This window comes from Aotus nancymaae, unplaced genomic scaffold (genome assembly GCF_030222135.1).
Source record: "Aotus nancymaae isolate 86718 unplaced genomic scaffold, 86718_ANA_hifiasm-v0.15.2.pri h1tg000038l, whole genome shotgun sequence".
Classification (NCBI taxonomy): domain Eukaryota; kingdom Metazoa; phylum Chordata; class Mammalia; order Primates; family Aotidae; genus Aotus; species Aotus nancymaae.
Genome location: NW_026988452.1, coordinates 468,916 through 539,735, shown reverse-complemented (window position 1 = coordinate 539,735; position 70,820 = coordinate 468,916). Strand labels below are relative to the sequence as shown.

General features: G+C 47.1%; 1 protein-coding gene and 1 non-coding gene across 3 annotated transcripts; one reads left to right on the top strand and one right to left on the bottom strand.

Moving 5' to 3' along the window:
- The first annotated feature begins 36,284 nt into the window (after positions 1 to 36,284).
- Positions 36,285 to 70,240, top strand: TFRC (transferrin receptor). Of its 2 annotated transcripts, none has more exons than XM_064360089.1 (19): positions 36,285 to 36,345; positions 42,426 to 42,484; positions 43,936 to 44,137; positions 44,969 to 45,164; positions 47,467 to 47,616; positions 48,727 to 48,829; positions 50,612 to 50,725; positions 52,029 to 52,127; positions 52,496 to 52,635; positions 54,146 to 54,303; positions 55,299 to 55,418; positions 56,698 to 56,783; positions 56,991 to 57,054; positions 61,586 to 61,653; positions 62,754 to 62,812; positions 63,021 to 63,102; positions 65,137 to 65,358; positions 66,524 to 66,664; positions 67,324 to 70,240. In XM_064360089.1, exons 2-19 carry the CDS (start codon positions 42,449 to 42,451, stop codon positions 67,564 to 67,566), a joined length of 2,283 nt encoding a protein of 760 aa, XP_064216159.1. In that variant the 5' UTR covers positions 36,285 to 36,345; positions 42,426 to 42,448; the 3' UTR covers positions 67,567 to 70,240. The 2 variants fall into 2 exon arrangements, with proteins under 2 accessions (XP_064216159.1, XP_064216158.1); XM_064360088.1 differs by having other exon boundaries at positions 48,724 to 48,829.
- LOC135268186 (U7 small nuclear RNA) lies at positions 46,649 to 46,709 on the bottom strand. The gene has a single exon (XR_010336467.1). It is a non-coding gene; the product is annotated as a U7 small nuclear RNA (small nuclear RNA).
- Positions 70,241 to 70,820: the final 580 nt, after the last annotated feature.

Genomic DNA, 70,820 nt, shown 5'->3' with positions numbered 1-70,820 from the left:
ATCCCAGCTACTCGGGAGGCTGAGGCAGGAGAATCGCTTGAACCCTAAAGGTGGAGGTTGCAGTGAACTGAGATCACACCACTGCACTCCACCCTGGGTGACAGAGCAAGACTCCCTCCCAATAAATAAATAAATTAATTAATTAAAAAGGAAAGGCACACGCAGTTCCAGGTGGCAACATCCCTGGGGAAGAAGCCTCGGTCAGTGTCCATCCTCACAGGAAACGAGGACCTGAGCACGGAAGGAGACGCTTCTACGCTGCTCAGCCTGGCCTGGTTCTGTGCACTCAGGGCTGAGCCTGCCAGCCACAGGGACAACGGGATTCGAAAGCCCAAGCTGATTTCAGGATGGCAGACTCTGTTTTAGGGGTGTCAGAGTGGGATAGAGTTCACCTGCTTGGGTTGGGCGTGGTGGCTCACACTGTAACCCTAGTGCTTTGGGAGGTTGAGGTGGGCAGATTGTTTGAGGCCAGGGGTTTGAGACCAGCCTGCCCAGCACGGTGAGCCTCCTAGCTATTAAAAAAAAAATTATTGGCTGGGCACAGTGGCTCACACCTGCAATCCCAGCACTTTGGGAGGCTGAGGCGGGCAGATCACCTGAGGTTAAGAGTTCAAGACCAGCCTGGCCAACATGGTGAAACCCCATTTCTACTAAAAATACGAAAATCAGCCAGGCGTGGGGTGCATATCTGTAGTCCCAGCTACTCAGGAGGTTGAGGCATGAGTCACTTTTTTTTTTCTAATTTTTTTTTTATGAAGACGGAGTTTCACCATGTTGGTCAGGCTGGTCTTGAACTCCCGACCTCAGGTGATCCTCCCGCCTTGGCCTCCAAAGTGCTTGGATTACAGGCGTGAGCCACTGCGCCTGGCTGAGAATCACTTGAACCTGGGAGGTGGAGGTTGCAGTGAGCCGAGATTGTGACACTACACTCCAGCTGGGTGACAGAGCGAGACTCCATCAAAAAAAAAAAAAAAAAAAAAAAAGGCAGGGTCTGCTATGTTGTCCCAGCTGGTCTCCAACTTCTGGCCTCAAGCAATCCCCTCATCTCAGCCTCCCAAAGTGCTGGAATTACAGGCATGAGCCACTGAGCCCAGGGCGACCCCTTTTTTGTCAGTCCCCATTCAGGGAATTCTTCCTTATACCAGGTTACATTTTCTGCCGCAGTAATTATAAATATAATAGTTTTATTGTTTTCCTGTCATTACAGAGCATTTGAGAGATGTGAAAAATATATACTTGGAAAACTCTGAATTACAAAGAACAAATACTGCCAATCAGCCCCCACCCTGGAAACGTAACTTGCTCAGGTGTATTTTGTTTTTTTGAGACGGAGTTCTGTCGCCCAGGTTGGAGTGCAGTGGCACGACAGTCAACGGGACAATCACGATTTTCTTGGTTCTGTTGCTGGTAACTTACACCGAAAGCTGCGTGGTTCTGCCTGGATCCCCCTCCTGAAGCTTGACTTGCTGCTGCTTCTCTGATGTGAGAGCAGGTGGTTCCCGCCTCCTGCTTGGATGCCGGGGTGTTTATGTGGCTCAGCTTGCGAGACCCGGGAGAGCGTCCATCAATCTCTGTCCTCATCCAGTTGGCTGGAGATCTCGGGCTAATCTGCCCGGCCCAGCAACCACCCCCTCATCCACCGAGCTGGCCCGATGCCAGGGCCCACTTTCTTCAGCCCCCACATTTCTCCGAAGGCTGCGTTCCGGAAAGCCTCCACCGGCCCAGCCATTCACCTTGCCCCTGGTTTATCAGCACAATCCCCAGTACCTGGACATTCCAACCGCCCCCTGCACGAGCATTCCATGGAAACCCAAGACCTTTTCTCAAGTTGTTCCTTCATTCGGAGCCCCACAGGGCTTTCCTGTTCCACGCAAACCAAGTCCTCATAGCAGCCACGCTCTCCAAGGCCACCGGGCTCCTGGCTGCTCCTGCAAGACGTCACGCATGCTTCTGCCTCAGGGACTGCTGGCTGCCCCTCCATGTGGGATGCTCCCGCCTCAAGTGTCCATTTTGCTGCATCTCTCCTTCAAGTTTCTGTTGAAACCTCACCTTCTCAGTGAAACCCACTTGTCCCCGCCTCTTTTTTTTTGAGACAAAGTCTTGCCCCTGTTGCCCAGGCTGGAGTGCAGTGGCACAATCTCCACTCACTGCAACTTCCTCCTCCCGGGTTCAAGCGATTCTCCTGCCTCAGCCTCCTGAGTAGCTGGGACTACAGATGCCCGCCACCACGCCTGGCTAATTTTTTGTATTTTTAGTAGAGACGGGGTTTCACCATGTTGGCCAGGCTGGTCTCGAACTCCTGACCTCAGGTGATCTGCCCACCTGACGTCCCGAGGTGCTGGGATTACAGGCGTGAACACCTCGCCCAGCTGTCCCCGTGTTTACACTGCAGTCTGCGTTCCCACCGGCACTCCTCAGTCCCTTTTCCTGCCTTCCTCTTTTTCTTCAGTAACTCTTTCTAACATACCACATAAGTAACTCATGTATTGTGTGTATTTACTGCTGACATCCCCGCCCCGACACAACCAGAATGCAGGCTCCATGAGGCAGGGATTCCAGTCTCTTCTGTTCACGCACAGATCTGGGGTGTGTAGCGTGCACCCACACAGAGCAGGTGTACGATAGCGAGTGAATCGTGAATGAATGAAGGGTATTTAGAATCAATCTGCTTACAGGGGAAATTCCTAACGGGAAGGAGTAAGTATGCTTCTGGGCGCGGTGGCGGTGCCTGTGGTCCCAGCTACTCGGGAGGCTGAGGCTGGAGGATCGCTTGAGTCCAGGAGTTCTGGGCTGTAGTGCGCTCTGCCAATCGGGTGTCTGCACTAAGTTCGGCATCAGTATGGTGACCTCCCGGGAGCGGGGGGCCACCAGGTTGCCTGAGGAGGGGGTAAACCGGCCCAGATCGGAAACGGAGCAGGTCAAAACTCCTGTGCTGATCAGTAGTGGGGTCGCGCCTGTGAATAGCCACTGCACTCCAGCCTGGGCAACAGAGAGGGACCCCGTCTCTAAAAGTAAAAATTAAAAAAAAGAATAAATACACTTTTACTGGGGACCAGAGGCGGGCATAGGAGGGATCATGTCTGCCACAGTTAGGGATCTGGTTTATTTTGGAATCTCCAGCTCATTCTTTCACTCTACCCAGTCTGGAAGGGAGAGGTGTGCTCCGCGTGAACACAGGCCGTCTACCTGTGATGCGAGGCCTTCCTGGAGACGTCCACGGTATAGACAGGCAGAGGCGGCTGGACTTGCTTTAGCCCCACTGGAGTCAATCAGTTTTGACCTCCCAAGAACTTCTCAGACGGTCTCACGGGGTGAGGAGCCGTCTGGGGGACCGAGGGCCTGCAGAAATACTCTCTCTGGAGACAGTCTTCTTTCTGGGCTCAGCTGGCTATGTCTTACCACAAAGAAATGGGGTGACTTAAATGATGGCCCAAAAGCATCGCGGATGTGGTGGAAAGAGTGTGACAGCCAGAAGACCCTCGGCTTCCACCTCTGCCACCTGCAAGCTCAGTGGTACTTTGAAGCTGCTCTGTGGTCTTTGCAGATGTGATATTAAAGTTATATCCTTGGTTATCCCAGTGTTTTTTTTTTAGATGGAGTCTCGCTCTGTTGCCCAGGCTGGAGTGCAATGACACAGTCCCAGCTCACTGCAACCTCCGCCTCTCAGGTTGAAGCGATTCTCCTGCCTCAGCCTCCCGAGTAGCTGGCGCTACAGGTGTGCACCAGCACGCCTGGCTAATTTTTGTATTTTTAGTAGAGACGGGGTTTTCCCATGTTGGCCAGGCTGGTCTTGAACTCCTGACCTCAAATGATCCACATGTCTTGGCCTCCCAAAGTGCTGGGATTACAGGCATGAGCCACCCTGCCTGCCCCATTTGTGTGGTTTTATGATGCTAGATTTCTGTTAAGTCGTTAGAAACAACAGAAAATAGATTTTCTCTTTGAGCCTGGGTTCTCTCAGCTATGAAATGGAGATGGCAGTCGTTACCCATCTTGCTGACTGGCAGCAACTGAATGAAATAAGCAGGAAGGGGTTTTGCAGACTGTTCTCTTCAACACAAGGCTGTAAATTGTTCTATAGCTGAGAATCTGCTCCTTAGCAGGGCCCATCTCTCAGCCTGGAGACAGGCAAAAGGAAAGGAACGTTTAGCCAACTGCTCGGTACGGACCAGGGTTCCAGGTGCGTCCAGGAAGAATGGTGAAGGAACCGGCGTGGCCGTGGGCACCCGCAGCGCCAACGATTTGAGAGGCTGAGTGGGAGGATCGAGGCCAGCCTGGGCAGCATAGCCAGAGCCTCTCTCTTTTTTTTTTTCCTGGGATGGAGTCTCCATCTGTCGCCCAGGCTGGAGTGCAGTGGCACGATCTCAGCTCACTGCAACCTCCACCTCCCGGGTTCAAGCGATTCTCCTGTCTCAGCCTCCCGAGTAGCTGGGACTACAGGCACCTGCCACCACGCCCAGCTAATTTTTTGTATTTTTGGTAGAGATGGGGTTTCACCAGGCTGGTCTCTAACTCCTGACCTGGTGACCTGCCCGCCTCGGCATCCCAAAGTGCTGGGATTACAGGTGTGAGTCACCGTGCCTGGTGAGATCCTCTCTTTAAAAGAAAAAAAAAGACGTAGTGAAGGGCCCTGATTCCTGGAGGCTAGTCCAAAGCATGCCTCCCTGTTCTGGGACCTCAGGGAAGGCAGAGGCCAGGTCAGAGGGGTGAGGAACTTGCTGCTGGCTGAGGTGAGGTGAGGCGAGGCTTGGGAGGGGAGGATGCAGAGCCTTCATGACAGGCGCTTCTCACAGCCCTTCCCGTCTCTTCTTGCTTCGGTTCAGTTGAGCAAGCCTGGCCCTGCTACGTGTGACAGTGACGCAGGAGCCACAAGGGCCACGGAGGCCGGGGCCTGCAGGCAATGGCAGGGTGGGCCGCGGCGCTGACTACAGGCCGTCGCCTGCATCCCTCGGCCTGTCCTCCCTGCTTATCTTCAGAGCCAGCAATGGTGGGGTGTGGGGGCTTGTGCCTGCAATCCCAGCACTCTGGGAAGGGTTGGGGGATCGCTTGAGCCCAGGAGTTTGAGGCCAGCCCGGGAAACATAGCAAGACCCCATCTCTACTAAAAATAAAAAATTAACCAGGTATCTTGACACACAGTTGTAGTCCCAGCTACTCAGGAGGCTGAGGCTGGAGGATCAGTTGAATCTGGGAGATGGAGGCCGCAGTAAGCTGTGATCATGCCACTGCACTCCAGATTGGGCAGGAGAGCACGTGGGAGCCCCCCTTCTCTTCCACCAGGGCACTTCCCTGCTGCTTTCTCATCAGCTAGGAGTCCCCTCAGGTCCCCCAGTCTCTTGAGGGTTGTCTGTGCCCCAGCACCCCACTTTTTCATCCTTCCCCTCCCTCCCTGCCTGCCTGCTCTGTCCTGGCTGAGGCTGAGTGGGGAAGAGGCTGGCCGCTGAATCTACTTGGAGCGTGGAGGGGAGTCCTCTGAGCCAAAAGCACAGAGCAGCAGTGTCGGGGGCTCTCTTGCGGAGCCTCCTGCCCAGGAGAGAGCAGCCTCGAAAGTGGGAACTCAGGCCAGGTGTGGGGGCTCACACCTGTAATCCCAGCACTTTGGGAGGCTGAGGCTTGTGGATCACCTGAAGTCAGGAGTTCGAGACCAGCCTGATCAACATGGTGAAACCCCGTCTCTACTAAAAATACAAAAATTAGCTGAGCGTGGTGGGGCATGCCTGTAGTCCCAGCTACTCGGGAGGCTGAGGCAGGAGAATCACTTGAACCCGGGAGGTGGAGGTTGCAGTGAGCTGAGATCGTGCCACTGCACTGCAGCCTGGGCAGCAGAGTGAGACCCTGTCTCAAAAAAAAAAGAAAAAAAGAGTGGGAACCCCATCCTTCTACGGCAGGGGGGCCAGTGAGTCCTCGTCTCAGCTTCTTCCCAGCTCCTGTGAGAGGGCCACGGCCGCAGGTGGTTGACAAGGAAAGTGGTCAGGGTGCCGTGGCCTGCCCCTGGCGCTGTCTGGGCAGTCCCACCCCTACTTTGGGAAGCACCCCACAGACCTTCTTCCCTAAAACACACACATCAGCCAAGTTCAAAGGGCCCTTTAAACCAATCTAACCCAAATTCCTTGTAATGCACTTGGGGAAGCTGAGGCCCAGGCAGAGGGATTCTTTCCTCACATGAACAGTTGCTGTGACGGCAGTGATGGGGTCTCAGACCTTTTCCTCTCTAAAACTCACCTACTATGCACCCAGCAAGCTGCACCAAAAGGTCGAGTCCCAAACCAGCCCCTACCGCTCCCCGTCCTCTGTATCAGCCTGCAGCCTTGGGGCCGGGCCTTCCTGTTTACTGTCAGCCAGAGGGGCTTATCGCAAAGGTAACCACGTTCTCCCAAGATTAAATAAAAACAGCCACACTTCCAGATATTCACTCTCTTATTTATTATTTATACCACACCTACTTCCAAAAAAGCATTTGAGGTGGCTCACAGCAGAAGCCGCACATACAACAGAAATATCAAAAGCAAGTGAGCGTCCAGGCGGCCAGAAGCTTTCCTGGCTTCAGATTACGCGAGGAATTTTGTTTTTTAAGGACGAAAGATGTCTTTGACTTCAGGCACTTGAGAGGGTCAGGTCTTGAGTGTGGACATTTAAAGGTGCCTGGTCAGGTCAAACCATGAAAGCTGCAGCATCTACTAAAGTGCAGGATGGGTCTGATGCGGTGGCTTATGCCACAGAGAGGCCGAGGTGGGACGATCACTTGAGTCCAGGAGTTTGAGACAAGCCTGGGCAAGACAGTGAGACCCTGTCTTTACAAAAAGATAATAATAATTACAAAATAAATAAGGCCGGGCATGGTGGCTCACGCCTGTAATCCCAGCACTTTGGGAGGCCGAGGCGGGTGGATCACCAGGTCAGGAGTTCGAGACCCGCCTGACCAAGATGATGAAACCCCGTCTCTACTAAAAATACAAAAATTAGCTAGGCATGGTGGTGAGTGTCTGTAATCCCAACTACTCAGGAGTCTGAGGCAGAGAATTGCTTGAACCTGGGAGGCAGAGGTTGCAGTGAGCCAAGATCGCGCCATTGCACTCCAGCCTGGGTGACAGAGCAAGACTCTGTCTCAAAAAAAATAAAATAAAATAAAGGTGGTTGGGCCACATGAGGAAAGGTGAGTGAGGAGCCACTGAGGAGACTGTTCTCCCACGAACCCCACCTTCGCTCGGGCCTTCACTAGGTGCTCCTTGCTGTGCTGGACCACCCTTCTGCACAAAAATCCTGCAGAAAATCAGCAGCTGTTGTGGAAATCCTGACAAAGCTCGAGACCCCCGCCAAAAGAATGCAGCACTCCTAGCGCTTGGGAGCGTCTAGCCAGACCTTCCAGTTGAGGAAACTGAGGCCCGAGGAGGGGTAGGGCCCCATCAGGCCGCACAGCTGCCTGGAGACAGAGCAGGACTGGAACCTCAGTATTCTGATCCTCGAACCAGCAATCAGCCCACCCCATCAGTTCCTCCCACGACCACGTGGCCGTGGGTCAAAGAGAACAGAGGAGAGAATGCGGCCGACGGGATAAGCAGCCCCGTTTCCCCACAGGCTGAGAGGAGACAGATGAACAGTGTTTGAAGCACGTGAACACAGCCTGTCCCCCAGGGCGAGGAAGTTCAAGATAAAATTCCTGAAGCCCTTAGTGGTTATTTTAAACACTGTTTCTGACTTCCTAATAAACTAAGCTTCTATTTAAAAAAAAGTACAAACAAGCTTTGAAGTCGTTTGAAGATAAAAGGTATTTTCCAGACCGAGGTTGGTGAGGGGAGGCTTACAGTGTTTTGAAACAAACGAGCTCATCGAGGTCTGAAGAGATTCTGATAGTAGATCACAGCCACACTTACCACCGCCCGGCTGACAGCACACTCCACTCTCAGAGCCTTGCACAACTGCCCACATCATGCGGTCCTGATGTGCAGACGTGCCGGGATGTGCCAAAACCCACAACCCCAGAGCCAGACGCCCTGGGTTCAAATCCCGGCTTGCTCACTCACCAGCCTCAGGGAGTCTCCGGACCTCTCTGTGCTTCCCTTTTCTCATCTGTAAATAGAATCATGTTAGTCACCTAATCATAGGGCTGATCTGAGGATTGAATGGATTGGTGTAAGGGTTTGGAGCGGTGGCTGTCCTTTCTTGGTGTTACCTATCATTATTCGTCCCATGAATCTCGATGGGGAGAGACATCCCAGCCGTACCCAGTGTAAGGCCGGTTGCCTCGCCGGGAGCATGGACGCAGACCCCCCCCCACTTCTTTTCAAAAGCTCGGACAAGCCCGGATGAGCTCAGGCAAGCTCAGACATGCTCAGGCTTTTTCCCTTCTCCCATGCTCACACAGCCTGACCCTCCCTTAAAAGAGCCCAGTATGCAAACAAGGTGCGGTAACCCTAGCGTCTTAACAACCAATAGCAGCTGAGTAATTCCAACCAACAACAAGCCAAGTCCTAGGTAAAGGCTTGTAACTTGCCCAATAGCAGTCCTGCTCTCCCACAACCAATCGAGCTGTTTCACTCCCTATAAAACCCCCTGTCTGAGAGGACTCCATGCGAATTCTCCGGCCCCTCCTGTTGGACCACAGAACATCGTCCGGGAGCCTGAATAAACTCCTTCGCATCAGATCTTCTTGTGCTGGCCTCAGTTTCTTCACTTTAAACTTGGCGAGAACAGACCTTACACCCAGCCTGACTGGTCCTCCTTGGTCACTGACCACTTACCGATGAGTAGATGGCTTGCTACTGAGTACGGTAGCCCTAACTGTTGACTGGGAGACAGGGAGGCTGAACCCAGGCCCCACCCCAGATCTGCTGAGGCAGAATCTGCATTTTTTTTTTTGACATGGACTTTTGCTCTTGTTGCCCAGGCTGGAGTGCAATGGCGCAATCTCGCCTCCCGGGTTCAAGCAATTCTCCTGCCTCAGCCTCCCGACTAGCTGGGACTACAGGCACGTGCCACCAAGCTCGGCTAATTGTATTTTTAGTAGAGACGGGGTTTCTCCACGTTGGTCAGGCTGCTCTTGAACTCCCAACCTTGAGTGATCCACCCGCCTCCGCCTCCCAAAGTGCTGGGATTACAGGTGTGAGCCACCGCGCCCGGCCAGAATCTGCATTTTAACGAGATTCCAGGGGGACTCGGCAAATACTGAAGACGGGGGAGCGCTGGACGAGGCTGCTGAAATGAGCACTGGAGGTGTCTCCAAGCAGGGGGCTTTGGCCCCTTTGCAGCCAGGACCCCAGCGGCCCTCCTGCCTGCTGGAGAGAGCGGACCACCCTGCCTCCTGCCTCCCACGGGACTCGATGTCTGGGTGCCACTTCCATGGCCCTGTCTTCGGTGTAGGTCTGACGGGTGGGGGGACGTGGGAGACCATGGCCTTGCCTTAAGCTCACCTGGAACAGGGCGTTGGTGGTGCGTCTCCCGCGGAGCGCAAGGTTTTCTCTTGGGTGATTGTCTACAGATCCCTGTGGCACGTAGAGCTGAAGGCAGTTTTCCCAAAAGCCATCCGAGGCCAGCTCACCCTGCCGCAGAGATGGTCACGACTAATCTTCAGAACAGGTTCTGAGAAGTTGGGATCATCTAAAAACCCACAGCAAAGCACAGGGTGAGCCATTCATTCATTCATTCTCTCCGGTAACTTATTTCTATTTTTAGAGATGTGGGCTTGCTGTATTGCCCAGGCTGGTCTCAAACTCCTGGACTCAAGCAATCCTCCTGCCTCGGCCTCCTGAGTAGCTGGGCTTATAGGGGTGCACCACCCCACTGAGCTCAGTAACTTTTTTTTTTTTGAGGTAGGGTATGAGGATAATTCTTCAGATCCTACTTAGGTCACCTGGCAGAAAGATAAATAAAGATCTAAAGTAAAGAGACATGTGAATCCTGAGAACGGTGTTGCAATACATTTTCCTGATACAGCAAATTCTTCCCTTGGCTTAGAGGGCAACACAAGAACGGCAGCGTTTTAGCAGTGGCTCACAGGAAGAAGTTATTATACCAGCCATGACTCTGCAGATCAGCTTCCTTTCATGAAATTCCCTGCAGAAGCCCCACAGTCATTTGCCACGTGGGTTTTGGGAAATTGGGGTGTCCCCCTCTTGATCTCCAGTCTGGCTCCCTGTCACCCGCCGTCCTGGGAGACGCAGTCTGGATGTTCCTTCTCCCTTGCACAGGTCCTGCCCTTGTTCTGACCTGGCACTTGCCTGGGCTGGGAGCCCAGGGGCAGCTGGGGTGGAAGAGGACAAGAGAGGGAGAGGCTGTCGGCTTGGCCTTACCTCTGGGCCTCCTTTGTTCCCTCAGGAAGCCCCATGCCAACCTACAGGCTGGGGGATCCAGTGTGGCCCCACGTCTAGGTTCTGCTGAATCCTGCCCAGCTCTCTAGCCCGTGACTGTGAGGGGGGACAAGGTGGGCACTGCGTCTGCCCCCATCCCTGGGACCCGTGCCCCGCCCCGACCCTGTGCGGTGCTAGGAGTACACGGTCTGTGGTCTGTGTCCTTCAGGGCGGAGCTGCTTGGGCCCAATCTGTCTACAGTAAGTCGACCTTCCCTCAGTGTTTTGGAGAGAAACCAAACTTCCTGACCCTAAGCTCTCCTGACACAAACAAATCTCAAAATGTCTTAGAATGAAATGGACACGGACACTATGCTTTCAGAATAAAACACTTACACACAAGATTCAATAAGAATGAGCATACGTAGCCGGGCGCGGTGGCTCACACCTGTAATCCCAGCACTTTGGGAGGCCGGGGCGGGCTGATAACCTGAGGTCCGGAGTTCAAGACCAGCCTGACCAACATGAAGAAACCCCGTCTCTACTAAAAATCCAAAAATTAGCTGGATGTGGTGCGTGCACCTGTAATCCCAGCTACTCGGGAGACTGAGGCAGGAGAATCGCTTGAACCTGGGAGCTGGCGCCACTGCACTCCAGCCTGAGCAACGAGAGCAAAACTCTGTCTCAAAAAAAAAAAAAAAGAACGGGCATAATTATGGTGTGAACAGGGCTGTCTCTGCTCATTCCATGAAGGTTTTTAAATTTTATTTTATTTTGAGATGGAGTCTTGGCGCTGTCCTCTCCCTCTGCTTCTGCCTCTGCCAAAAAATAAACATAAAAATAAATTTAAAAAAAAGAAAGGAAGAGATGAAGTCTCACTCTGTGGCCCAGGCTGGAGCGCAGTGGTGTGATCTGGGCCGCCTCCTGGGTTCAAGCAATTCTCCTGCCTCAGCCTCCCGAGTAGCTGGCATTGCAGGTGCACGCCACCACATCCAGCTAATTTTTGGAGTTTTAGTAGAGACGGGGTTTCATCATGTTAACCAGGATGGTCTCAAACTCCTGACCTCAGGTGATCCGCCCACCTTGGCCTCCCAAAGTGCTGGGATTACAGGCGTGAGCCACCACACCCGGCCCATGAAGGTTTTTTGCTCCAGCCTCCATAGGCACCTCCTTCCATCCACCCCAGCCACCAAGCACTGGGCGTTTGATGAAAAGACTCCTGGTTCCACAGTCCCAGCAGGGAGGGCATCGGGTTCAGTCCTTCAGTGGTGAAGGGTCCCTGGAGCCCTGGGCGTTTCACGCGGCCTGGACCCGCTTGACAGAATCCAGCCTCCTTCTAATCATTGTTGTTGTTCAGTACCTTGCTTTTTACTTTTGTATTTTGTATCTGACTTGACATTCATAAATGTAATTATGATAAAACAGACAATTCGGCCAGGCACAGTGGCTCACACCTGTAATCCCAGCTCGTGGGGAGGCTGAGGCAGTGGATCACGAGGTCAGGAGTTTGAGGCCAGCCTGGCCAACACGGTGAAACCCCGTCTCTACTAAAAATACAAAAATTAGCCAGGAGTGGCGGTGCATGCCTGTAGTCCCAGCTACTCAGGAGGCTCAGGCAGAAGAATCATGTGAACCCGGGAGGCGGAGGTTGCAGTGAGCCGAGATATGCCACAGCACTTCAGCCTGGGTGACAGAGCAAGACTCTGTCTCAAAAAAAAAAAAAAAAAAAAAAAAAAAACAGACCAGGTGCGGTGGCTCACGCCTGTAATCCTAGAACTTTGTGAGGCCAAGGCGGGCGGATCACCTGAGGTTAGGAGTTCGAGACCAGCCTTGGAAACATGGTAAAACCCTGTCTCTACAAAAAGATACAAAAAATAAATTAGCCAGGTGGGTGTGGCGGTGTGTGCCTATAGTCCCAGCTACTCAGGAGGCTGAGGTGGGGGATGGCTTGAGCCCGAGGTTGAGGCTGCAGTGAGTCAAGATCAAGCCACTGCACTCCAGCCTGGCTGAGTGAGATCCCGTCTCCAAAAGAAAAAAGAAAAGCCACTTTTTTTTTTTTTTGAGACGGAGTTTCGCTCTTGTTACCCAGGCTGCAGTGCAGTGGCGCGATCTCGGCTCACCACAACCTCCGCCTCCTGGGTTCAGGCAATTCTCCTGCCTCAGCCTCCCGAGTAGCTGGGATTACAGGCACGCGCCACCGTGCCCAGCTAATTTTTTGTATTTTTAGTAGAGACGGGGTTTCACAATGTTGACCAGGATGGTCTCGATCTCTTGACCTCGTGATCCACCCGCCTCGGCCTCCCAAAGTGCTGGGATTACAGGTGTGAGCCACCGCGCCCGGCAAAAAGCCACTTTTTAAATATACTGAATAAGCTGTAGTGTAAAAGGATGGTTCATATGATATGGAGCTCAGGCAGTAAGTGTATGCTAGAGCATGTACAGGAAAAGTGAGCAAATACGTGATTCTGGTGGGAAGTGAAGCAACTAATAGAATTAAGTCATGTCAACATAACAGCAGTGTGATCTTGGTAACAAGAGGAGTTTCATGCTTGAAACTCGGCATCTATCAGGAATGGTGTAAGTTAGAAATCCAGAACATTCTTATCTGACAATACGTTATCAGGATGTGCCTGGCCAACAGACTCAAGACCAGATTCCTTTAAAAATAAACATGGTTGGCCGGGCGCCGTGGCTCATGCCTGTAATCCAAGCACTTTGGAGGCCAAGGCGGGCGGATCACCTGAGGCCGGAGTTCAAGACCAGCCTGACCAACATGGTGAAACCCCGTCTTTAAAAAATAAATAAAGTAAAAAAAATAGACATGGAACTGCCCGTGGAGACTGGAGGACTGTGAGCTCTCTCCATTAAAGAGACCCTCTCTCTCTTGCTCCTCCATGCCAGTTCTCCCTTGGCCCAGCATAGCAAAAATATTCTAGAGAAAATTTTACCCAAGTAAATTGCTGTTATGACTATGGTTAAAAAAAAAAAAAGTAAAAGGTATGTTTAAAGACACAGTCAGGCCTGGACGAGGTGTCTCACACCTGTAATCCCAGAGCTTTGGGAGGCCATCGTGGGAGGATTGCCTGAGGCCAGGAGTTTGAGGCTAGCCTGGGCAACACAGTGAGACTCCATCTGTACAAAAAATTTGAAAATTCTCTGTGTGTAGGCCGGGGGCGTGGTGGCTCACACCTGTAATCCCAGCACTTTGGGAGGCTGAGGTAGGCTGATCACCTGAGGTCAGGAGTTCAAAACCAGCCTGGCTAACATGGCAAAACTCTGTCTCTACTAAAAATACAAAAATTATCTGGGCACAGTGGTAGGCACCCATAATCCCAGCCAATCAGGAGGCTGAGGCAGGAGAATCGCTTGAACCTGAGAGGTGGAGGTTTCAGTGAGACACCGAAATCGCACCACTGCACTCCAGCCTGGGAAACAGAGTGAGACTCCGTCTCAATTTTAAAAAATATTATTTGGCTCACTCCTGTAATCCCACCACTTTGGGAGGCAGAGGAGGGAGGACTGCTTGAGGCCAGGAGTTCAGGACCAGCCTGGGCAACATGGTGTGGGATAGTTGATTTTATAGGTTTGGGGTAGGCGGTGGAAAATTACAGAGGTTACAGTTCAAGGTGATTTTGCAAGCCTGGGGGGTGCTGTGGGCGGGGGGGGGGGCGGTCATGGGACGCATGGTCACAAGGGTAGGGGTCGTCTATTACAAACAGGCATGATTATAAGGGTGGGGGTTGTCGGCGGCAGGTTGTGGGGAGGGTGTGGTAAGTTACATAGTTACGGGGGTGGGGGTCTTGAGAAACCTACTGTCTGGGGAAATTTTCGCAAGGCTGAGCAGGAACAGTGGTTGCAGGTTGCAGGGGGAGAGCAATCAGTTGAGGCAGGAACCAGTTGTTTCTCTTCTCTTTGTGGCCATTAGTTACTTCAGACTTTCTGGCTCCTGGAGACCATCAGGAGGTGTACATGCAGGTCACCAAGGCTGTAACGGCCAGGCTTGGACTTGGAGGCCTGAGAGAGTGTGTGTGTGTGTGTGTGTGTGTGTGTGCGCGCGCGCGCGCGCGCATGTCTATATACAAAAAAAAAAAAAAAACATAAAAAGCAGGCGTGGTGGCATGCACCTATAGTCCTAGTGACATGGGAGGTTGAGGTGGACCCAGGAGGTCAAGGCTGCAGTGAGCTGTGATCATGCCACTACACTCCAGCCTGGATGACAGCTCAAGACCATATCTCAAATAAAAAATTTGGGCTGGGCGCAGTGGCTCCCGTCTGTAATCTCAGCACTTTGGGAGGCCGAGGTGGGTGCATCACCAGAGGTCAGGAGTTCGAGACCAGCCTGACCAATATGGTGAAACCCCGTGTTAAAAAAAAAAAAATGTTTAAAGAAAAGAAGAACAGTCACACCGGAGCCCCGTCAGGTTCACTGCTGCCCAGCCCTCTCCTCAACTGAGCTACTACACACACATTTTTTTCCAGTATCTGTCGCTAGATCAGTGACCTGAAAGTCACTCAGGAGAGTGGACCTTGGCTCAGGTGGTGAATTTGCCTCCTCTGTGTGTGTGCCCTCCCAGCTCAGATCCTTGCAAGTAGAGCTCCATTAAGAAGCTTGGCCAGGCGCAGTGGCTCACGCCTGTAATCTCAGCACTTTGGGAAGTTGAGGCGGGCGGATCACCCGAGGTCGGGAGTTTGAGACCGGCCTGGTCAACATGGTGAAACCCCATCTCTACCAAAAATATAAAAAATTAGCTGGATGTGGTGGTGCGAGCCTGTAATCCCAGCGACTCAGGAGGCTGAGTCAGGAGAATCGCTTGAACCTGGGAAACGGAGGTTGCAGTGAGCCGAGAGAGTACCCCTGTACTCCAGCCTGGGTGACGTGAGCAAGACTCCATCTCAAAAAAAAAAAAAGTGCTGAGTGCAGTGACTCACACCTGTAATCCCAGCATTTTGGGAGGCTGAGGCTGGCGGATCACCTGAGGTCAGGAGTTCAAGACCAGCCTGGCCAACGTGGTGAAACCCTGTCTCTACTAAAAATACAAAAATTAGCTGGGTGTGGTGGCACACGCCTGTAGTCCCAGCTACTCGGGAGGCTGAGGCAGGAGAATCACTTGAACCCAGGAGGTGGAGGTTGCAGTGAGCTGAGATGGCGCCACTGTACTCCAGCCTGGCAACAAAGCAAGACTCCAACTCAAAACAAAAACAAAAATTAGCCAGGCATGATGGTGCATGCCTGTAATCTCAGCTACTCAGGAGGCTGAGGCAGGAGAATTGCTTCAACCTGGGAGGCGGAGGTTGCAGTGAGCTGAGATCGCGCCATTGCACTCCAGCCTGGGTGACAGAGTAAGACTCTATCTCAAAAGAAACCAAAAATCCTCATTATTGTTAACATTTAAAACCTTGATTAGCTTTGAAGATTTTTGCAGCTTTTCCCACTGAGAGTAAACAGTGGGTTTTCCCTTTTTGCTTGACATGAGACTTCAGAGGGAAAACAAAAAAACCCGATTTCGGTAAAAATCCTTTCAGAATGAAGCAAGATCAATGCCACCTACTTCTGAGAAGTCTGATTTTATTTGTTCCTCTTTCGTGGTTTGTGGAATTTTTTTTAAGACAGTCTCACTCTGTCACCCAGGCTGGAGTGCAGTGACATGATCTTGGCTCACCGCAACCTCTGCCTCCCATCACAGCCTCCTGAGTACCTGGGACCACAGGCACACACCACCACGCCTGGCTAATTTCTGTGTTTTTGTAGAGACAGCGTTTTGCCAAGTTGCCCAGGCTGGTCTTGAACTTGTAATCTTAAGTGATGCACCCGCCTCAGCCTCTCATAGTGCTGGGATTACAGGCTTGAGCCACCTTGCCTGGGTGGAATTTTTTTTTTAATTACTTTTTTTTCGGGGTGAAGTAGGAAGAATGGGAACTGGTGCAGGAATGATCAGGATTTCTGTATTTTCTCCCAGTCTCTAACTTGGATCAGTTTCTACAAATTCCCAGATCTAGATGCATCCCTAAGACACAGTGTCCTGTCCGGGGAACTAGGAGGATACAGGCCACCGTGGAGATAAACACATAGGCTGTCAGAGACAGGGCCATTTACTCACTAACCTTACAACTGACACAGGTTGGGTGTCTGGGAAGTAGACCAAGAGTGAGATTTGCGATTGGGAATTCATTCCAGGTGCCTTCAGGATTAGCACCTGTGAGAAGGCAGGCTGCAGGATTAGAGAGGTTGGCTTGGAGCTCAGGAAATAAAGGCCTCAGCGAATCCCACAACAGCAGTGACTCTCTGGAGCTAGGATGGCCTTTTCAGGAATGCACCTGTGGCCAGGCGCGGTGGCTCACGCCTGTAATCCCCGCACTTTGGGAGTCCGAGGCGGGTGGATCACGAGGTCAGGAGATCGAGACCATACTGGCCAACATGGTGACACCGCATCTCTACTAAAAATACAAATTAGCTGGGGATGGTGGTGCGCGCCTGTAATCCCAGCTACTCGGGAGGCCGAGGCAGAATTCCTTGAACCCGGGAGGTGGAGGTTGCAGTGAGCCATGATTGCACCACTGCACTCCAGCCTGGAGACAGAGCGAGACTCTGTCTCAAAAAAAAAAAAAAAAAAAAAAAGGAATGCTGCTGTCCCTGGGGAGAGCGTGACCCCTGGGTGACGCAGCTCTCTTTAGCCTCAGGTAATCCCGGAGAGGGACTTCCTTTGTCCCACCAAGCACCCTTCTCATTACATTTTGGTTTCTTCTGTGTTTGTCTAACAGGAAAAGAATGTGCCCTCCCGTCGCCTAGAAAGGTCTTAGGTACGGAGGAGTTTTAGACAGTTTTACCTTACTTCATTCCAATAGAGGGTGTGAGGTGCCAATGGAGATAAATATCACTCTTTGTTGTTGTTGAGACAGGGTCTCACTCTGCCGCCCAGGCTGGAATGCAGTGACATGACAAGGCTCACCACAGCCTCCATCTCCTGGGTTCAAGCCATCCTCCCACCCAGTCTCCCAAGTAACTGGGACTATAGGCATGCACCACCACGCCCAGATTTTTTGGTAATTTAATTTGTAGAGACTGGTTTTCACCATGTTGCCCAGGCTGGTCTCAAACTCCTGGGCTCAAGCGATCCTTCCACCTTGGCCTCCCAGAGTGTTGGGATTATGGGCATGAGCCGCTGTGCCTAGCCATGTAACAATAATTTAAAAGTTACATTTGGCCAGGTGTGGTGGCTCATGCCATAATCCCAGCACTCTGGGAGACCAAAGACCAGCCTGGGCGACACAGCCAGACTGTGTCTCAAAACAAACAAAGAAACTCCATAATTGTCATACTGGCTGCCATTCACGGAGCACTGCTATACGCTGTATATTGGCTAATTATTTTACATACATTGCCAATTTTTTTTTTAGACCGAGTTTCACTCTTGTTGCCCAGGCTGGAGTGCAATGGCATGATCTCTGTTCACTGAAACTTCCGTCTCCCAGGTTCAAGTGATTCTCCTGCCTCAGCCTCCTAAGTAGCTGGGATTACAAGCACACCACCAAGCCTGGCTAATTTTATATTTTTAGTAGAGATGGGGTTTCTCCATGTTGGTCAGGCTGGTCTCGAACTCCTGACCTCAGGTGATCCACCCATCTCAGCCTCCCAAAGCGCTGGGATTACGGGCGTGAGCCACTGTGCCTGGCCACACAGATCGTCTTAATCCTCAGAACAACCCCGTGAAGCGGGTATCATGGATAAGGAAATAGATTCTACATTCAGAATGTCTGAAAACAAAACCACAAACAAAAAACAAACAAAAAAAGGGAAATCGGCTTAAAGGTTAAGGATGTGGCCTAAGGTCATACAGCTGGTGAACGGCAGCGCCCAAGTCAAACTGGGTCCAGGTGTGTTGTTTCCATCATTTGAGCCTATGGAGGAGAGAGGAAAATAAGAGGAAACTGGGGGCTGAGGGTTGGTAAGACCTCCACTAAGAAATGTGTTCCCTGAAGTCCTGCACGGCAGTGGAATGGGCCCCAGAATGGAGTCTGAGCTTCCCGGGGCTGCAGCAGAGAAAGATACAATTGGAAATGAGATTCCTGGCGGTGCCTCTGCAGTGAAGGCAAACTTGTGACAGGAAAGTCAGAAGCAGGTTACCTCTGTGAGGGGCACTGATTGAGGGGGAGGGCCTGGGAGGGGCTTCTGGAGGCTGGCTTCGCTCTACGGGGTCATCTGGGAGGTGGCTACACGGGTGAAAACGGGCATGAACATCTACAAAGGTCTGTACTTTATTTCTTTTCTTTATTTTATTTTTATTTATTTATTTATTTTTATTTTATTTTTATTTTTTTTTACAAGATGGGGTTTCATCACGTTGGTCAGGCTGGTCTTGAACTCCCGACCTCAGGTGATCCACCCGACTTGGCCTCCAAAGTGCTTGGATTACAGGTATGAGCCACTACGCCCGGCCTATTTAGTTTTTTAAAAGTTATTATAGCTGGGCGTAGTTGAGTCCCTATCTCAAAAAAAAAAAAAAAAAAAGAAAAAGAAAAAGAAAAGAAAAAAAAAAAGACTTATCAGGTAAAGGGCAGAGAATCTAAATTTATTGCCCTCTGCGAATCTTGCTGTCTCCTGCTCTACTGAATTTATGGCCATGGGAAACTGTCAGAAAGTAAAGGTGTGCCTGGCAGGCAGAGATAGACTCTGTTAATTTTATTAGTCTCCTGGCCAATGGCTAACCTTATACATAAACATTAAAACCAAGTGCAAGGACATCCCATTTTGCTCACATTAAAGTGCTGTTGTCACGGAAGGAAGGAGTCCTTCCTCTCAAATTTATAAATCACTCACTCGAGACTTTTTGCTGGCCCCTATATATTTTGTGCCTATTCCCAATAATCCAGATGGTACAGTGGGGGCCAAGGCCCTTGGCTCCCTGAAGTTTCACTAAAAAATCAGTTCGCGGCTGGGTGCGGTGGCTCACCTCTGTAATCCCAAGCACTTTGGGAGGCCAAGGCGGGTGAATCACTCTAGGTCAGGAGTTCGAGATCAGCCTGACCAACAAGGTGAAATCCCTTCTCTACTAAAAATACAAAAAAATTAGCCAAGCATGGTGGTGCACACTTGTAATCCCAGCTACTTAGGAGGCTGAGGCAGTAGAAGCACTTGAACCTGGCAGGTGGAGGCTGCAGTGAGCTGAGCTCACACCATTGCACTCCAGCCTGGACAAGAAGAGTGAAAACTCCGTCTCAAAAAGAAAAAAACCCAAAAAACAAAAAACATCAAATCACAAAAGCCAGATTGGTCTGACATGGTGGCTCATGCCCATAATCCCAGCATTTTGGGAAGCCAAGGTGGGCAGATCACTTGAGATTAGGAGTTTGAGACCAGCCTGGCCAACATGGTGAAACCCCATCTCTACTAAGATACAAAAATTAGCTGGGTGTGGTGGTGCACGCCTGTGGTCCCAGGCATACTTGGAGGTCCCTACCCCATACTTGGAGGCTGAGGTAGGAGAATCGCTTGAGGTGGAGGTTACAGTGAGCCAAGATCATGCCACTGCACTCCAGCCTGGGTCACAGAAACTCCGTCTCAAAAAATAAAGGCAGCTTAACTGGAGAAAAGGCACACAAGCTCATTTAATATGCGCACAGGGGGAAAATCACAGAGTAATTCAGAGTGATTACCCATCTCCCAACAGGCTACACAATCTTATTCCGGCAGAACAGAGCCCGGGAGAGGGGAGAGGAATTCTGTTATTCCTAGGGGGAATTAGTGGATCTGGGAACAGAGAGTGACTTGTAAATAGTTCTATTTGACAGTGGAAGAGTCTGTTCAGGTGTGTTTACATTCTTGGTCTTACGGGGAGGAGAAGAAAAAATTCCTCCTGAGTAGACTACATTTTTTAGAATAATTTTACAGAAAAACTGAGAAAATAATACAGAGTCCCCATATACCCCCACACCCAGTTACCCTATTACTAACTTGTCAGTGTGGAATGTCTCTCTCGCAGTTATTTTTATGCACTGATGTACATGTCCATGTATCTCTAGAAACAGTTTTGTTTGCTGTGTCTAAGCCTCCTTCAAAGAGCTTTGCCAGGTGCCCTGCAGAGGAAAATCATCACTCAGCACAGGTGATACGGAGCCAGACCGAGCTGAAGTCTCACTCTTCTTCCAGAAGGACAGTGATTTGGGCGATGCGCTGAGGTGTTGAAGCGGGATGTGTCAATATCTCATTTCCTTCCATGTGGAAACTTGAAACTGTCCTCAAGAGTGGGCTCTCATCTAAAACTCTGAAAAGGAAATGCTGGGATTGCAGGATGCTAGTCACCAGCAGGACCCAGTTCTGTGATCAACTCCAGGGCGGCGGGTTTGAAGAAGTTATTTCCTGATAAATAAGCTGGTTTTATCTGTGTCCAGGCACAAACTGATGCCAAAGGAGCACCACTCCAGAAGTATTTGTTAAATACTTCCAGGCAGTCCCAAGGAGAGACCCCGGGACTGTTAGGACCGACCCCTGAATCTGTAAAGCATGGTGCCAGGGAGGCGGGGAATGAAGGAGGCGGGAGCACCAGCTTTGGGAAGTAGGTTGCTGGGTTCTCTTCGGGCAGCTTGCATTTGACTAGGTCATCCGGTTGGAAGTGTGCAGCAGGCGACTGAGAATGAATATCCAGCACGTAGAGAGAGAAGTCATGGCCAGGCACCGAGGCTCATGCCTGTAATCCCAGCACTTTCGAAGGTCCAGACGGGAGGATTGCTTGAGGCCAAGAGTTGGAGACCCACCTGGGAAACATAGCGAGACCCCAAGAAAATTAGCCGGGGTGGTGGCTTGCACCTGTAGTCCCAGTTCCTTGGGAGGCTGAGGTGGGGAGGCCTGAGCCCTGGAGTTTGAAGTTACAGTGAGCTATGATCGTGCCACTGCACTCCAGCAGTGAGATCCTGTCTCTAAAGAAATTAAAAATTAAATGAAAGAGAGAGAAACCACAAATGGGCATTTGTGCAGTGAGCAGAAGAGTCAGAAGGAGCCCTACTGATGTTGTAGAGATCCGGATGGAAGTGTGTGGGTGTCAGACCTTCCACTCACCACGAACCTGCCCTCAGATAACTCATGGGATTTACGTATTTGTTATTTAGCTAGTTCCTACAAGAGGTTATTGGAAATAGAGAATGAGGGAGAACTTCACTGGACCCTCCGTGCTGGCCACTTGCCTGTAATATGAAATATGAAACAAACATGCTTCTCTTCGTGTTTCAAAGGGCTTTGGTGTTGTACAAGAGGAACAACAGGATTCTGGAAGACCCTCCCCTGTGGGGCAGCTGATGGATAAGACTTCAGAGAGAACCTAGGTGACATTGAGACAGCTCTTTATCGCCAGGGCTGGAAACAGCAGACACCTGGGCATATTCATCAATTATACCCATGAACAAGGTGAGGTGAATGGGAATACAGGCCCATAAAGGCTCACTCACTCACTACAGATTCAGAGCCTCTCTCTACAAGTGGAAAATCAGAGGTATCCAGCCAGGCACGGTGGCACACACCTGTAATCTCAGCCCTTTGGGAGGCTGAGGCGGGTGGATCACCTGGGGTCAGGAATTCGAGACCAGCGTGGCCAACATGGAGAAACTCCCATCGCTACTAAAAATACAAAAATTAGCTGGGCATGGCGTGTGCCTGTAGTCCCAGCTACTTGGGAGGCTGATGCAGGAGAATCACTGGAACTCGGGAGGCAGAGGTTGCAGTGAGCCGAGGTCACACCAAAGAGCCGGGCGCGGTGGCTCACGCCTGTAATCCCAGCTCTTTGGGAGGCTGAGGTGGGCAGATTACCTGAGGTCAGGAGTTCGAGACCAGCCTGACCAATGTGGTGAAACCCCGTCTTTAAAAATTAAGTAAATAAAATAAAATAATAAAAAATAAAAATAAAAAAAAGGAAAAGAAAAGAAAAGCAGAGGTGTCCCTGAGACACGGAGTAGGGACTTAGTGGATGGCTCTAAAACAAGCTCAGGCTTGGACACAGGATGAGGGGCTGCAGTCTCCCTGGCAGTGAGGCCGATGCAAGGCAGACAAGCATGGACAGGGCCCTGGCACTCAGGCGTGGGTGCTGCTGTAGGGTCAGGGGCTAGGGCTGGCCTTCCAGGAGCTAACCACACAGAGACACCCAGACAGGCTGGAGCAGCGTCTGTAGGCTCAGGACAGAGAGGCTGACCTTAGGAGAGCCATCAGTGGGGTCTAGGCCATCGGATCCTCAGCAGAGCCTTAGTTGCTAGAGAGGGTTAGGCAGGCCAGGGAAGCCTCTGGCCAGGGCCACCCACGAAGGGATAATCTTGGGAGTTCCTCCCCAGGCGAGGGCGAACAGTGCCACCTGTGTACTGGCGCTAGCCCTTCCAGCGTGAGTGTCCTTGGCTAGAACCCACCCTTCTGTTAACTGAGAGAAGCAGAGAAGGAGGAGGCTGCAGGTGGTGGCTCATTCCCATAATCCCACAACTGTGGGAGGCTGAGGCGGGCAGATCACACCTGAGGTCAGGAGTTTGCGACCAGCCTGGTCAACATAGTGAAATCCCGTCTCTACTAAAAATACAAAAATTAGCCAGGCATGGTGAAGCGCGCCTGTAATCCCAGCTACTTGGGAGGCTGAGACAGGAGAATCTCTTGAACCTGAGAGGCAGAGGTTGCGGTGAGCCAATATTGCACCACTGCACTCCAGCCTGGGTGACAGAGTGAGACTCCATCTCAAAAAAAAAAAAGTTAGCTGGGCATGGCGCCGCACTCCTGTAATCCCAGCTACTCGGGAGGCTGAGGCAGAAGAATCGCTTGAACCCAGGAAGCGAAGGTTGCGGTGAGCCGAGAGCACGCCATTGCACTCCAGCCTGGGCGACGAGAGTGAAACTCCATCTCAACAATAACAAAAAAGAAAAGAAAAGAAAAATCCTGTTCTTCTCGAGCTCAGGCCCTGTCTGCAGGAGAGGTTTCCGAGCAGGGCTCTTGTAGACTGGCTGTTGAGCTGGCCTTCCCAGGGGTTCAGTGAAGTTCACAACAGATGTACATTTTTTGTCTGGTTCAGTTTCAGAAACCCAGTTTTATCAGTTCAGCAGAGTTATCAGGTAACCTGCTACCCAAGGGCACGAAACCGCAATTCATAAGCCTATGGATTAATTTGTGTGGGGTAACAGAACTGCTGTGTAGGCCAAATCTTCATGCTGAGGTCTGGTATCTTCTCAGGAGGGAAAATTATTTCAAGATTAGGATGAGTGGGTTGTAACAGTCTCAAGGACTGTCACTGCAGCTGGGACAGCCCAGGAACTGCCGTGGTCCACTGAAAAGCTTTGTAGAACGCACAGAATAGAACACGTTACGGCTACATAAAAATAGCTGCCAAGCAGAAACCACTGTCAGGCCAGCTGGCCACATAGTGTGCCCTTTCCGTGGGGCGTGTTGTAGAAATAGCTAATAAAAACTTCAGCTTCCTCTAAAGTCTACTCAAGTGTTGCTCTAAGACCAGCAGCAGCCTGGGTATCAGTGAGGAGCTTGTAAGAAACGCAGAGTCATGGACCCCCACCGGACCTTCTGAATCAGAATCTGCATTTTCACATGGCCCTTCCATGTGACTTATCTGCACATTTAAGTTTTTTAAAAAATATATTTTTAAGGACTGGGCACAGTGGCTCACGCCTGTAATCCCAGCACTTTGGGAGGCCGAGGCAGGTGGATCACCTGAGGTCAGGAGTTCGAGACAAGCCTGGCCAACATGGTGAAACCCCATCTCTACTAAAAATAACAAAAATTAGCGGGCGTGGTGGTGGGCACCTGTAGTCCCAGCTACTCAGGAGGCTGAGGCAGGAGAATCACTTGAACCAGGGAGGCGGAGATTGCAGTGAGTCAAGATTGCGCCACGGTACTCCAGCCTGGGTGACAAGAATGAAACTCTGTCCTTCAAAAAAAAAAAAAAAGTGTGTGTATATATATATATATATATATTTATTTCTTTCTTTCTTTTTTTTGAGACAAGAGTCTTGCTCTGTCGCTAGGCACGAGGCTGGAGTGCAGTGGCGCGATCTCAGCTCACTGCAACCTCCGCCTCCTGGGTTCAAGCAATTCTCCTGCCTCAGCCTCCCAAGTAGCTGGGATTACAGGCATGTGCCACCACGCCCAGCTAATTTTTGTATTTTTTAGTGGAGATGGCGTTTCACCCTGTTGGCCAGGATGGTCTTGATCTCTTGACCCATGATTCGCCTGCCTCAGCCTCTGAAAGTGCTAGGATTACAAGCGTGAGCCACCACACCCGGCCTATATATATATATTCTTAAGCAAAAAGGTCTCACTCTGTAGTCAAGGCTTGACTGCCGTGGCACAAACAGAGCTCACTGTAAGCTTGGTCTCCTGAGGTCAAGCAGTCCTCCCGCCTTGGCCTCCCAAAGTGCTGGGATAACAGATGTAAGACACTGCATGGGGCTCACATGAATGTTTAAACACGAGGCTAGAGTCTAGGCTGTATCTGGATCTCCAAACCAACCCAACCTGTATTCACCTTACCACCTGCAGGGAAATCTGCCTGCTCCTTACCAAAGTCATGGCTAGAGCCAGGTGTGGTGGCTCACACCTGTAATCCCAGTACTTAGGGAGGCTGAGAAGGCTGGAAGATCCCTTGAGCTCAGGAGTTCAAGAACAGCCTGGGCAACACAGTAAGACTTCATCTCTACAAAAAACATTAAAAATTAGCCCAGCATGGTGGCTCACGCTCGTAATCCCAGCACTTTGGGAGGCTGAGGCTGGAGGATCCCTTAAGCTCAGGAGTTCAAGAATAGCCTGGGCAACACAGTGAGACTCCATCTGTACAAAAAAATTTTAAATTTGCCAGATGTGGTGGCACATGCCTGTAGTGCCATCTACTTGGGAGGCTGAGGCAGGAGGATTGCTGAGGCCAGGAGCTGGAGGTTACAGTGAGCTATGATCATGTCACTGCCCTCCAGCCTGTACAACAGAAGCTGCCTCCAAAAATAAATAAATAAAATAAAGTCAAGGCCGGATTTCAGATCTTGACACAGAAGTAGTCTGTCTGAAATGGGGGTCGAAGGGGACCTGGCTAGCAGGATTGGCTGGCATTCCCACAACTGTGTGCAGTTCCCTTTGGAATTCTCTGCTGTCGTTGCCTATTTGGGCTTGACCTTATTCCAGAAGCCAGCTCCCCTTCCTAGCATGTTGCTCAGGCTGGCCTCTGACTCCGGGGCTCAAACGATCCTCCTGCCTCAGTGCCTCCAAATAGCTGAGAGTATAAACACGTGCCAGGGTGCTCAGCTATGTTACTTCCAGGAAGCATTCTGGAAGATAGTTACACCAGGCACACTGTCCCTTGTGACATCGTCTTTATATATTGGGATCTTTTGTTTTAAATTCAGCCACAAAGTTGACTCAAATCTTCCTAAGATGGGTATCGTTGTAAGGTTCTGGCTGGGGCCTGGCAGTAAGTCACTCTACCACGAGCACAGAGCTTCAACTACCTGCCGGCTAGAACAGTACGTTCACATTTCCATACCTGAGATATAGTTAAAAGTGGTTTAAAGGCCGGGCGCGGTGGCTCACGCCTATAATCCCAGCACTTTGGGAGGCCGAGGCGGGCGAATCATGAGGTCAGATTAGACCATCCTGGCTAACACGGTGAAAACTCGTCTCTACTAAAAATACAAAAAGTTAGTCAGACCCGATGGCACGTGCCTGTAGTCCCAGCTACTCGGGAAGCTGAGAGAGAAGAATGGCTTGAACCCGGGAGGTGGAGGCTGCAGTGAGCCGAGATTGTGCCACTGCACTCCAGCCTGGGCGACAGGAGCAAAACGGTGTCTCAAGAAAAACAAAACAAAACAACAAAAAAAAGTGGCTTTAATACAGAAACCTGGCAGGGCGTGGTGGCTCACACCTGTAATCCCAGCACTTTGGGAGGCCAAGGAGGGAGGACTGCTTGAGCCCAGGAGTTTGAGACCAGCCTAGACAACATGGTGAGACCCCCATCTCTATATCTCTTAATTAAAAAAAACAAAAAACAAAAAAACCAGAGATGTGAAGTTAGGCTCTTGCTATTTAAAAGCTGTGCCACTTGTAGCCAATTATTTTGTTTCCTTTGCACTTCTATGTATTCATCTGTAAAATGGGTATGATACCTATCTCACAGAATCCTTAGGGGCCACAGTAAGATGACACAAATAGGAGCCCCCAGCTCGGTACCTGACGCGCGGGCGCTCAGTGAGTTCGTCCACTCCGAATAGGAGCCCCCAGCTCGGTACCTGGACGCGCGGGTGCTCTGTGAGTTCGTCCACTCTGAATATGAGCCCCCAGCTCGGTACCTGACGCGCGGGCGCTCAGTGAGTTAGCGCACTCTGACACCTGGGAACCCCAGCCCTGGGATGTGTTTTTTTCCTGCCATTTAGGAGACTGCACGCGATGAACCAAGGGAAGCCCGTCCAACTCTCACAGATGTAACCTTAACACAGTTGCCTCCTTGGCCACATTTCCACGTATAAGAAATCAAGTTTTGGCAGGAACATTTTCCAAACCAAAGGAAAACTTGTCTACTGTGTATATGAAGACGAAGAAACCAAAAAGTTTCCGCCGATCTGATATTTTTTCTGAATATTAGATTTGCTGACTTAGGATTTAGATTTAGACGTCTGTTTGCAAATGTTTTCCTCACACATTTGTTCATTTTTCCCATTTACATCAGCAGTCACCCGCACTTCACAATGTTCTTTTCAAAGGCCTCTTTCTTAGTCATTTTTTTTTAGGCAATGTTTGGCCATCTGGCACACAGTTTATCAGAAGTAGTATTGTTTAAGGTCCCAGCCATTGAGGAAGGGAAACTCAGATGTAAGTGAGCATTGCAAGCTCAGATGTCAAAAGAAGGTATAAATAAGAGGTGGGGTGCAGTGGCTCACACCCACAAGCCCAGCACTTTGGGAGGCCAAGGCGGGACGATTGCTTGAGGCCAGGAGTTCAACACCAGCCTGGTCGACATAGCAAGACCCTATCTCTGTAAAAAAAGAAAGAAAGAAAAAGATGCAAATCAGAAAAACCAAACTGACTAATTTATATTTTGAAAAAAAAGCTTTTTTTGTGTGTGTGTGTGAGATAGGGTTTCACTTTTGTTGCCCAGGCTGGAGTGCAATGGCATGATCTCGGCTCACCGCAACCTCCACCTTCCAGGTTCAAGAGATTCTCTGCCTCAGTCTCCCAAGTAGCTGCGATTACAGGCATGCGCCACCATGCCCAGCTAATTTTTGTATTTTTAGTACAGACAGGTTTTCTCCATGTTAGTTAGGCTGGTCTTGAACTCCCAACCTCAGGCAGTCCATCTGCCTCGGCCTCCCAAAAGTGCTGGGATTACAGGCATGAGCCACCACGCCCACCCAAAACAAAGCTTTTTTTAAAAAAAAAAAAAATTATTTATTTACTTATTTTTGAGCTAGGGTCTCACTCTGTCGCCCAGTGTAGTGTGGTGGTGTGATCACGGTTAACTGCAGCCTCGAACTCTTGGACTCAAGGGATCCTCTCCCCTCAGCCTCCTGAGCAGCTGGGACTTCAGGAGCGTGCCACCGTGCCTGGCTAATTTTTTTTTTTTTTTTTGTATTTTTTGTAGAGACAGAGTTTTGACATGTGGCCCAGAAACAACGTTTAATATATATACATTGATGCTATAGTTTTATCAGTTCAATAATTCTCCTTATCGAAGTTATGTCCGAATTCTGGGAATTTATGAAAATCAGCTAGCTTGACCAACATGGTGAAACTCCATCTCTACTAAAAATACAAAAATTAGCTGGGCATGGTGGCTCATGCCTGTAGTCCCAGCTACTCAGGAGGCTGAGGCAGGAGAATCACTTGAACCCGGGAGGCGGAGGTTGCAGTGAGCTGACATCTTGCCATTGCACTCCAGCCTGGGCGACAAGAGCAGAACTCTGTCTCAAAAAAAAAAAAAAAAAAAAAAAAAAAGGCCAGGCACGGCGGCTCATGCCTGTAATCCCAGCACTTTGGGAGGCTGAGATGAGTGGATCACCTGAGGTCAGGAGTTTGAGACCAGCCTGACCAACACAGTGAAACCCCGTCTACATTAAAAATACAAAATTATCTGGGCATGGTGGTGGGCACCTGTAGTCCCAGCTACTTGGGAGGCTGAGGCAGAAGAATCACTTGAACCTGGGAGGCAGAGGTTGCAGTGAGCTAAGATCATACCACTGCACTCCAGCCTGGGCAATAAGAGTGAAACACCATCTCAAAAAAACAAAAAAGAAAGAAATATCTGGGATTCCCCACATATGAATATGAATCCAAATTTTGAAATTAACTTAAATCAGAAATTTAAAAAAATAGATCCCTCAGATATTGGATCTTCTCAAATTGTGCTCCGAAGATGGTCCCTGGACCTCTTCAGTGGAAATTCTGCCCTGAGATGTCTGCAGAGCCGTGTAGGTGGGGCAGTCTGTCTGCGTCATGCTTATGTTCACGGGGAGGCAGCACAGTGGAGCTGCTCAGGACCAGGTCAGAAGCTTGATGGCCTGGGCTTGAATTCTGGTTGCCACCACTTAGTAGCCATGTGACCCAGGGCAAGTCACTTAGCTTCTGTATAAAGCTAGTTTCTACACCTGGAAAATCGGGATTACCTTTTCATTTTTAAGAATTTTTTCGGGAGCTGTGGTGGCTCAGGCCAGTTGTCCTGGCGCTTCAGGAGGCGAGGCTATGCGTTTGAGGCCAACCTGGACAATATAAGAATCTTTCACTCATTAAAAAAAAAACTTTTTTTCAAGAATTTATTTTTTTTTGTTTTCAAATTGCTGATAAAGATGTTAAAAAAAAGAAAAAAGAATTTATTTATTTATTTATTTATTTTTTGAGACAGAGTTTCACTCTTGTTACCCAGGCTGGAGTGCAATGGCGCGATCTCGGCTCACCGCAACCTCCGCCTCCTGGGTTCAGGCAATTCTCCTGCCTCAACCTCCCGAGTAGCTGGGATTACAGGCACGCGCCACCATGCCCTGCTAATTTTTTGTATTTTTAGTAGAGACGGGGTTTCACCATGTTGACCAGGATGGTCTCGACCTCTTGACCTCGTGATCCACCCGCCTCGGCCTCCCAAGGTGCTGGGATTACAGGCGTGAGCCACCGCGCCCGGCCAAGAATTTATTTTTAAGAATTGTTCTGAGGATTGCATGAGCTCCTATGTTTAAAGGACCTAGAATGGAGCACCTAGAAGATGTACAATAAATCTTAGCTGTTTTTATTCAGCTCCAAGGCAAGGCTGTTCCTAGCCAAATAGGTAAGACTCTTTTCCTCTAGACAGACACTCTACATACAATATAGTAGACTGGAACAGGACCTGGATGCCACATTACCCATGACAAAAGGAGAGTATGGGGTACTAGTAAACCAGCACATGGGAGAACTAGATTTTGGACCCAGATCTTTCTGCTCCAAAGATTGATCTATTCTCTTGAACCCTGCTGAAAACTCAATGGAAATTAACAATGGACAGTGGCCAGTAAGGTTGTGAATATGGTGCCAGACGGATGACCACCAAAAGCTGTAGCATCTACAACAGGGAAATGATGTCCCTGCCCCTTCTGGATTGGCTAAACTATGCTTCCAAAAGTGACCAGTGGTGCCGGGCACAGTGGCTCACGCCTGTAATCCCAAAACTGGGAGGCCAAGGTGGGTGGATGACCTGAGGTTGGGAGTTCCACACCAGCCTGGCTAACATGGCCAAACCCCTGTCTCTACTAAAAATACAAAAATTAGCCAGGCATGGTAACAGGTCCCTGTAATCCCAGCTACTTGGAAGGCTGAGGCAGGAGAATGGTTCGAACCTGGGAGGTGAAGGTTGCAGTGAGCCGAGATCACCCCATTGCACTCTAGTGGGCAACCAAAGTGAAACTCCGTCTCAAAACAAAAAAACCACAAAAAGTGACCAGTGGGTGGGAGTCATGGAATCACGTCCTGTGTTAACCCTGAGAAGGGATGTGGATATTTAGCTGGAGAAAAAAGCTGTGGACAGGGGAGCAGTCTTCAAACAATAATTAATTGACAGGACAGGCGTGTTGGTTCACACCTGTAATCCCAGCACTTTGGGAGGCTGAGGTGGGACGACTGCTTGAGCCCAGGAGTTCGAGACCAGACTGGCAACATAGCAAGACTATATATATATATGTGTGTATATATAAACACACACACATATGTATACATATATATAATTAATGTAGAGAAGATGGAGAGAGAATTTAGTTTAATAAATAAAAAAATTTTTTTTTTTGGAGAGAGAGTCTCACTCTGTTGCTCAGGCTAGAATGCATTGTCATGATCTCGGCTCACTGCAACCTCCGGCTCCTGGGTTCAAGCAATTCTCCTGCCTCAGCCTCCTGAGTACCTGGGATACAGGTGCCCACCAGCACACCCAGCTAGGCTGTTTTTTTTTTTTTCTTTTGAAATGGAATCTTGCTCTGTCACCCAGGCTGGAGTGCAGTCGTGTGATCTGGGCTCACTGCAACCTCTGCCTCCCAGGTTCAAGCGATTCTCCTGCCTCAGCCTCCTGAATAGCTGGACTACAGGCGTGTGCCACCGTGTCTGGCTAATTTTTTGTATTTTTAGTAGAGATGGGCTTTCACCGTGTTGACCAGGATGGTCTCAGTCTCTTGACTTCGTGATCCTCCCCAACATGGCCTCCCAAAGTGCTGGGATTACAGGCGTCAGTCACCGTGCCCGGCCAACACATGTGGCTAATTTTCGTAGGTTTAGTAGAGACGGGTTTTCACAATGTTGGCCAGGCTAGTCTCAAACTCCTGACCTTAGGTTATCTGCCCACCTTGTCCTCCCAAAGTGCTGAGATTACAGACATAAGCCACTGCACCTGGCCCAGATAAAAACTTTCTAATAGTTCAAACAGCCCAGGACTTTCTGCTTTGGGAAATTATGGATTTGCTCCCATTGGAGAGGTAAAGGAGAAATTAGATAATTACTCGATGAGATGAAGTACAGGAATTATGTTTAATTAATTCAACATACATTAATTGAGCACCTATTATACGTCACAGATATAGTACATAAATTACAATTCCTTCTGAATTTGAAATTCTGTTATGCAGCTAGCTCTATTTTGGCCAAATGTGACTAAATAGAACTTCATAACCTACTCAGAACTTCAGCTTAGACCACTGTACTGGTTGGCATAAATGTTCTTGTAATCAATTTAAAAGTTAATTCTCTTTGGCCTGGCACGGTGGCCCACGCCTGTAATCCCAGCACTTTGGGAGGTCAAGGTGGGCGGATGACTTGAGGTCAAGAGCTTGAGACCAGCTTGGCCAACATGGTGAAATGCTGTCTCTACTAAAAATACAAAAATTAGCTGGGCCTGGTGGTGGGCTCCTGTAATCCTAGCTACTTATGAGGCTGAGGCACGAGAATCGCTTGAACATGGGAGGTGGAGGTTGCAGTGAGCTGAGATCACACTACTGTACTCCAGCTCACGTGACAGAGTGAGACACCCGTCTCAAAAAAAAATTACCTTTCCCTGTCCTAAGTAACCTTTGCCATTTGCTATAAAATGAGAGTAAACTCCTTCATATTAATCTGGATCTTGCTCCTGCCCCACGTCCTTCCTTTAGCAGTATAAGGACAGGAAACTGAAGGTGGAGGAAAAGAAACGCAAAATAAGATGGAAAACAGAACGGACCTCAGATCGGCGAGTTGGCAGTCCGCCAGCCTTTTTCTAGCGCGCATCCTGTTCCAACGCGGCTGAGCTCCACATTTTTATTTTATGATTCTGGTCCTAAAGTGCTTGCCCTAGGCTTAGGATTCCAAGGAAAACAAAGAGGATCCAGCATGTTAGATAGGAGCCGTGGACCCAGCTGAATGCAGGTTGGCTTGGTTTCTGTAGAAGCTGCTTTGAAGACCGCCTGTGTGATAGGCACAGTGCTGCCCTCACTGACTGGAGCGTGTGTAGCTATTTGAAAGCATTTGAAAAGAATTTGGGCCAGGCAAGATGGCTCACGCCTGTAATCCCAGCACTTTGGGAGGCTGAGGCGGGACGATCACAAGGTCAGGAGTTGAGACAAGCCTGACCAACACGGTGAAACCCCGTCTCTACTAAAAATACAAAAATTAGCCAGGTGTGGTGGTGCGCGTCTGTAATCTCAGCTACTCGAGAGAATGAGGCAGAAGAATCACTTGAACCCAGGAGGTTGGGGTTGCAGTGAGCCAAGATTGCACCACTGCACTCCAGCCTGGGCAACAGAGTGAGGCGCCGTCTCGAAAAAAAAAAGGTAAAAAGAATGAAAAGCCTGGGCATAGTGGCACGTGCCTGTAATCCCAGCACATTGGGAGGCCAAGGTGGATCATCCAGGTCAGGAGTTCAAGACCAGCCTGGTCAACATGGTGAAACCCTGTCTCTAAGAAAAATGCAAAAATTATCCAGGTATCGGGGTGCGCCTGTGGTTCCAGCTACTCGGGAGGCTGAGGCAGGAGAATCACTTGAACCCACGAGTGGGAGGTTGCAGTAGGCTGAGATAGTGCCACTGCACTCCAGACTGGGTAACAGAGTGAGGCTCTGTCTCAAAAAAAAAAAAAAAAAAAAGAAAAGAAAAGACTTCATTTCTCTCTGCTTTCTAACTCAGCCTCCCAACTGGTACAAACAACCTCAAGCAATGTTTGCTGGAGTGTAGGGTGGTAGAAACAGTGAGTGAAATAATGGAGAAGCCTTAGGGACTGAAATCTAACTTTGAGCAAGTCATATATCACGTTCACTAAAACCACACGTGCTCTGAGAAAGGAAACGGCCTAGGACTATGGTTTTCAAAAACAGGTTACAGCTCATTGGGAAATTAATTGAATGGGTTAAAAATTAGAATTTTTACTATTCTTTTTTTCTTTAATTTTTTTTAATTTCAAAAATTTTTTTTTGAAAATTTTTTTTTTTTTTGAGACGGAGTTTCGCTGTTGTTACCCAGGCTGGAGTGCAATGACGCGATCTCGGCTCACCGCAACCTCCGCCTCCTGGGTTCAAGCAATTCTCCTGCCTCAGCCTCCCGAGTAGCTGGGATTACAGGCGCACGCCACTATGCCCAGTTAATTTTTGTATTTTTAGTAGAGATGGGGTTTCACCTTGTTGACCAGGATGGTCTCGATCTCTTGACCTCGTGATCCACCTGCCTCGGCCTCCCAAAGTGCTGGGATTATAGATGTGAGCCACCGCGCCCAGCTAAAAATTTTAATTTTTTTCTGGTGCCATCACTCGGATATGAACATTTTTACTGTTAAGTGGAATAGAAAATTCTGGAGAGCTTTTCACACTTCAAGGGTATTATTTCATGAAATTTGTCCTTTAGGTTTCAAGGATATATACACATATACACACATACACGCAGGTGTACTGAGTTGTGAAGTAAGACGGACATTTATCCATGGAATGCAGTAAAAAATGTTTGAGAAATGCTGACCGAAGAGACTTCATCTGCTGTTTGGGCCACAGGCAGGACCCCAGAAAGAGCAAGTAGTTTTAGGTCCTCTATTACAAAGTTGACAGATTAATGGTATTTTTGTGGGGGTTTTTTGAGACAGGGTCTCACTCTGTTGCCCAGGCTGGAGTGCAGTGATGCAATCTCAGTCAACTACAGCCTCAGCTTCCCAGGCTCAAGCCATTCTCTCACCTCAGCCTCCAGATGCCCAGCTAATTTTTTGTATTTTTGGTAGAGATGGCGTTTCGCCATGTTGGCCACGCTGGTCTTGAACTCCTGGACTCACGCAATCCACCTGCCTCGGCCTCCCAAAGTACTGCGATTACAGTCATGAGCCACAGTGACTGGCATTGTATATTTTTATTTATTTATTTATTTTGAAACAGGGTCTTGCTCTGTTGTGCAGACTGGAGTGCAGTGGCATGATCTCAGCTCACTGCAACCTCTGCCTCCTCGGTTCAAGTGATTCTCCCACCTCAGCCTCCCAAGTAGCTGGAGCTACAGGTGTACACCACCAGGCCTGGCATATATATTTTTTTAATTTTATTTTTATGTTTTTTAGTAGAGACAGAAAGGTTTCACTCTGTTGGCCAGGCTGGTCTCGAACTTCCAATCTCAAGTGATCCACCCACTCAGCCTCCCAAAGTGCTAGGATTACAGGCATGAGCCACTGCACCTGGGCTAGGTATTAAATTAAGGTTGCCAAAAATATATTTCTTTTTTTTTTTTTTCTTTTTTTCAGACGAAGTTTCGCTCGTTACCCAGGCTGGAGTGCAATGGTGTGATCTCGGCTCACTGCAACCTCCGCCTCCTGGGTTCAAGCAATTCTCCTGCCTCAGCCTCCCGAGTAGCTGGGACTACAGGCACATGCCACCATGCCCAGTTAAATTTTTTTTTTGTATTTTTAGTACAGACGGGGGTTTCACCATGTTGACCAGGATGGTCTCGATCTCCTGACCTCGTGATCCACCCGCCTCGGCCTCCCAAAGTGCTGGGATTATAGGTGTGAGCCACCGCGCCTGGCTGCTCATATGATTTTTAAACATTTCTTTTTGGGGAGAAAGATATTTTTTTCTTTTTTCTTTTTTGAGACAGAGTCTTGCTGTGTCGCCCAGACTGGAGTGCAGAGGCGCGATCTCGGCTCACTGCAACCTCTGCCTTCCGGGTTCAAGCGATTCTCTTGCCTCAGCTTCCTGACTAGCTGGGACTATAGGCACGTTCCACTATGCCGACTAATTTTTTGTATTTTTAGTAGAGACAGGGTTTCACCATGTTAGCCAGGATGGTCTCAATCTCCTGACCTCAGGTGATCTGCCCGCCTCAGCCTCCCAAAGTGCTGGGATTACAGGCGTGAGCCACTGCGCCCGGCCTAGGGAGAGAGATTTTAGAGAATGGGAGTAAAGAGGAAGGAGATGAGAAAATCCCAAGTACTTTCTCTGTCTTAGAGCAGAAAAAATAATGGGATAAAGGGAAAAGTAAAAGCCCAAGGCCCAGAAACATTTGCTGGGTTGTTTTCTTGCATTGTAGCTATTTGTAAATGTAATTACCTCCCTGACTCAGGTTACTGACCAAAGGGAGGGAGAGGGTGTGATTGTTTGGAAACCGTTTAAACAGTGACAAGAATTGAATTTTATTTGTCTGTTGGCTGGGTGCTGGTGGCTCATGCCTGTAATCTCAGCACTCTGAGAGGCCAAGACGGCTGGATCAAGAGGTCAGAAGTGCAAGACCAGCCTGGCCAAGATGGTGAAACCCCGTCTCTACAAAAAATACAGAAATTAATTAGCCGGTCGCGGTGGCAGGCGCCTGTAATCTCAGCTACTCGGGAGCCTGAGGCAGGAGCATCTCTTGAACCCCGGGGGCGGGGGTCGCGGGGCGGAGGCTGCAGCGAGCTGAGGTCGCGCCATTGCACTCCAGCCTGGCGACAGGGTGAGAACAATAAAAATAACAAAATAAAATTATTTGTTATGCATTGCACAATAACAATAACGGTCATGAAAACGAACGTTAACCTACAGTCCTATCGCCCCATTAGGTCACTCGTGCGTATTTCCCCGTCTATTCCCTCACGCACTAAACGCCATGCAGAGTGCTCCGCTAGTCCCGGCGAAGCGCCGCTTGCACACGTTCTGAACGAGGACGTGCGTTTTGCTTTTCTTCTCCTTTCTGTCTTCCTGAGGCTGCAAGACGCACCTTCCCACGAGCGGCTGTAACGGTCACTACGATTCCGTCCCGCGCAGACATCCTAAGGAACACCGCAGCGTCCGCCAGCAGGTCTGACCTTGGCTGCGGGGATGGAGGTCGGTCAAGGTCGGGGGAGGCCGCCGGGCTCCCGGGGCGGGAGGCGCAGGTCAGCGCGGCCCTCGCGCGGCTCCTCGGGCACCTGCTGCCTTGGCGCCTTTTCCCCGCGACTTCGCCTCGCCCCGAGCGCGCGTCCCCGCCCCCGGGCTCTCTGTGGAGAGAGCCTCGCCGGGCTACGTGCCTCCGGAAGTGACGCAAGACCCCGGGGGGCGGGGGCGGGGCCAGGCTATAAACCGCCAGTCAGGGGCCGCCGTCCCCTCAGAGCGCGCCGGGACCTCGGGTGGCGGCTCGGGCTGCGCCGGACGGAGACGCGCCAGGGTGAGTGACGCTCGGCTTGTAGCGCGACGCCGACCCCCGCGCCTTCCCTTCGTCCTGCCGGGCTCGCTCGAGCGGCCGCCCCGATGCGGCGCAGCAGCCACAGGGCGCCGCCGCGGGGCGGGAAGGCGGCCGGGGGGAGCGGGGCCGCCGGCCCAAGGGGCTGCAGGTGCGCGGGGTCGGAGGCTGCGCGGAGAGGCGCCCTTTCGCCGCGCGTCCGTCTGCTTTCGCGCCTTCCCTGCTGCCTCCTTCCCGCCTCCGGGGTCGCGGAGCGGCGAGTGGCTTCTCCGGTTGCTCTGGGGGCGAGACCAGGTGTGCCCGGTGGGCTCAGCCCCGCCGCGCTGCTTTCGGCTCCTCGCCCGTGAACGCTGCGGGCCGCTTGCGCCGGGCCTGGGCTGCGGGTTCCGAGCGTGTTGGGAGCGCGGCGCGGCCACGCTGCAGCTGCGCGGCCCGGGGAGCACGTGGCTGCTCCAGGAAGTCGCCCCGGGGAACGGCTGGGATCCGTGGGTGACCTTGGGCTCCTCCGCTGCCCCGGGCCCGGGCGGGCGCTGCTCTCGCGAGGACAGGGACAGAGCTGTCCCCGGGTCGGCGGCGGGCGTGTCACGGGCATTAGGTGCGGGTTTTTGTAAACGGACGCCTGGGCTCCGGCACACCCTGGCCCTGCGTGCCCTGCCTGTTCGCCCCGAGCGTGCGTCCCGTTTTCCCCAGAGAATGCGACTCAGCCGCGGGCGGGCGCGCCGAGGATATTGCTAGCAGCCCTCACCGAAGGCGGGGACACTGGGAAGTGAGCGGCGCGGTCGGAGGGCCGTGCTGTATTGATAGACGCGGGCAGGCGCGCGCGTCGTTTCTGCTGGACAGTTCTCGAAGGTGGCAGTTGGGAGGGCGGGTAAGAAAAGACTCTAATTCGGCTCTTTTCCCTCTGCTCACTGCTCCTAGAGACCTTGGGTACGTCCCTTGTCATGCAGGGGACTGGATTCTGCGGCATTTTCCATGTTCTTCCCGTTGATAAGAGGATTAAAGCAGGACGTTGTATTTGGCGACCCCATACTTGTATGCTAAGCTTACTGTGAACATTAAGGTTAGGCTCTCTACAGTACTTGTAGACCCTGCTGGTTTTTTACCGCTTCAATTTTGAGTTACAGTGTGCTTCTCAAGAAAATCCAGAGTTCAGAGAGGGTTTGTCATTGATACTGCAGGGTTAGATACGGCACAGCATCCTTCAGTTTCCTGTGATGTTGTTATCAAGTAATGGTGGCTGTAAACAGCCTGTGTTGAAGGTGGTTGGATAGACAGCACTTAGGCTGAATCTGCCCTAAGGCGAGGCAGTTGCTTGCCTCTGATAATGTATTTAAATGTCACGGAGCAAGGTTCCCAGCTAAACCTGAAGGACCACAATGAAAGCTACTTTGGCCAGGCCCGGTGGTTCACGCCTATAATCCTACCACTTTGGGAGGCGCAGGCAGGCGGATCACCTGACGTTAGGGGTTCGAGACCAGCCCAACCTATTCTATTTGTATTAAAAACAGAAAAATTACCTGGGTGAGGTGGCTAACGCCTATAATCCCAGCAACTTGGAAGGCTGAGGCAGGAGAACCACTTGAACCTGGGAGGTGGAGTTTGCAGTGAGCTAAACAAGATCGAGCCACTGCACTCCAGCCTGGGTGACAGAGCAAGACTCTGTCTCAAAAATAATAATAAATAGGCCGGGCGCAGTGGCTCACGCCTGTAATCCCAGCAGTTTGGGAGGCCAAGGCAGACTGATCACGACGTCAGGAGTTCAAGACTAGCCTGGCCAATGGTGAAACCCCATCTCTACTAAAAATACAAAAATTGGCTGCGCATGGTGGCAGGTGCCTGTAATCTCAGCTACTCAGGAGGCTGAAGCAGAAGAATCACTTGAACCCAGAAGGTGGAGGTGGTAGTGAGCTGAGACTGTGCCATCGCACTCCAGCCTGGGCAACAGCAGAGACTCCATCTCAAAAAAATTGCTGGGCATGGTGGTGCTCACCTGTAATCCCAGCTACTCTGGAGGCTGAGGCTCAAGAATTCCTTTTAACCTGGGAGTCAGAGGTTGTAGTGAGTTGAGATCTCGCCACTGCACTCCAGCCTGGGCAACAGAACGAGACACCATCTCCAAAAAAAAAAACCGAAAAACAAAACAAAAACAGGTGGGGTGCTGTGGCTCACGCCTGTAATCCTGGCACTTTGGGAGGCAGAGGCGGGCGGATCACGGTGTCAGACGTTTGAGACCAGCCTGGCAAACATGTTGAAACCCCATCTCTACTAAAAACACAAAAAAATTAGCTGGGCTTAGTGGCATGTGCCTGTAATCCCATCTACTTGGGAGGCTGAGGCAGGAGAATCACTTGAACCCAGGAGCCAGAGGTTGCAGTGAGCCATCTCAAAAAACAAAAAACAAAAACAAAAAAAAACAAAAACGGACCAAAAAAAAAAAAAACCTCCCATCGGGCGCAGTGGCTCACGCCTGTAATCCCAGCACTTTGGGAGGCTGAGGTGGGTGGATCACGAGGTCAAGAGATTGAGACCATCCTGGTCAACATGGTGAAACCTCGTCTCTACTAAAAATACAAAAAATTAGCTGGGCATGGTGGCGCGTGCCTGTAATCCCAGCTACTCGGGAGGCTGAGGCAGGAGAATTGCCTGAACCCAGGAGGCGGAGGTTGCAGTGAGCCGAGATCGTGTCATTGCACTCCAGCCTGGGTAACAAGAGTGAAACTCCGTCTCAAAAAAAACCCTCCTTATTAAACCATAAGAGTGGCAGGGATGGGAAAAGATTCCAGGTCCAATGTTTTCATTATATTTTTCATATCATTTGGAATCTCAGGCATCAAGCATGCCCCAATACTGTTAAATAAAATATTTTTACAGGTAGTTCAATATCAGTTATTACAGGATAGGGAAGACAGTCAGAGAAGGCTTCATAGAGATGGCCCTTGAGCTGAGCCTGGAAAAAACGAGGAGGACCTCAAGGAACAGAGGAAGAATGTTAGTGGGTAAAAGCATGGGCTGAATTCTGTCTGATTTTGGAGAAAATAGTAGTGAAGTTGTTAGGCTGAATGTGTTTAGAACAGCTTCTAAAGCAAGTAGAAAAACTTCAGTTTATCTGAGCTCTAAGGACTTGAATCAGTGGCCTGTTTTCTAAACTGAGGTGGGCTTGTCAGTAATAACAAACATGGCTTACTTAAGAAAAATGAAGTAGCAGCTTTGGGTATGTTCAGCATAGGTGAAATTTTGGTATCTGATCCCCACTGAGCTTTGTATACAGATCCCTAATTTTGAGTCAGTACAAAGAAGCCCAAAACCTCAAGATAATTACTGCATTTAGAAAACTGAATAGAGTTTAATGCCATATTTTAATAAAGTAGGAATGATTCAATTTTAAAGAAGTTTGGGAGCTGGGTGCAGTGGCTCATGTCTGTAACCTTAGCATTTAGAGAGGCTGAGGCAGGCAGATCACTTGAGGCCAGGAATTGGAGACCGGCCTGGCCAACATGGCGAGAAACTCTTTCTCTAATAAAAATACAAAAAGTTAGCCAGGAATGGTATCATACGCCTGTAATTCCAGCTACTCCGGAGGCTGAGGCACAAGAATCACTTAAGCCTGGGAGGCAGAGGTTACAGTGAGCCAAAATGACCCCATTGCACTCCAGCCCAGGTGACAGAGCCAGACCCTGTCTCAAAAAGAAAAAAAAAATTGTAAGGAAGTTTGGGACGGTGGTTTAGCTAGCATCCTTGCCAGCCCCTTATCTTCCATCTTAAAGATGTTTCAGAACCTCCTTGTATTTCATAGTTCAAAACGTGGGGCTGCGTTTCGAACTTCATCATGTGAGTAATTGAATTGTTTTCAGTCACCATTGGGAACACCCAAGATACACAAGTAGCTTAGATTATTTATTTAAATGTGTTACCACTTTGTTCTTAAAATTAATAGAAAACTTGAGGAATGATGATTCAGATGAGTGTTAAAATTTGCAAGATGTTTTTTTCCTAGAAAAGGGTGGTTAAAATTGGTTTAGGGTAGGGCCTTCCAGTTCTGGATCTAGTGATTGGGTCCTTACTGTTGTGGTGCAGTGGTAGTGATAAGCTTTTTATAACAGAAGGGGCAAAAGATTGTGCTTCTGACTGGGTGGGGTGGCTCATGCCTTCAATTTCCTTGGGATGTTCTTCTCAAGTAACTAACCCCAGCACTTTGGGAGACCAGGCAGCTGGTGGATCACCTGAGGTCAGGAGTTTGAGACCAACCAGCCTGACCAACATGGTAAAACCTCTTCTCTACTAAAAATACAAAAATTAGCTGGGCATGGTGACAGGCACCTATAATCCCAGCTACTCAGAGGCTGAGGCAGGAAAATCCCTTGAACCTGGGAGGGGAGGTTGCAGTGAGCCAAGATCATGCCACTGTACTCTAGCGTAGGCGTCAGGACCGAAACGCCTTCTCAAAAAAAAAAAAAAAGATTATGCTTCAAAGAATATGATCTATTGAATATAGACCCTGATCTTTAAAGCTTGAATATAAAAAGATTTTTTTTGTAATAGGTTTTAGGTAGGAAGCCTTTTCTTTCTTTTTTTTTTCTTTTTTCTTTTTTTTCTGGGACAGAGTCTTGCTCTGTCACCAGGCTGGAGTGCAGTGGTGCTATCTCAGCTCACTGCAGCAGCCTCCGCCTCCCGGGTTCAAGCAATTCTTCTCCCTCAGCCTCCCCAGTACCTGGGACTACACGGGCATGCCACCATGCCCAGCTAATTTTTGTATTTTTAGTAGAGACAGGGTTTCACCATGTTGGCAGAATGGTCTCACCTCTTGACCTCATGATCCTCCCGCCTCTGCCTCCTAAAGTACTGGGATTACAGGCATGAGCAACTTCACCCAGCAATGGGAAGCTTTTTCTTAATGCCTGTTAGAATTACCCTTCGCTTTACGATCTGCGTATACCTCACAGATTGCTTTGTGCCATGTGCATGTTTAATATGCTATAAGTGTACTTGTATACAGGAAAAGCTTTAAAATACTATGCAATAAATGTCCATTTTGCAAATCTCAATATAATGTCACTTTCAAGCATCTAGATGCCCTCAAACCAAATTAACTAGAAAATTTAGATTTCAGTTAAGGCTTTTAACTTAACATAGGACTTTGATTACAGAGACATATTTGGCTTTGACAAAAGTTAAGGTTAATGTCTTAAACTTCCAGAGATGAGAACACAATTTCTGTAACCCAGTAACCCATTGAACTTAATTTAGATTATAAGTTTTTAGCTTTGTAATTCTCTGATAATTGGCCTCTTCAACTGTAAAATAGCATAATCTGTTTTGTGTTTCTTTTTGTGTGTCAAAGATATATCAAATCACTTGTAGGAACTATTGATTGAATCAGGATCAAGGTTTCTTCCCCTTTTTATTGGAGATGGTTTGTGGTATTTGTAACATAACAGATCTTGTCTGCTTTAGTCTTAATTTTTTTTCAAGTGATAGTCTGTTGTCTTTTTGTATGTGTCACTTTGTCTACTCAAAGCATAGTGGTTCATACCTGTAATCACAGCAATTTGGGAGGCCAAAGTAGAAGGATTGCTTCAGGCCAGGAGTTCAAGACGAGCCTGGGCAACATAGGGTGACCTTGTCTCTATTAAAAAAAAAAATACATATGCTGGGTGCAGTGGCTCACGCCTGTAATCCAGCACTTTGGGAGGCCAAGGCAGGTAGATCACGATGTCAAGAGATTGAGAGCATCTTGGCCAACATGGTGAAAAACCTGTCTCTACTAAAAATACAAAAATTAGCTGGGCGTGGTAGTGCACGCCTTTAGGAGCCAAGATTGTGCCACTGCACTCCAGCCTGGCAGCAGAGCAAGACTCTTTCTCAAAAAAAAAAAAGAATACATCTATAACAAAATTTAAAAAAGATCACACTAAATTTAGTTGTCCCATAAAGTAAGATTAAATATCTTTTCTAGAAAAGTGATAATATATTCTAAAAATTTGATATACCATGTAGTCTGGTAATAGAAAGCTCACTAATCTGATACAGTAGTATCTTCCTCAGTAATTCTCTATTCTAATACCTAGGTTCTTCTGTGTGGCAGTTCAGAATGATGGATCAAGCTAGATCAGCATTCTCTAACTTGGTAAGATATTTTCAGTTGTATTTCTGTGTTTGCAATAATGTGAAATATATAAGCATGACTTTAACTGAGTAAGCATGAAATAATAACTAAAATCTGTTATCAGGTATTCATTGACATTTGAATTAGTGGTCTTGAGGCATAACGGATCCTATAAAGCGTTCAGCCTTTAATAGGGTTAATTATGGGAAGTCTTGGACGAATACTCAGGATGGTTCTGGGTGTGGTAGAGGGGGGCAGCCAAGTAGATGAGACACACTCTTTAAAGCACTGAAAATGTCTTAGGAGAGGTGAAAAGCAAAGGCTGAAGGGGCGCGGTGGCTCACGCCTGTAATCCCAGCACCTTGGGAGGCTGAAGCAGGTAGATCACGAGTTTAGGAGTTTGAGACCAGCCCGTCCAACATGGTGAAACCCCATCTGTACTAAAAAATACAAAAATTAGCCAAGCGTGGTAGTGTGCACCTGTGGTCCCAGCACTTTGGGAGGGTGAGGCAGGAGAATTGCTTGAACCTGGGAGGCAGAGGTTGTGGCGAGGTGAGATTGTGCCACTGCACCTGGGTGACAGAGCGAGACTCTGTCTCAAAAAAAGGAAAAGAAACATTGTGTAGGCAGTATGAGTGAAAGCTGAAAGAACATAAGAAAAGACAGCCATCAAGCCGTGATGGAAAGGGAGCTAACTCTTGACACGCTATCTAGTCCTCTACTGTCTCTGATTTTTGTTTATTTAATTTTATTTTTTGAGATGAAGTCTCAGCCTAGGCTCCTAGGGTAGAGTACAGTGGGCGATCTTAGCTCACTGCAGCCTCTGCCTCCCAAGATCAAGTGATTCTCCTGCCTCAGCCTCCTGAGTAGCTGAGATTACAGGCATGTATCATCATGCCTGGTTAGTTTTTTGTATTTTTAGTAGAGACGGGATTTCACCATGTTGGTCACGCTGGTCTCAAACTCCTGATCTCAAATGGTCCCTCTGCCTCACTTCGGCCCCCAGCGTGCTAGGATTACAGGCGTGAGCCATCGTATCTGGCCCATTCTCTTTTCTATCTTCTGTCTTATCTTAGTCAGAATTTCTGCTTGTTCATAACTTCATTTTGTTCTTGCTCTCACCAGCATCACAGTCTGATTTGTGCCCCCCAGTCCCAGCTAGGAGAATCATTAGAGCTCAGGATTTTGAGGGTGCAGTGAGCTACTATGATCACACCTGTACTCCATCCTGGGAAAGAGAGGGAGACCTTGTCTCCAAAAATAAAAAAAATACAAATTTACAAAAAAAAGAAAGGCTGAATGAGAAGACCAGTGTGAACTAGCCCGCGACTCAGCAGAGGGAAAATGTTGGTTTGAAAGGAGAGCACCCTGAAGAATATATAGCAAGTCATAGTAATGGCCCACTAACGAGTACAGTACCTGAACAAATGTCCCATGCCTGTTCTTCATAATGCCTTTTCCCCCCAAAACAGTTTGGTGGAGAACCATTGTCATATACCCGGTTCAGTCTGGCTCGGCAAGTGGATGGCGATAACAGTCATGTGGAGATGAAACTTGCTGTAGATGAAGAAGAAAATGCTGAAAGTAACACAAAGGCCAATGTCAGAAAACCAAAACGGTGTAATGGAAGCATCTTCTATGGAACTATTGCCGTGATCATCTTTTTCATGATTGGTAAGAATGGGCATTCCAAACTTAAATGTTTTCCATTACCAACTCCGGGAAGTCTTATTTCAGCTTAGCATATATTTTGTGCCTTTTTTTTTTGAGATACAGTCTCACTCTGTTGCCCAGGCTAGAGTGCAGTGGCGCAATCTTGGCTCACTGCAACCTCTACCTCCCAGGTTTAAGTGATTTCCTGCCTTAGCCTCTTGAGTAGCTGGAATTACAGGCACCTGCCACCATGCCCCAGCTAATTTTTGTATTTTTCACCATGTTGGCCAGGCTGGTCTCGAACTCATAGCCTCAAGTGATCTTTCTGCCTTGGCCTCCCAAAGTCCTGGGATTATAGGCATGAGCCACTGCGCCCGCCCACTTTGTGGCTTTTTAAGTGCCACTAGGAAGACAATCATGAGTAGATTCTGTAGATATCATTCAATTTAATCTGGCAGGAAAGAGAGACCCGTGAATTCCTTCAATACAATGTACAGGTGTTTTTTATTTATCTCTTTTTGTTTGCTCCCACTCCACCAGGAAGCAAATGTTACACTAACATATACACAGGATACTTGTGGCATAGAAGCTTGCTCTAGTGTTTCAAGGAGGTCTTTTGGAAAAAGCTACCTATATGTTCAATAGGTAACTATTTGAAATAAAGCTAATATATAATTTATTAGATTAAGTGGCTTAAAATATACAAAACCGAGATGCATTATATACATTCAGACTACTTAGAATTTGATTAAAACCAGTGTTTTCAAGACTTACCTGAAAATATTAACAGTTCCAACAGGGATAGATTACAAATGAAATTCTGAGTTCAGCTGTGAAACTTTTTCTCTTTAGGATTTATGATTGGCTACTTGGGCTATTGTAAACACATAGAACCGAAAACTGAGTGTCAGACACTAGCAGGAACAGAGTCTCCAGCGATGGAGAACCCAGAAGAGAACTTCCCTGTAGTACCTCAGTTGTATTGGGATGACCTGAAAAAAAAGTTGTCAGAGAAACTGGACACCACAGACTTCACCAGCACCATCAAGTGAGTGTGAGCTGCTTTCCACGTGTCTAGACAAGTAACTGTGAGGCTGCAGGGAAGCAATAATGGTGACACTGTGGGGAGTGGCTTTTAGAGAAGACGAGACTTGCCATGTTTTAGCTGAAGAGGGTAAGGGGCCTGTAAAGAACTGGAACTATAGTGGTGGGGAAGAAAGGGAGACCTTTTCCGGGGATTCTCCTTTTTCTTTTAAAAATGCATAGGCCCTTGATGTTTGCCCCGTCTTCGTGGCTTATTGCTTGCTGTCATTCTTCGGGCTCTGATTTTTTTTTTAACCTCTTATAACATTGTACTAAGCTCTGCTTTGTTGACAAGGACATCAGTTACCTTTTTTTCTCTCTCTTTTTTTTTTTTTTTTAAGAGATGGGGTTTCACCATGTTGATCAGGTTGGTCTCAAATTCCTGACCTCAGGTGATCTGCCCACCTCGGCCTCCCAAAGTGCTGGGATTACAGATGTGAGCCACCGCACCCAGCCTCTTTTTTTCTTTTTAAGGAAGCAACACATGGCAGAAATAGCCCTTTTCATCTTCTAGATCATGAGTAGTTTAACTGCCTCAGTTTCCAGTGCTTGTTAGTTTCTGCTGATACTTGCACACTAACCCATATACCAGTAAGTATCCAGAGGCAGTCTCCCTCTGTTGGAGGATGGAATACAGTGGTGTGATCTCCTCTCACTGCAGCCTCAACCTCCCAGGCCAAAACCATCCCCCCGTCATAGCCTCCTGACTACAGGCACGCAGCACCATACCCAGATAATTCTTTTTTGTAGAGACGGAGTCTTTATTTATTTATTTAGAGATGGAGTCTCACTGTGTTGCCCAGCCTGGAGTGCAGCGGCGTGATCTCAGCTCACTGCAACCTCTGCCTTCCAGGTTCAAGTGATTCTCCTACCTCAGTTTCCCTAGTAGCTGAGATCACAGGCTTGCACCACGCGTGGCTAATTTTTGAGGTTTTTTTTTTTTTTTTTTTAGTAGAAATGAGGTTTCACCATGTTGGCCAGGCTGGTCTTGAACTCCTAACTTCAGGTGATCCTCTTGCCTCAGCCTGCCAAAGTGCTGGGATTACAGGCATGAACTACCATGCCTGGCCAGATTTTTATTTATTTATTTACTTATTTTTGTTTTTTTGAGATGGAGTTTTGCTCTTGTTGCCCAGGCTGCAGTGCAGTGGCACGATCTCAGCTCACCACAACCTCTGCCTCCCAGGTTCAAGTGATTCTTCTGCCTCAGCCTAGCTGGGATTACAGGCATGTGTCACCATGCCTGGCTAATTTTATATTTTTAGTAGAGACGGGGTTTTCTCCATGTTGGTCAGGCTAGTCTCGAACTCTGACCTAAGGTGATCTGCCTGCCTCAGCCTTCCAAAGTGCTGGGATCACAGCACTTGAATCCCAAGTGGGGTTCACTTGAATTACAAGTGGGGTTCCCAAGTGAGCCATTGTGTCCAACCTGTTTATTTTATTTTTAAGGAACTTTCTGGCAAAAACTAGAAAGGGTGCTAGACAAATTCTAAAAAGAGCTGTAACACTTGTCCTTAGAGTTTTGCTATCTTTGCACATATATTTCTCTGTACAAAGAATAAATTTATCTTTTCCTTTTTGCTAGCTTTCTACAGTTACAATGGTACTATAACTCTTTTTTTTTAAAGATGGGGTTTCACCATGATGACCAGGCTGATCTTGAACTCCTGACCTCAGGTGATCCTCCCACCTTGGCCTCCAAAGTGCTGGGATTACAGGCATGAGCCACTGCACCCGGCCTCGGTACTGTAACTCTTTAGTCTTAAGTTATGACATTTTTTCTTCATCTAGTTGATTTACTATACACCAGAAATTATGGATAAAGTGAGAGGATAGTCTACCCTACAAAAATGTAAGAACTAGTGCTGAGTAAATAGAACTATGGGAGATCAGACCAAGGAGCAGTCTTGCTTCAGGGTATTCAGAAATGCTTCACAAGTAGGCAAAAATTGAAACTCCATCTTGTTCAACTTATAGTAGATCTCCTGGAAGCTACTATTTCCCCTAAAACTACCCTAAGCAGATACATTATGTTAAGATGAGGCTCTTGAAGGGAGTGCTTTATGGTAAGTAAAGAAGCTTAGAAGTCAAATTAATATTTGGGGCACAATTTTTTTTCTTAGTTTCTGTTATTCTGACGAATCTAGAAGTTTTGGGTCACAGTTCATTTATCTGATTTTGCTTTGAAAACAATTTGTTTAATCCTTGAGTTAAATGTTTATTTTAAATTAAACTTAAGTTCATTTAAAAGACATTTTCTCCTCCAGGCTGCTGAATGAAAATTCATATGTCCCTCGTGAGGCTGGATCTCAAAAAGATGAAAATCTTGCGTGGTATATTGAAAATCAATTTCGTGAATGTAAACTAAGCAAAGTCTGGCATGATGAACATTTTGTTAAGATTCAGGTCAAAGACAGGTATGTTGGAAGATCGTAAACTTATTTTTATACAAGTGGCTATTTTCAGGTGTGCAAAATATAGCAAAGACTTTTTTTTTTTGAGACGGAGTCTTAATCTGTTGCCCAGGCTGGAGTGCAGTGGCGCTATCTCAGCTCCCATGTTCAAGCGATTCTTCTGCCTCAGCCTCTCTAGTAGCTGGGTCTATAGGCATGTGCCACCAGACCTGGCTAATTTTTGTATTTTTAGTAGAAATGGGATTTTACTATGTTGGCCAGTCTGGTCTCGAACTCCTGACTTTGTGATCTGCCTGCCTCGGCCTCCCAAAGTGCTGGGATTACAGGTGTGAGCCATGGTGCCCAGCCAGCAAAGACTTTGTTTTTTTGTTCTTTTTTTAGGAGTTTCACTGTTGTTGCCCAGGCTGGAGTGCAGTGGCACCATCTTGGCTCACCGCAACCTCTGCCTCCCAGGTTCAAGCGATTCTCCTGCCTCAGCCTCCAGAGCAGCTGGGATTATAGGTGTGCACCACCACGCCCAGCTAAGTTTTGTATTTTTAGTAGAGATGGGGTTTCACCTAGTTGGCCAGGATGGTCTCTAACTCTTGGCCTCAGGTGATCCTCCCGCCTCGGTCTCCCAAGCTGAGATTACAGGCGTGAGTCGCCCCATGAGGCCCAAAGTCTTTTTTATTTATTTTTTTGAGACGAAGTCTCACTCTTGTCCCCCCAGGCTGGGGGTGCAATGGCGCGATCTCGGCTCACTGCAACCTCCACCTTCCGAGTTCCAGCGATTTTCCTGCCTCAGCCTTCTGAGTAGCTGGGATTACAGGTGCCTTCTACCATGCCAGGCTAATTTTTGTATTTTTAGTAGAGACAGGACTTCACCATGTTGTCCAGGCTGGTCTCAAACTCCTGACCTCAGGTGATCCGCCTGCCTCGGCCTCCCAAAGTGCTGGGATTACAGGTGTGAGCCACCGTGCCTGGCCGGCCCAAAGACTTTTAAAATAAAAATCAAGGTTCAGATTTGGAGGTAAATTTCCTCAAGCAAAATGATGCAAGACATGCTAAATATAAGCTATTGCATTTTTCTGGAAGGATGACCTTAGCCTTATTTTAACTTAATCTTTTTAACAGTGCTCAAAACTCAGTGACCATAACTGGTACGAACGGTGAATTTGTTTACCTGGTGGAGAATCCTGGAGGTTATGTGGCATATAGTCAGAACGCAACAGTTACTGTAAGTAAGGCAAACAGTTCATGAGGTTGAATCATTCAAAAACTCATCTTTTCTGTTCTTAGGAGTTATAAATGTACTTGTAAAATGTAAATGATCCTGCTATTTTGGTTTTCAACCCTCTAATGACACAGCCAACATGCAGAGTCTTCTCTCTCATTACTTTCCCCTCATCCTGCTGTATTTTGTCTTTGTAGCACTGGTAGCACCTGACACTATTATGCCTTTGTTTCCATTAGAATGTGAGCCATATGGAGAACCATGGGTTGGTTCTAGTTACTGCCACGTTGCAGAGCTTTGGAGATTGGCTGACATACATAGTAGTGTTTGCTAAATGAATGCATATCCTCTTTGTGGGGACAGATCTAAATATCCATCTTGTCTGGAGCCCAGTCATAGCTGGATTCTTAGCTCAATTTTTTTTATTTGTTTTGAGATCGAGTGCCACTCTGTTGCCCAAGCTAGAGTGCAGTGGCATGAGCTTGGCTCACTGCAACTTCTACCTCCCGGGCTCAAGTGAGCCTCCCCAGTAGCTGGGACATCCAGCGAATTTTTTTCTTTTTTTTCTTTTTGGTAGAGACGGGGTTTTGCCATGTTGGCCAGGCTGGTCTTGAATTGAAACTCCTGGGCTCAAGCATTTCACCCACCTCGGCCTCCCAAAGTGCTAGGATTACAGGAGTAAGCTGCTGTGCCCAGCCCTTGATCTTTTTAAATTTAGGCAAATACAGTCAAATTAATGCAGAAATAGAGAACAGCTAGATGGAATAATTTTCAGCTTAAAATCACATTTGTGGCTGTGTGCGGCAGCTCGTGCCTGGGATCCCAGCACTTTGGGAGGCTGAGGCTGGCGGATCACCTGAGGTCAGAAGTTAGAGACCAGCCTGGCCAACATGGTGAAACCCCGTCTCTACTAAAAACACAAAAATTAGCCAGGTGTGGTGGTGGGTGCCTGTAATCCCAGCTACTCAGTAGGCTGAGGCAGGAGAATCACTTGAACCCTGGGGGGCGGAGGTTGCAGCGAGCTGAGATTGTGCCGTTGCACTCCAGCCTGGGCGACAAGAGCAAAACTCCATCTCAAAACAACAACAAAAAACACATTTGTAAGTCAGGGGCATGTCTAGTGGATACCTTTAGAGGCAGGTGAAGTGCTATGGTGATGCCTTGCTTTTCTGGATACTTGTGCCTTATCACTTTGCCTGGCTGCATACAAGCCAGGAGATGGGTGGATTGTTCTGTTAAAGAACACTGAAGATATTTGTTCAACCTCAAGCTCTCTTTTCAGGTGCTTGGTTGTTAGTGTCAGGTGATAGCTGTTCATCTGAACTCTTATTAGCTTTGGCACGTAATGACATATCTAAAGTTGGTGTATGCAAGTCACTTTATTGTAATAGATGATGTTTAACAATTTTGGGACAGATTTATTATCAGACCTTTCAGTTAAAGCCTATTTATATGAAGTCCTCAAGGTTAAGATTGTACCAGGGTTGCAGTCCCATGACCAGCCTACATATGCTGGTTTAATCTAAAATGCTCTTTAGATTAAAGGCAGCATGGGATAAAGGCATGAGAGACATAGGAGGCCAAAAATCCTAATTTTATTCCTGTAGCTCTGACCTAAAAGTGGTAAAGTTTTTTAGAACGCATATCTTTTTAAGGCCTTTTGGCCCCCTTTTATCTCTTAATTGGGTTGCCTGTCTTGGGTTTGGTCTATACAATTCTCTGTCTCAAGATTTTAGCAGTGTTCTGATACCATAAAGCTCATTAAATCTAATGTCTTTGTTCTAGGGTAAACTGGTCCATGCTAATTTTGGTACTGAAAAAGATTTTGAGGATTTAGACTCTCCTGTGAATGGATCTATAGTGATTGTCAGAGCAGGAAAAATCACCTTTGCAGAAAAGGTGAGTGTGAGTTATTATAACATTAAATATAGTACTTTGGTATCTTATTCTTCGGTTAAGTGATATTTCTTATTAATATTCTTGCATTCTGAAAACCAGCAGTCTTAAACTCTCAGACCAGATAGTACAATTTATTAAAGTGCTCGACAAATCAAGTAAGTTCCACTTACCTAATGAGAAATGCTTAAGTGAAAGCTATTTGTCTGTGTAACTCAGTTTTATGCATATATAGAATTCAGTTAAAAGCATGTTTTATAGGCTGGGCGTGGTGGCTCATGCCTGTAATCCTAGCACTTTGGGAGGCTGAGGTGGGTGGATCACCTGAGGTCAGGAGTTCCAAGACCAGCCTGGCCATCATGGTGAAACCACATCTTTTTAATAAATAAATAAATTAATTAATTTAAAAAATGTTTTATAAAAAGGAAAATTAGGGGCTGGGTGTGGTGACTCACGCCTGTATTCTCAGCACTTTGGGAGGCCAAGGCAGGCAGATCACGAGGTCAGGAGATCAAGACAGTCCTGGCTAACACAGTGAAACTTCATCTCTACTAAAAATATAAAAAATTAGTTGGGCATGGTGGTGGGTGCCTGTAGTCCCAGCTACTCAGGAGGCTGAGGCAGGAAAATCTCGCTTGAACCTGGGAGGCAGAGGTTGCATGGAGCCGAGATTGTGCCACTGCACTCCAGCCTGGGTGACCGAGAGAGACTGTGTCTCAAAAAAAGAAAAGTTTGCTAGGCGTGGTCACTCATGCCTGTAATCTCAGCACTTTGGGAAGCCAAGTTGGGTGGATCACCTGAGGTCAGGACTTCAAGACCAGCCTGGCCAACATGATGAAACCCTGTCGCTACTAAAACTACAAAAAATTATCCTGGCATGGTGGCAGGCTTGAACTCGCCTCCTTGGTTCAAGTGATTCTACTGCCTCAGCCTTCCGAGTAGCTGGGATTACAGGTGCCCGCCACCATGCCTGGCTAATTTTTGTATTTTCAGTAGACACCAGATTTCGCCATGTTGGCCTGGCTGGTCTTGAACTACTGACCTCAGGTGGTCTGCCTGCTTCAGCCTCCCAAAGTGGTGGGATTCCAGGCATGAGCCCTGCTCCCGGTCTTGGTTATTTTTCTTATTTTCCAAACTAGTGAGTTTTTCAGGGAGCCATTAGCAAATCCACAGATAAACAATTTGAAATATTTGGAAGTATTATAAGTTTAGTCCTCTGTAACCATTTGTCCTTTAGCGTAGTGTCCAGGATGTGTTCTCATTTCATATGATCTTCATTTTCTGAGCTTTATATATTTTCTTTTAGGTTGCAAATGCTGAAAGCTCAAATGCAATTGGTGTCTTGATATACATGGACAAGGCTAAATTTCCCATTGTTAATGCAGACGTTTCATTCTTTGGACATGTGAGTTATTTCTTGAGCAAATCAGCTTTTGAGTTCTTCGAATTGTTACTGGATTTGTATATTAGCAGGAATAGCACTGTGTCTTTCTTAATGCTCTTTTTCTGGGAGGATGTTAGCAGTAAGCAAGAAGATAGATTACGTTGACTTTGAGGCTTTATTTGTTGCTATAAGGATTTTATCAATAGTGCCTTGAATTGAGAATTTCCATGTGCCATGAAAACAAGAGTCACATTGTAGAGCCACTCAGATTTTTGAGGCTTCAAGTTGGTAAAGTAAGCTTGGGCTGCAGCCTTATACCAAATCTGAATCTTACAGAGAACTTTGTGAGGAAGTATGTGATGGAGTGAAGTGCTCTCTTGTTTTACTAGGCTCATCTGGGAACAGGCGACCCCTACACACCTGGATTCCCTTCTTTCAATCACACTCAGTTTCCACCGTCTCGGTCCTCAGGATTGCCTAATATACCAGTCCAAACGATCTCCAGAGCTGCTGCAGAAAGGCTGTTTGAGTAAGTTTTTATTTGAAAGCTGTCTTGCAGGGTGAGGTTTTATGATTAGGGAAGAACCGTATGTTGATTAAAATGTTAAAAATGATTATAATTTTCCACATTTGGGAATTTGGATGATGGTTAGCTGTTACCTTGGTACAGATAAAAATGAATTTTTCTCTCTGAAGAGATCTTAATAATGGACTTTGGATTTATAAACCCGGGAGTCCTTGTCCAGTTTACCCAGTGAATTCCTTGTGCAAAGTTCCTGGCAGAGCTCTGCTTGAGTGCTTCTGTGGTGAAGCACTATGCCTATGGCAACCTCGTCTGTTACTGGAGAAAAGCTGTTAGAATTCTTATTGGGATAAAATCTTATTCCCTGAAACATCCATTTGTTCTTGATTTTTATTTTAAGCAATACAGGATGCTTCCAGTTTCCTTGGCTATTGATTGAAAAGCCTCACGTCTCATGATGGTTTCCAGATGCTTTGTGGTCATGACTTGTTCTTCTGGATATCCTCCCTATAGTATTAGTATCCCTATTTAAAAACAGAACCCAGTTTGATTAGAGTACATATCATTAATTTTGATTTTGATATGGACATATTTCTCATTTCCTGTTATAGGATGGAGATCTATTTTCAGACCTCTATGCAAGCATTTCTCTCATGTGACATAAGCTCTCTGGCCCTATTTCTTTAACTTAATTGGATAGTTAAAATATGTTCTGCTTAATACAGTCTCAAATGAAGAACATCTGTATATAAGGAGTATGTAAATACTATGACTATTGATACTGCTAAGGGGCACTTATCATAGGTGATTTTTGTTGACTCATTCTGCCCACCACCTACAAGTCTTCACCAACCTGTGAAGCCAGCCTCCCATCTTATCCTTATATAGTAGGGTAGTAATAATGTTTCGACTTACATTTATATAAGTAAGCCTCCTTAGAAGCAGCTATTATTTGGGTAACACAGAGGAATTAGATTGGGGAAGCACAGGAATTTTTTTTTTTTTTTTTGAGTCTCACTCTGTCGCCCAGACTGGAGTGCTATGGCGTGATCCTGGCCCACTACAACCTCTGCCTCCTGGGTTCAAGGAATTCTGCCTCAGCCTCCCAATGTGCTGGGATTACAGGCATAACTGAGATAAGAATGTCTACTGTCCTTGTTAGTGGAGACAGTTGAGAAACACAAAAATGTATTGATGTTCTTTTATATATTAAAAGAGCTTGATTTGGAGTCCATCTTGGTATGTGTTACAAATATAAACTATATAGCTAAGCCTCTGGCAGAAAGGCAGACATCAGATGAGGATAGTTATGGAAGTTTTTAAAAATAGCGCTTGAACTAGTAAGTACTTCATGGTTTTCAGTTGCCTCCCTACAGATCAAAGTAAGACATAAATGGTTCCCCACTAGAGAGTAAGTTTTGTTTATATGTCCTCCTAATCTGGAACTTCCCTGAACAGAAGTAAACCCTGGGCAAGGAACAAAAGCTGAGAACTGACACCTGCTTTCTGATTCTAGAAATATGGAAGGAGACTGTCCTTCTGACTGGAAAACCGACTCTTCGTGCAGGATGGTAACCTCACAAAACAAGAGTGTGAAGCTCTCTGTGAGCAATGTGATGAAAGAGATAAAAATTCTTAACATCTTTGGAGTTATTAAAGGCTTTGTAGAACCAGGTAAAAACCCCCTTTTATTTGTTTTCTTTGCTGTTCTTAAGCTGTGGCTAGAGAAGGAGGAGGGAGTGTAGGAAAGCTGACTTGGCTTGGTTTTATGAAGTACTCAATCTTGTCTGTCCTAAAGTGAATTGTTTATGTGTCAGTTGTTTTTTTGAGATGGAGTTTCGCTCTTGTTGCCCAGGCTGGAGTGCAGTGGCGCGATCTGGGCTCACCACAGTCTCTCCTCCCAGGTTCAAGTTATTTTCCTGCCTCAGCCTCCTGAGCAGCTGGGATTACAGGCACACACCACCACGCCTGTGTAATTTTGTATTTTTAGTAGAGATGGGGTTTCTTCATGTTGGTCAGGCTGGTCTGGAACTCCCAACCTCAGGTGATCTGCCTGCCTCGGCCTCCCATAGGGTTGGGATTACAGGCGTGAGCCCCCGTGCCCGGCCTATTTGTCAGTTTTTTCGGGAGGTAATAAGGCCCTACAAAATTGTTGTTAAAAATTGACTATCATACAGTGTGAACTGCTACCATGAAAAAAAAATGGACTGTCATGATTAGAAAATCTGTTCTAAGTTACTGACTAGAACATTGATAAGCAAATTTCTTACAGGGGCAGATAATAAACATTTTTCGGGCTGCACAGTGTCTACTTTAGCTGTTCAGCTCCGTAGTTGGGGCAAGAAAACAGGCATAGACTATACGAATAAACAGGCATGCAGGCTGTCGTTTGCCAGTCCCCGGAGTTGACTTTAAATGCAATCAAACAGCAACACTTATTAAGAAATAAGTCCTTGGACTTGAGTAGTCAGTAAATTTAATTAGTAGTGCAGGAAAAAGGTAGCACTACTAGTAAGGTTAAAAAAAATTAGTATTCTCATGTGAATTTTTAATTCCCAGAGTCCTCAGTCAGACTTGAAGTAAGCTCTTTTATCCTGAGTACATGTACTGCACTTTTACCTTTCTACCGATAATATAAATTATCTGTCTTCCTCTTTTTTTTTTTTAAGATCGCTATGTTGTAGTTGGGGCCCAGAGAGACTCCTGGGGTCCTGGAGCTGCAAAGTCCAGTGTCGGAACAGCTCTCCTATTGAAACTTGCGCAGACATTCTCAGATATGGTCTTAAAAGGTAGAGTACAGATTCGATTCCTTTGAGTATTGGTGCACTGCATACAGTTCTAGATGTAATACTGTGCTTTGCTCACATTGCCTGTATTCCTGTGGTTCTCTCATGCTAGACTCTAGTCCTTAAATAGAAGGCAGATTGTCTTTTGTTGTAGCTGTTTTCCTTTGAAACAGCTTTCCATAAAGTGTCTATGCCAGAAATCATGAGTTTCTTTGAGACAGTGGAGTCCTAGTGCTTAGTTTGATGTATCCAGAATGGTAAGGCGAATCATAGTCCCTAAGCAATTTGAAAGCGGTAGCATACCTCTATACTAATGTGCTAAGACCTAACAACTATTGAAATTTTGTACTGTTTATTCATTTATTTTTCGATAAGGAGTCTCACGCTGTCACCCAGGCTGGAGCGCAGTGGTGCAATCTCAGCTCACTGCAATCTCTGCCTCCCAGCTTCAAGCGATTTTCCTGCCTCAGCCTCCTGAGTAGCTGGGTTTACAGGCACATGCCATCATGCCCGGCTACTTTTCATATTCTTAGTAGAGATGGGGTTGTGCCATGTTGGCTAGGCTGGTCTCCTGACCTCAAGTGATCCACCCACCTCAGCCTTCCAAAGTGCTGCGAGTGAGCCACCGCACCCACCTCTGTTTATTTTCGAGCCTTTCTGTCCTACTTGCCACTCTTACACTCCTGCCCACTCACACATGCAAAATCATATCACATTCTTGAGTCTTTGGGTCATAGGGAAAATTGCAGTGCTTAACTTTAATACAGAGTACATTAACGGAGAAAAATACACACTGAGAGCAGTGGGTGGGATGGAGGGCAGTGATACACGTAACCCCAGAAGGTGCTGTCACTAACATAGTTGCTCTGCAGACTCCTCTTGTAACTTAAATTTGTGAATTGTTATTTTATTTTGGAATTATTTCTTACGTAAGCTGTTGTTAAGACGTGCATCGTCATGCTCACACTGCTTCCAGTTATCTGTGGGTCCAGAAGTTTAGGAACTCAATGAAACTGTAAAAGGGTGACTACTGGTCCCTACTATGTACTTGAAAAATCTTACTTGCAGATCTCCTATCTTGCTCTTTGTAGATTATGTAAAAAGAAGTATTCCTATTCTTTTATTCTTTCATCTAGGGTTTCAAAAAAATATATTATTAGTATTTTTTTCTATTTTGGCTCAGGAAAAAAAGATTTTGGAATCTGCTTTCTTGGAATCAGAGCTTCTGATTCATCTTAAGTGGGATACCTTTCACCTTGCCTATGACTTTGTTCTCTTCCAGATGGGTTCCAGCCCAGCAGAAGCATTGTGTTTGCCAGTTGGAGTGCTGGAGACTTTGGATCAGTTGGTGCCACTGAATGGCTAGAGGTATTCTTTATCATCCATTCCTATACTGGGCACCTGAACTTGTGGACTTAAGCTGTGCTCCAGAAATGATGTTCTTATAGGTTTGATATTACCATTTTTGCCTTTGCATTTAGTCTCAATATGAGTCCAGATTTGAAAATGAATCCCTAATGTTACTGTATGTGATACACAGATTTATACTTACTAGGCTTTTCCCTTCTCTTCTAGGGATACCTTTCGTCCTTGCATTTAAAGGCTTTCACTTATATTAATCTGGATAAAGCTGTTCTTGGTAAGCATCCCTTTCATTAGATGCTTATGAATTCGGGTAAACTGCTCCTAAGTGGAAGAAAGCTTTTTTGTTTTTTTTGAGACAGGGTCTCACTCTGTTGCCCAGCTGGAGTGCAGTAGCACAGTCGTGGCTCACTGCAGTCTCGACCTCCTGGGCTCAGGTGATCCTCCCACTTCAGCCACTTGGCTAATTTTTTGTATAGATGAGGTTTTGCCATGTTGCCCAGGCTGGTCTCAAACTCCTGAGTTAAAGTATTCTACTCACCTTAGCTGCCCAAAATGCTATGATTACAGGCATGAGCCATTGCCCCCAGCCTGTATCTAAGCTTTCTTTTAAATAGTCAAGTTACACACTAAGCACAGATAGCCTTGTCTGGAGCAGCGGGTGATTCTCAATGTGGTCCCCAGATCAGTGGCATCAGGATCATCTGGGAACTGTTATGTATGCAAATGTTCAGGTCCAGCCCAGACCTCTGAGTCAGAAATGGGAGTGTGGGTCCAAAAACTGGGCTTTTTTGGCCGGGCATGGTGGTGCATTCCTATAATCCCAGCACTTTGGGAGGTCGAGGTGGGCAGATCACCTGAGGTCGGGAGTTTGAGACCAGCCTGGCCAACAAGGTGAAAACCCCATCTCTACTAAAAATATAAAAATTAGCCAGGTATGGTGGTTCATGCCCATTATCCCAGCTACTCGGGAGGCTGAGGCAGGAGAATCACTTGAACCTGAGAGGTGGAGGTTGCAGTGAGACAAGATCGTGCCATTGCACTCTAGCCTGGGTGACAAGAGGGAAACTCCGTCTCAAAAACAAAAAAAAACTGGGCTTTTTTTTTTGTAACCCTTGGGGGAAAAGAAGCACTATTTTCTTTTTTTTCTTTTTTCTTTTTCTTTTGAGACGGAGTTTTGCCCTTGTTACCCAGGCTGGAGTGCAATGGTGCGATCTTGGCTCACCGCAACCTCCGCCTCTTGGGTTCAGGCGATTCTCCTGCCTCAGCCTCCTGAGTAGCTGGGATTACAGGCACGTGCCACCGTGCCCAGCTAATTTTTTTTTGTATTTTTAGTAGAGACGGGGTTTCACCATGTTGAGGTCGATCTCTTGACCTTGTGATCCACCCGCCTTGGCCTCCCAAAGTGCTGGGATTACAGGCGTGAGTCACCGCGCCCGGCCGAAGCACTATTTTGTTAAGGGCAAAGTATCCTGAAGCAAAAAAACCCAAACAAAAAACTTTGTTAACATTCCAGGGGATTCTGATGTACTAAAGTTTAGAACCGTAAGTCTGGGCTATATTTAGGTGAGAACAAACTAAACTATACCATATAGAAGAGTTTGAATGTTCACTGGCAGCAGAAAATTGACAAAGAGTTTGAATGTTATTTAAAATGCAAATGTACATGCAGCTGGAGTGGAGTAAGAAAGAAAGTGCAGGTGTACACGCAACAGGAACGGGGTGAGAAAGTGCAGGTGTACACGCAACAGGAACGGGGTGAGAAAGTGCAGGTGTACACGCAACAGGAACGGGGTGAGAAAGTGCAGGTGTACACGCAACAGGAACGGGGTGAGAAAGTGCAGGTGTACACGCAACAGGAACGGGGTGAGAAAGTGCAGGTGTACACGCAACAGGAACGGGGTGAGAAAGTGCAGGTGTACACACAACAGGAACGGGGTGAGAAAGTGCAGGTGTACACGCAACAGGAAGGGGGTGAGAAAGTGCAGGTGTACACACAACAGGAACGGGGTGAGAAAGTGCAGGTGTACACGCAACAGGAACGGGGTGAGAAAGTGCAGGTGTACACGCAACAGGAACGGGGTGAGAAAGTGCAGGTGTACACGCAACAGGAACGGGGTGAGAAAGTGCAGGTGTACACGCAACAGGAACGGGGTGAGAAAGTGCAGGTGTACACGCAACAGGAACGGGGTGAGAAAGTGCAGGTGTACACACAACAGGAACGGGGTGAGAAAGTGCAGGTGTACACGCAACAGGAACGGGGTGAGAAAGTGCAGGTGTACACGCAACAGGAACGGGGTGAGAAAGTGCAGGTGTACACACAACAGGAACGGGGTGAGAAAGTGCAGGTGTACACGCAACAGGAAGGGGGTGAGAAAGTGCAGGTGTACACACAACAGGAACGGGGTGAGAAAGTGCAGGTGTACACGCAACAGGAACGGGGTGAGAAAGTGCAGGTGTACACGCAACAGGAACGGGGTGAGAAAGTGCAGGTGTACACGCAACAGGAACGGGGTGAGAAAGTGCAGGTGTACACGCAACAGGAACGGGGTGAGAAAGTGCAGGTGTACACGCAACAGGAACGGGGTGAGAAAGTGCAGGTGTACACGCAACAGGAACGGGGTGAGAAAGTGCAGGTGTACACGCAACAGGAACGGGGTGAGAAAGTGCAGGTGTACACGCAACAGGAACGGGGTGAGAAAGTGCAGGTGTACACGCAACAGGAAGGGGGTGAGAAAGTGCAGGTGTACACGCAACAGGAACGGGGTGAGAAAGTGCAGGTGTACACGCAACAGGAACGGGGTGAGAAAGTGCAGGTGTACACGCAACAGGAACGGGGTGAGAAAGTGCAGGTGTACACGCAACAGGAACGGGGTGAGAAAGTGCAGGTGTACACGCAACAGGAACGGGGTGAGAAAGTGCAGGTGTACACGCAACAGGAACGGGGTGAGAAAGTGCAGGTGTACACACAACAGGAACGGGGTGAGAAAGTGCAGGTGTACACGCAACAGGAAGGGGGTGAGAAAGTGCAGGTGTACACACAACAGGAACGGGGTGAGAAAGTGCAGGTGTACACGCAACAGGAACGGGGTGAGAAAGTGCAGGTGTACACGCAACAGGAACGGGGTGAGAAAGTGCAGGTGTACACGCAACAGGAACGGGGTGAGAAAGTGCAGGTGTACACGCAACAGGAACGGGGTGAGAAAGTGCAGGTGTACACGCAACAGGAACGGGGTGAGAAAGTGCAGGTGTACACGCAACAGGAACGGGGTGAGAAAGTGCAGGTGTACACGCAACAGGAACGGGGTGAGAAAGTGCAGGTGTACACGCAACAGGAACGGGGTGAGAAAGTGCAGGTGTACACGCAACAGGAAGGGGGTGAGAAAGTGCAGGTGTACACGCAGCAGGAACGGGGTGAGAAAGTGCAGGTGTACACGCAGCAGGAACGGGGTGAGAAAGTGCAGGTGTACACGCAACAGGAACGGGGTGAGAAAGTGCAGGTGTACACGCAACAGGAAGGGGGTGAGAAAGTGCAGGTGTACACGCAACAGGAAGGGGGTGAGAAAGTGCAGGTGTACACGCAACAGGAAGGGGGTGAGAAAGTGCAGGTGTACACGCAACAGGAAGGGGGTGAGAAAGTGCAGGTGTACACGCAACAGGAACGGGGTGAGAAAGTGCAGGTGTACACGCAACAGGAACGGGGTGAGAAAGTGCAGGTGTACACGCAACAGGAACGGGGTGAGAAAGTGCAGGTGTACACGCAACAGGAACGGGGTGAGAAAGTGCAGGTGTACACGCAACAGGAACGGGGTGAGAAAGTGCAGGTGTACACGCAACAGGAACGGGGTGAGAAAGTGCAGGTGTACACGCAACAGGAACGGGGTGAGAAAGTGCAGGTGTACACGCAACAGGAAGGGGGTGAGAAAGTGCAGGTGTACACGCAACAGGAACGGGGTGAGAAAGTGCAGGTGTACACGCAACAGGAACGGGGTGAGAAAGTGCAGGTGTACACGCAGCAGGAACGGGGTGAGAAAGTGCAGGTGTACACGCAACAGGAACGGGGTGAGAAAGTGCAGGTGTACACGCAACAGGAACGGGGTGAGAAAGTGCAGGTGTACACGCAGCAGGAACGGGGTGAGAAAGTGCAGGTGTACACGCAGCAGGAACGGGGTGAGAAAGTGCAGGTGTACACGCAGCAGGAACGGGGTGAGAAAGTGCAGGTGTACACGCAGCAGGAACGGGGTGAGAAAGTGCAGGTGTTATATGCAACAGGAATGGGGTGAGAAAGAGTGCAGATGTAGCTGATGGACTGAGAATGTTGAAATGTCTACATGGGAGAAAAGGAAGGAGTTACAGTTCTACTAGGAAGGAATTTCCTAGTTATTTCCCTGTTGTATGTTTGCAGCGGAATGTACTGTAGCTCTCACCTGGGTGAACCAAAAAGTTAAACATGAAGTTGCTTAGTGAGGGGGCTGCACATGTGTGGGCGAGTAGAATTGTGGGAACTCGAGGTACCTTTCTCTTAGTTTTGCTGTTGAACCTAAAACCGCTCTGATACTTTTTAAAAGATCACGAGGATTAAAGTATGCAAACGCAAGGAGTAAGAGCCTCACTGAAGTCAAGTTAGTATAGTTGCTAAAGACCTTGATACCAAAATTGCTTTTGTCTACTTGATTAGTGGGAGAGGTGCTGCCGGGGCCGCTGATCTAGATTACTGTTTTGTTTGTCAAGTACTTTTAGTTGTGGAAGTAGCAGTGTGAAAATTACTGGAGTGGAGAACGGGCAAAGATAAAATAATGTCTTTACAGGTACCGGCGACTTCAAGGTTTCTGCCAGCCCCTTGTTGTATACACTTATTGAGAAAACAATGCAAGAGGTGAGTGTGTACCTAATTCAAAACTGTGTGGCTTCATTTTTTGTTGAAGCGACCTGAGATGAAACACTGATATGTAATACCAGTTTATTGTAATAATAAACACTGATCATGCAATAATCAGTAACAAATATCTGTAACAAAACATATCAGTAACGAAATAGTTATTGAATAAATAATTACTGTAGTTTTGAATGAGGGAGCAGCATATGAAAGAAAATACTTGCCTAATGGGATTAGAGGCTGTATCTTGGAGTGAATAAAGTTAGAAACAGGTCAGATAGCAGACATTGGCCTTGATCCCATGGGATACTAGGGATTGTAGGATCTCAAGTAAGGCAGTAATGAATTTGCCAGTTCGGTTAGTGATGTAAGATGTACTAGAAGGAGGAAACCAGAAACAAGATAGGCATATGATGAAGCCTAGAGAGGGCTTTTAAAATTGTGGGTAAGCCACCAGGGTTTTTTTTTTTAAGAGACAAGGTCTTGCTATGTTGTCTCAAACTTCTGGGCTCAAGTGATCTTCCCACTTCAGCCTCCCAAAGCATTGGGATTGCAGGCGTGAACTACCCCACATGGCCTAGGCTCGCATTTATGTATGTATGTATGTATTTTAAGACGAAGTCTCTCTCTGTTGCCCTGGCTGGAGTGCCCTGCACTCTCTAGCCTCAGCAATTCTCTATCTCAGCCTCCCTAGTAGCTGGTATTACAGGTGCTCACCACCACACCCAGCTAATTTTTTGTATTTTTTAGTAGAGATGGGGTTTTACCATCTTGGCCAGGCTGGTCTTGAACTCCTGACCTCATGATCCGCCCGCCTCCCAAAGTGTTGGTATTACAGGTGTGAGCCACCACGCCCGACTGGCCCACTTTTAAAATGTTAATTAAGGAGAAGACGTTTCTTCCTCACCATAACTAAAGGAACTGACAACATGAGCCTGGTTAGTAATAACTTAAAATTGAGACTGTACTGTCATAAATTCTTTTTAAGAAGATATAATACGTTTTATATTTATAAATGTTGATAGAGTAACATGTTAGTGACTAGCCGGAGTAAATAAGTTCCAAAATGTTAGTTTTAATGATAATTTCTTCTCTTACAGGTGAAACATCCAGTTACTGGCCTGTCTCTGTATCAGGACAGCAACTGGGCCAGCAAAGTGTAAGTTGAGACAAGTGAATGAACAGGCTATTAGAAAGGCAGCGATTCCACCTGCTGTGTTAGGTAGCATCCAAATCTGTCCTTGCAGGGAGCTTACTTATACCTAACGATACTCAACTGAAGAACGAATGTTGGATGGGGGGATTTGCATGATGGAACAGTGTGTTCTTTAGCAAACTTTCTCAAGACACATTCTTTCTCCTTGCAGTGAGAAACTCACTTTTGACAATGCTGCTTTCCCTTTCCTTGCATATTCTGGAATCCCAGCAGTTTCTTTCTGTTTTTGCGAGGTAAGTCTGAAGAACTTAAAGCATTACATCTGTTAATTTAAATAACAAATGGAGAGAGGCTCTTTAAAAGGACATGATCTTTATTTGGGAATAGGGCATTGCAGTGGGAATGCATGTGCTATATAGTAAACTGTGTTCATATTCAGAGATGTAGAAGAAAACAGGTTTTTAAAGGACCAGTGACAAGGATTACATAATTGTTTTGGGGTAATTATTCTGGGCTACTAAGATCAGTAACAAGGGTGACGCCAGTCCAAGGTTGACAGGCAGTTAGTTGCTAGGCAGATCGTCCCAAAAGAACTTTTTTGGTGCAAGGTTGCAGTTTTTGTAAAAAGGAAAAAACCTCATAGTCCTTGTTGTCAGACATACAAAGATGAGACCCTTCTCTTCAGGGTTGCACTTTTGTTAAGACTGGTGACTTCATTTTGATTTTGACACCTTTCACGTATCTTAGTTGTTGGGTTTTTCTTTCTTGAGAATGATGTCTTGCTCTGTCACCCAGCTTGGGGTGCAGTGGCCTGGTCATGGCTCACTGCAGCCTCAAGCAGTCCTCCCCCTTCAGCCTGTTCGGATTACAGGCAAGAGCTGCTTACTACACCTGGCCATGGATCTTCTTGTATCAGTTTTGAGACCAAGTTTACTGGAGTGCTTAAAATGTTTTAAGAAGTTATATACATGTAATTATTGCATATTTTTTCATGATCAGTTTTCACATAGATTTGTTCATCTCAATTAGCTTAATTAGCATTTGAGTTTATTGCTAAGACTTCTTCAATTAAGTATGAGTTTTAATAAAGAGGCTTAGCCGGGTGCGGTGGCTCACTCCTATAATCCCAGCATTTGGGAGGCTGAGATGGGTGGATCACTTGAGGTCAGGAGTTCAAGACCAGCCTGGTCAACATGGTGAAACCCCGTCTCTACTAAATACAAAAAAAATTAGCCAGGCATGATGGTGCACACCTGTAATCCCAGCTATTCAGGAGGCTCAGATGGGAGAATCGCTTGAACCTGGGGGGCAGAGGTTGCAGTGAGCCAAGCGACAGTGAGACTCCATCCCAAAAATACCCAAAAATAATGAGGCTGAGGTTTGTTTTTTTTTTGAGATGGAGTCTTGATCTGTTGCCCAGGCTGGAGTGCAGTGGCGCAGTCTCTGCTGGGATTACAGACGTGAGCCACCATGCCCAGCCAGAGGCTAAATTTCTTGAGTGACTGAGCAGTGGTGCCTACTGGACAGTCCAGCTAAGTAGTATTTTCACCAGGCTGAGCACAGTCGCTCACATCTGATTCCAGCACATTGGGTGGCTGAGGTGGGCGGGTTGCTTGAGGCCTGGAAGGAGTGAGACCAGCCTGAGTAACATGCTGAGACTACATTGCCACAAAAATTTTTTTAAGGCTGGGCGCGGTGGCTCACGCCTGTAACCCTAGCACTTTGGGAGGCCGAGGTGGGTGGATCACCTGAGGTCAGGAGTTCAAGACCAGCCTGGCCATGATGGTAAAACCCCATCTTTTAAAAAAAAAATTTTTTTTTCTTTTTTAATTAAGCTGGCCCAGTGGCATGCACTGTAGTCCCAGCTCCTTGGGAGGCTGAGGCAGGAGGGTCATTTGAGCCAGGAGCTCAAGGCTGCAGTGAGCCATGATTGCACCACTGTACTCCAGCCTGGGTGACATAGTGAGACCTTATCTCAAGGTACGTTCATGTGTGTTGTTCTATTTTTCCATTGGTAAAGGCCTAAACTTCCCAGAGAGGAAAACATACAGCTTTAAGGAATTTGACTGGAAATGTATTTAGGACGTATGATATGATGAAAGATGAATTCTGTAGAACCTGGAAGAAAGTCACTCTAGGAGTAGATTAGGTTCAGAGAAGTAGCAAGAGTGTACTTAAAGCAGCAGATAATGAGGTGAAATTGGGGTGGGAATATGTCAGAAGCAAGGGAAGAACTGCAGTAACTGTCACCTCTATGGTGGAGCTAGAATATGAGGCTTTTGCTCCTATAACTCATGTGAATACCATAGCCTCGCTTTTTCTTACAGGACGCAGATTATCCTTATTTGGGTACCACCATGGATACCTATAAGGAACTGATGGAGAAAATTCCTCAGTTGGACAAAGTGGCACGAGCAGCTGCAGAAGTAGCTGGTCAGTTCATGATTAAACTAACCCATGTTGCTGAATTAAACCTGGATTATGAGAGGTATAACAGCCAACTACTTTCATTTCTGAGGAATCTGAACCAATACAGAGCAGACATAAAGGTGAGCACTGATTCCAGTTATGTTTTTATCTCTGAATGTCAAGTATTTTGAAGTGTGATGTGTTCCTGTGTGTGTTCCTGGTGGAAGGATGATTGTAGCCAAGGTACATTTTAAAGTGAATTGAGGTATAGTTTTATGTAGAATTTGTAATTTGTTTGAGAGAAGTTGGGAGGCTGTGGATTAGAGAGCTTGGATAGAGCTCACCAAGTATTTCAGAATCCAGAGCAGTGTTAGGTTTTCTGTCATTCATGTCTTCCAGACAGCCCATAAATAGGACACAGAATACGACGATCTCAGCTGTGAGCTGGGCTGTGTGCCTTGCAGACACCCCATGGATGGAAAGGGCACAGCTAGTCGGATTCTGTCTGTTATTGATCCTGTGCATCTAGAATTCAAGTATCCCATTAAATGAAACTGATAAGCAGGGTGAGGTGGTGCACGTCCACAGCCCCAGCTACTGCTGAGGCAGGAGGACTGCTGAGCCCAGCCCAGGCAGCGTAGCCAAATCTCATCTCTAAGTAAGTTATAATTCTAATATTAAGTACCTTCCAGATGGTTTTATGGTACTTGGAGTTTATTTTTAACAGCTCTCTTAATTGAAGTAAACCACTGATAAGCAAATCTTTTTTTTTTTTTTTTTAAAGATGGGGTTTCACCATGATGGCCAGGCTGGTCTTAAACTCCTGACCTCAGGTGATCCACCCACCTCTGCCTCCCAAAGTGCTAGGATTACAGGCATGAGCCACCACGCCCAGCAATAACCGAATCTTACGTCTTTCTTGAAACTAATTGTAACTGTTGAAAATGGAACTTACCAGATGGAAATAACTAGATCCTGAAGTACATTGAACCAAAAGGTTTTCCCCCTTAAGAAAGTTTTCCCCCACAAGGGGAATTGAACTGGGAACAATACAGTATGTAGGATTATAATTATGTTGAATTTCTAAATGAGAATGGTTTTCCTACGTGGCTCAAATCTGAGTGTGCTGTCATGGTCTGTAGAGTTTGGAGCCCCTGCTCAAGGTGCTTTCTGAGTCTTGAGCTTGTCTTAACCTGCGAGTCCCTTTTGTCAGAATCTTACTCAACACACATTAAATTAGAAAGGCACACAAAATAATGCCCTCAGAAATAAAATGTCTCACGGTGAATTTCATGTCTGTTTCAGGAAATGGGCCTGAGTTTACAGTGGCTGTATTCTGCTCGCGGGGACTTTTTCCGCGCTACTTCCAGACTCACCACAGATTTCAAGAACTCTGAGATAACAGACAGATTCGTCATGAAGGAACTCAATGATCGTATCATGAAAGTAAGAACCTTTCGGGAAAGGGGGATCTGAAGTATGTGTAAAATTTTAATTGATAGATCTTGCATGTTTGCAAAGTGGACAAACTCTAGGAGTCTAGAATTCCTTTGTTTTTTTCCACTCGGCTCAGCCTCCTTTAGAATTTTCACCTTAGAAGATTAGCATTAGCCTGGCTCTCAGCATTGTGTTTTCCCTACTCTGCTCTAGAAAGTCTGATCAGCATGGTGCAGTGGCTAGTGCCTGTAATCTCAGCACTGTGGGAGGCCAAGGTGGGCGGGTCACCTGAGATCATGGATTCAAGACCAGCCTGACCAACATGGCGAAAATTTATCTCTACTAAAAATACAAAATAGCCGGGCATGGTGGCACACGCCTGTAATCTTAGCTACTCGGGAGGCTGAGGGAGGAGAATCGCTTAAACCTGGGAGGTGGAGCTTGCGGTGAGCCAAGATTTAGCCATTGCACTCCAGCCTGGGCAACAACAGCAAAACTCTGTCCCAAGGGAAAAAAATGTCTGATCAGCATTTTTAAATTTGGGAGATTGTGTCAGAATTGTGAAGTGGAAAAAAAAATGTAGGAAATTGTACATTTGAAGTGAAAGAACAGTTGTTTTACTACAAAAGTCATAGGACTGTGTAAATCACCTTGTTTTGTTTTCACAGGTAGAATATTCCTTCCTCTCACCATATGTGTCTCCAAGAGACTCTCCTTTCCGGCATATCTTCTGGGGCTCTGGCTCTCACACGCTGTCAGCTTTACTAGGGCACCTGAAACTGCGTAAAACAAATCACCGTGCTTTTAATGAAACGCTGTTCAGAAACCAGTTGGCTCTTGCTACTTGGACTATTCAGGGAGCTGCAAATGCCCTCTCTGGTGACATTTGGGACATTGACAATGAGTTTTAAATGTGATACCCATAAGTTATGTCAAAACAGCAGGGCAGTCTGATTTCTACACTTGTGCTAAATTTTCAGTAGGGCTACAAAACCTGATGTTAAAATTCCATCCAATCATCTTGGTACTACTAGATGTCTTTAGGCCGCAGCTTTTAATACAGGGTAGATACATGCACTTCAAGTTAATGTGAATAACTACATTCATGATGGAATATTCTCTCTCTCTCATTTTAAGTGCTTGGTAATGGTAACTTCCTCTTTCTTGTTATTAATGAAAATGTCAGAAACCAGTGATGTGAACTATTGCTCTAAATCCTAAGTGCTGGTCTCTGCTGAAGGTTGTAAGTGGTAACTTAACTTAGAGCAATCCTCTAAATTCATTTGATGCTAGATAGAGATACCAGGTTGTAAGACCTTATTCTCTCCAAATGAGATCTCTTTCCATAAGGAATTTAGCTGGTTTCCTCATTCCTGAAAGAAACCGTTAACTTTCAGAAGAGATGGAACTTATTTTCTTGCCATTGAGTCTGAAATGGAGGCCCTTCTGCTGGAGAAAATGAGGTTCAACTGTTGATTGCAGGAACAAGGCCTTAATATGTTAACCTCAGTGTCATTTATGAAAAGAGGGGAGCAGAAGCCAAAGACTTAGTGTTTGCTTTTCGTCTGTCCCTTCCCCCTTAAGCCTCCATTTAGTTCTTTGTTATTTTTGTTTCTTCCAAAGTACATTGAAAGAGAACCAGTTTCAGGTGTTTAATTTCAGACTCAGTTTGTCAGACTTTGAAGGATACACTGCCACATTTTGGCCAAAGTGTTTCTTACAGGAAAGCTTTCTGTCCTTTTGGCACTGAAATATTTATTGTTTATTTATCAGTGACAGAGTTCACTATAAATAGTGTTTTTAATAGAATATAATTATCGGAAGCAGTGCCTTCCATAATTATGACAGTTATACTGTCGGTTTTTTTTAAATAAAAGCAGCATCTGCTAATAAAACCCAACAGATACTGGAATTTTTGCATTTATGGTCAACACTTAGGGGTTTTAGAGAACAGCCGCAAGCCAAATGTAACTGAATAAAGTTGAAGCTAAGATCTGGGGGATGAATTAAATTTAATTAGGGGTTGCTAAGAAGTGAGCACTGACCAGATAAAAATGATCGTTTTCCTAAATGCAATGGCTTGTGACCAAGTTTTAAATAAATGTCACTTAAAGGCTGTGGTAGTACTCCAAATTTTTATAGCTCAGTTTATCCAAGGTATAACTCTAATTCCCATGTTGCAAAATTTCCAGTACCTTTGTCACAATCCTAACACATTATCGGGAGCAGTGTCTTCCATAATGTATGAAGAACAAGGTAGCTTTTGCCTACCACAGTGTCTATATCGGAGGCAGTGACCTCCATATGTTACACTAAGGGTGTACGTAATTATCGGGAACAGCGTTTCCCATAATTTTCTTCATGCAATGACATCTTCAAAGCTTGAAGATCGTTAGTATCTAACATGTATTCCCAACTCCTGTAATTCCCTATCTTATAGTTTTAGTTGCAGAAACATTTTGTGGTCATTCAGCATTTGGTGGGTAAATTCAACTACTGTAAAATGAAATTACTTTAAAATTTGAAATTTCATGTGGGTTTTTGTTACCTTTGTGGTTTCTCCAGGTCTTCTGCTTAACGGAATAGTGGCATGCATTTATAATGTTTGCTATTTACAAGTAGATTTAACTTTATCACCTTATTTGCATGTTAATCTCCTATAAACTTAGTTCAGGCAAGTTTTAATCCAGAATTGACCTTTGGACTTAAAGCAGGGGGACTTTGTATAGGAGGTTTAGGGGGAGTCGGGAGCGTAAGTTGTGTGGAGGAAGAGTCCCCAAAAGATCTTTGATCATACCTACCTACCCATTAGTATATGGTGGTTATAAATTAAATCTAGGTATGAGTAAGTCTGGAGTTACGATGTGAGTACATACTTTATTTTCTAGTGAACTATCATTATAAATGTGATAATCAGCTGTTTGTCATGGGGTAGTCTGAAACTGCCTCCTAGGAAAACGTTCATAGGGTCTCTGAGGTTCTAAAACTTAGTGTCGCTTACCTAGGTTACAGTAGGTAACAGGATTTACAGCCTCACCTGAAGCGTCTCACTACTCACAGTCTCTAATCTTCAGTGTTTGATCCTGGACCGATCTTCAGTGTAGCTAAGTGAAGAGGTCATAGCTGAGATTCCTGGTTTGGGTATTATGCATGCATACTTTAATGAAAGCGTGTGACATGCTCATATTGTAACACAATATGAAAAAGGGTATACATTTTGCAGCAGTAAATCTCTTCAGAAAACCCTTTTCTATAGTTAGGGTCGAGTTACTTCCTATCAAGCCAGTATGTGGTAACAAGCTTAATAGTCCTGAATGAAATATGTGTCAGACTAGTGACAGGCTGCTGGTGGTCTTCACATTTCTTAAAGAGATCATGTGGATTTGGGTAAAGGGTAAAATGAGTGCTGTCATGATTCACTATTCTAGAACTTGCATGAACTTTACTGTGTTAGCTCTTTGAATATTCTCGAAATTGTACACTTTCTTTGTAAACAAATGATATGTCCTTATAATTGTATATAAGCTGGTATGCGCAACCATGTGGAGATTCCTTATCTGATTTAATAAAACACTTGAACACTGAGTTGCCATTTTTTAAATAAACTTTTTAACAAGAGCAGTTTTAGGCTCATAGCAAAGTTGAACGGGATTCTCACATATCCACTGTTTCTGCCACTTAGACATCCCCCGTGAGTGCCAACACCTTGCCCCAGAGTGGCATATTTGTTGCAATGAGCAAACCCACATGGGCACATCATCGGCACCCGTAGTGTACTGCTTACATGAGAGTTTGTTCTGGCGGTCGTGTGATCACAGACGTGTCATACCTTTCTAGTCTCATTCAGGACAGGTTTTTGCTGTCTTGTGCCCTGCACGTTCTTCATCTGTCCCTTCTGTAGGCCCTAGCAACCACAGATCTTACTATATCCATAATGTTACCTTTTCCAGAATGTCAGGTAGTTGGAATCACAATAAGCCTTTTCAGATGGCGTCTCACTACTAAGCAGCAGGATTCCTTTCCTCCGTGTCTTCGTGACTTGATAGCTCATTTCTTTTTAGCACAGAACAATATTCTGTTGCCTACAGTTACCATAGTTAATGTAGCCCACCTACGTACTAAGTAATCTTGTTGCTTCTAAGTTTTGGCAGTTATGAATAAAACT

What these genes read in the sequence shown, in the direction of transcription:
- TFRC (XM_064360088.1), top strand. Translation starts at nt 42,449, where the DNA reads ATGATGGATCAAGCTAGATCAGCATTCTCTAACTTG. An exon ending in GCTGCAGAAAGGCTGTTTGA is followed by an intron (nt 52,636 to 54,145) that starts GTAAGTTTTTAT and finishes TTCTGATTCTAG; the next exon opens with AAATATGGAAGGAGACTGTC. An exon ending in CTCAGATATGGTCTTAAAAG is followed by an intron (nt 55,419 to 56,697) that starts GTAGAGTACAGA and finishes GTTCTCTTCCAG; the next exon opens with ATGGGTTCCAGCCCAGCAGA.